The sequence below is a fragment of the Triturus cristatus genome, chromosome 2_1, assembly GCF_964204655.1.
Source record: "Triturus cristatus chromosome 2_1, aTriCri1.1, whole genome shotgun sequence".
NCBI classification, from domain to species: Eukaryota; Metazoa; Chordata; class Amphibia; order Caudata; family Salamandridae; genus Triturus; species Triturus cristatus.
The window spans coordinates 432,697,909-432,769,997 of record NC_140581.1 but is presented as its reverse complement, the minus strand read 5'-3'; positions in this window follow the sequence as shown (position 1 = coordinate 432,769,997).

Here is a 72,089-nt window from a genome sequence, read left to right as displayed (position 1 = left end):
AAGTTCTGTCAGGGCAGGTGCCCTGTTCTTTCCTCCTCCTGTCCGGCTGGCCTCTTTCTTCAGTTCCGCCATCTTCCTCTTTGTGATGATACGGATGTCGTACCATCGCTTCTTGAGGACATCAATGTCCCGGGGGGTCACTCCCATGGAATTCAACTGCGCCTGGATTCCCAGCCAGATCTTCCTTTTCTCTGATTCAGCCACTTGCAGTGACTGTTTTCCGAACAGCTTATGGTGCTGCTTTACCACCTCCTCCACAAGTACCTGCAGTTCCTTTTGGCTGAATTTAAGTTTTCTCTTCCTTTACCCTCCATCTCTCTCTGTGTCTTGGCTGGCCATTGTGTCAGTTTCTTGTGCTGAATCAGGCACTGGCTCTGTTCCTCTCCTCTGCACTCCCAGCCTCTCCAGAGTCTGCTGATTGTGTGCACCTGCCTGGGTGTGGCCACTTCCTGGTTGGGTGGGGTTGGGTTTGCACAGGATTGGCTGATTCCTCAAATGATGTGTATTTGAATTTCTGATTCGGAAAATACCGATTCGGTATTTACCGAATCGGTAAATACCAAATCGGTATTTACCGAATCGGTAAATACCTATTCGAAACTCCGGTCGGTATTGTGGATTCGGTATTCATTTACCGAATTTTACCGATTCGGTAATTTTTACCGAACTTTTTGGTACATAGCAAATACCGATTTCTAAATACCGATTCGGTAAAATTCGGTATTTAGGAATCGGTATTTCTGGCCTACCTACATATGGCCCTAGGTGTACTAATAAAAATATATTTGCGCACCCAAAATAACAAATTCATAATTGTTACATTTTACATATTTTGGGGACTATTCACAAAGGTAAAGGGGCATTGAAGTAAATCTGCATATGCAAATTTACTCTTACACTTTATAGTAAATTTGCTACTTTTTGACAATTCACAAATTTCAAGTTGAAATTTAATACAAAGGGTAGATGTATATGTCTCTACTCCCTCAAAACGGGGGTGGCATCAAATATATGAGTGTAAAGCTATAGGTCTACATGCATAGGGAAATGTTAATAGACTTTAAAAAGAAATAGTAAAGGAGAGGATGTGGCCTTGTGGTTAGAGCAGCCGACCTCAAAGCTTGGGAACCGAGTCCCGACAACAACGCTCAACATCCTGTGATTCTGGGCAAATCACTTAATATCCCTGTGCCGAACAAAAATGAATGTGTCCATCTGTAACAACACTGGTGCTCATGTAAAGCGCTCTGATACCCGACATCTTCGGGTCTAGTTCGCGCTATATAAAACTCTTTAAAAAAAAAAGTATTCTATGATAAATACTGGCTCATTACGATGTCGGGCGGAAAGCCTCCTCCCTACAATCAGAATCTTCCTGACCGAGTCAGAGCCCTTTCGACCGACTTGGTCGGTTTACATTTCGACCTACCAATGACGACGTTTGTGGTCTGAATGTGAACCGGCTGGTCATTCCGACTTGGATCTGACCGACTTGCTGAGTATACCTGTAAGTTGGAACCGCACCGTAACACCCTACGGATGGTGTTTCCGCTATCGGGATTACAATGTCGGTTTCCAACAGTCTTTCTGAGCCAGCCTTTCTGACACAGAAAGGCTGTTGGAAAGTGGCTTGGGGGGCCCCTGGCAGGGCCCCCTAACCCCTGTGGCCTTCAGTTGGTGGTCAAGGGAGTACCTAAGGCACCTCCCTGTAAACCCTGCACTATGTGGCAGGCACCATGGGGTGCCTGCAACAATGTGAAGGGTTTCACACAAACACTCCATTTCCCCATAGGAGCCTGTGTTATGGCCGGTTCTCAGGCGTAACACGAGCTCCCATTTGAAACAATGGAAATCCAACCAAAAAGTGTCTGGTCGCATTGTAATCCGGCGGTCGGAACCACAAGTTGGTCTGCCTCAAATCTGAGATGGTGTTGGGCGGAGGCTTTCCACTTGATAGTGTAATGAACCCCTAAATGTATATATATTTATTGTAATAGTAGAACAAAATAAATATAAAAGAACTATGAACTTCATTGTAAACTAAATACTTAAATAAATGTATTATATAAAATTAAATAGTTTAAAAAAATATTTATTTAAAATAAAGAACAGCATATTTGGCAAACTCTTAAGTTCTACAAGATGGTTATTAAGGTGAGTAGGTATGATAATCTATTCAGTATACAGTTTAGTTGATAGTCAAAGAATTTCTCTGATGCCTAGTGCTATGGGATTTAATTTTCATGTCACGGTGGAGGATCTAGCAACAGAGCGCGGACCAGCTTTTCAAGTGACAAATGAAGTATGGAGAAGGCCAATAAGGAGACGCATGAAATAACAACTGTTTTTACAAAATTAAACCAAAGGAGTCTGCTTTGTACTAGACTAGGGTGGAGGAACCAACTACTCTGTCACACCCTCCATGGCTAATTGGCTATTTTTGAAGATAGCAAAAGCTCTGTAATGTATGAGATGAGTATAAGAATGAACATCCCCAGCTGACTGTAGCAGTGTCCCATTTGAAATACTTTTTTTGTCCCTCGCGTTTTGGGTTGCAGTAGCTTTACCAAGAGAATAATACTGAGAGGCCGTCATTTAAATTAAGTCCATGGATGTCTGGTAAGTGCAAAGTGTTTCTACATACCTATATTAATGATGTTAATTGTTTGAAAACACTGTGTGCATGGCTTTCCAAAATATCCTAATCATTAGATTTGTGCATGTTGAGAATTGAATGCAATCATTTCCTTAACCTTCGCCATTATGATTACCATAGCTAAACACTAATGGCATTTAATGCAAATGGTTTATTTGTTCTTAGTTAGGACCTGTCTATCTTTGAAGTGCAGTGAGACTAATCCACAGAGATGAGTTTGCATGTGATGGTCTAGTCAAATGTACATCTACTCCTACACTTCAGTGTGTCTCTCTAGTTTTTCGCCACTCACAATTTCTGAGTGGAGATTTACACCTAGGCGTATACTTATGTGTTTCCACTCCCTCAAGTGAGGGTCTGGAGCTGCTCAAAACACATTGTATGACTGTACAATTACAGTAAGTCACTTTCTGACTGTTTGTAGAAATCTTCACAACTGGTGTGGAGATCTCCATACAGAAAATTATAGGGAAAATTATTGAAGTGTATTGTTTAAAAAAAAGTTAAATAAGTTATGTTAATAAAAAATATAAATGTAAATTAATTTATCATAACTAATATTAACCTGGAGTTAATAAAAAAAGTTATATTACCTGCTAAAATTGAATTTGTATTATTGTATACAATAATGTAATATATTAATTTAATTTACAAATGTAAACAATCATTTAATAATTAAATCACCAACCTCTCACCAAACAGTTTTGTTATTGAACTTGTAATAAATGTTGTTAAAAGTTATGTTATTAATCAATATTTATACTCTTTGTAACAAGATGAAACCTTTAGTTTAATTTTCTTTTTTTCTTTTTAAATTTAGTGAATTCATACAATTATTAATAAAATTAAACGAATCAAAAATGATGCTTAATATATATTTGCTTAATATACATTTGATATTTGATTTTTAATTATGTGTAGTTATAGTTAGAGTGCAGTCAATATAGGAATATCGATTGCTAATAAGTTTGACAGCATTTGATAGATATTCACAAAACTTTCCCAAAAAAGTTCAACCACAACAGCTGAAAGTTTCAAAGTGATCCATCAAGCAGAGGCCAAGAAAAAAGGGGTAGGGGGGCAAAATGAAATTTCCCCATGCATTTTCATTTGGGATTTCTGATCAGTGCTACAGCCCAAATGGCTGAACTGAATTATGCTAAATTTGACAGTAAGCTAAATCTGTACCCAGAAGGTGGGCTTTTCTGATTTGCTGTAAATCTATTCAGTAGTCTTTGAGAAATTAATGTTCAAAATATAGAGATATTTGGACTGTTGCTATGCTTGCCAAATTAAAGGAAACGAGTCAATCCTGATTGGCTGGTAGCAATCTGCACAATATGTTCTAGAAGCGATTTCAGGACTGAGGAACATGGTCCATGTGTCCTTAAAATGAATAAAAATATGTAAGGGGGCAGGGTGAGAACCTTGTGACCCCAAGGGCATGTGGTGGTGTTGATTGACTGGCCACAATATGGACAACATGTTGAGCAGCCATTACGGGAATCTGGCACATTGTCCCTTTTGAAATTCATTTCAGTGAATTATAGTTTTTGAGGGTCACAAAAAGGAGTAACAATGAAGTGTGATAACAAATTTTAATCACATTCAAAATCAATTGTTGGTGGTACAATACTCATTTTAGGAGTTGTGCTGTATTCTAATGTGATTTTACCCTGAGTAAAATGCCAATCCTCTGCTGGGATTTGATGAAATATTTTTGAGAGAAAACTGTTTCTCTCATGATATCCTCACAGAGCTTATGGAAGGTGCTATAGAATCTAAGATGAGAACATTAATTCCATAAATTCACACTATCTTCCACAGCCTTGTTAGACTAAAGTTTGTTTTGCTGAGTGAAACATGTACTTCCAACAGAAGCAGCAGCCTGTCAGTAGATTTCGTGTCAAGAACGAAGGCTAGCATTATGCATCAATCTTTTATTTGCTACTCCATTCAGTCATTTAAAGCAACTCAAAACCACACCCAAAATTTCAGAATTAGAACATGCCAGTATGTACAAACTCCAGGAAGGCAGCCATCTTCTTGCTGCTTTGTGTCAGTTAATTATCTAATTAACTTCTCTATGGATATTTATATTTTGGAGATATTTTGAATCTGACTAGGATTATTTGAATTTTTGGGTAGTTCTATTTATGCTTTGTTATAAATTTTAAGGTATAGTTGTGAATCTTATTTTCTGTTAGGGCTTTCATTCAGTCTGAACTAAAAAGAAAATTAATTCATGCTTTGATGATTTTATACAATGAGGCTCAGTTTTATCGTTAAGTTGTGCTCCCTTGAATGAACCGGACGCATCTTGCAACATCAGGCAGCTGTAGACCGCTCAGTTTTTTTCTCTGTGCACCTGCAGTGCAAGGCCGACAAGCAGGTCAGCTTCGAAGTGTAGGTCTGACACATCACATATTTGTTTTGGGAAAAATTGCCCTTTGTAAAGAAGTATTTTGAGGGGCTATTTTAAATGAGGGCAAATTGCTATTTTCTACTCCGGCTACTAATTACTCCAAAGGGGCAATTTAAAGAATAAGTGCCCATTCCCTTCTAGATTTTTAAAGTTTAAATTTTAGATTAATGTAAGATGATAAATGACAAATAAGGAGCTTCTGGGTTTCAGAAAAGAACCCAGGGATTGTGTTCTGAATAAGAAAAGGAAGGGTAAGGATTGTTTAGATGAAGATGTAGATGAGAAATGTAGGTCATTGCATGAGGGAGATAATATAGGAAAGAAGGTCATGAAAAAAAGTCAGTGAAAGGCTAATTGACAGAGTCAGTGATGAGGATTTTTCCTCCTTGGAGAAAGGTGGTCTAAGCACCATAGAGGCTGAGTGTGTCTCTCACAGCACACTGGAGGGTGCCCATCATGGCACAAAGAGATTCAGGTTAAACCTGATGATGAGGATGGCTTTATTCATGAAGAATCAAGTTTGGATGGATCTTGTTTGGACAAATTTGTCTTTGACGCTTATGAAAATATTAGTTAATTGGACAAAGTTGTGGCAGCCCTGAAGCCATCTTGATTAAGTTAAAGCTGTAAAACATAAAACACTTCCTTTAGAAATGAACAAAATGAGGGAGTTAGTTTTCTCATAGAAATTATGGCTAGTGCTGTCAAAAGCAAAACTAAGCCACATGTATTTTGACATATCTTCCTCATCCATTTCAGTAAAACATTCTGACATACAGACTGAAACATGAAATTTCAACACCAACAGCAGCCTGCTGGTTAACTCCCTGGTGATCAACTGTGCATTTACAACAGTGTTCGAAGGAGCTCCAGTGCTAACATTCTGAAACATGCCATACTTTAATGCCATTTTGCAGCAATAAACTAACCCTGGGCGTAGTGGGCATAGTGGGGTTACGTGGAACATCGCGTAGTGTGGCTAAATCTATGCACACTCGTGCGCTCCGCATAGCCCCACTACGCGCCGCCCGACTCCCACCCACCCTCATTTTAAAATAAGTGAAAGTATTTTAAAAGTAAGTAAAATGCCTTACCTGCGGTGCGGCGTCCCGGGGCTCCCTCTTCCTGATTGACGGCAACTTCTTCTCACAAATGTGCATGCGCGGATGCCCGAGCATGCGCATTTCTCGCGAGAAATGCGCATGCGCGGCCGTCCGTGCATGCGCATTTGTGAGAAGAAGTTGTCGTCAACCAGGAAGAGGGAGCCCCGGGACGCCGCACCCCAGGTAAGGCATTTGACTTACTTTTAAAATTCTTTAAATTATTTTAAAATGAGGGCGGGTAGGCGGCGGGTGGCGGGCAGCTCTGCTTCGCCGTGGCGTGTGCCTGCTACGTCTACTTCGTAAACCGCGAAGCAGGCAGCGCTACCTACACTCCGTGGGCGGAGCGGAGCACTACGCCCGGGCTTACAATAAACACTGTAAGACTGGAAGCTTTACCTTCTTTAAAAAAAAATTATTGTCAAAAAGAAAAGCATTCTGAAAAAATACAACTCCACAATAATACAATATACAATATAAGAAAAAAAAAATGTTAAAAAGAGAAAAAGAAGGTGGAGATTATACCGGGGTGGCAGCAAAGAAATAGAATATCAGTAGAATATAAATATACATGAAAATATGGATATACAAACAATCAAAAAATTATCTGAAAAACAAAGGATGCTAAAACAACGCAGATAAAAAACACATGCTAATTCCATCAGATAGTTGGCCTATGAGTCATCTAAGCAGCCCCATATAGATCCAAATTTTTGCAAAGCATGAATACCCCTTGCTTTAACTAAAGCCTTCTCTCTTTCACCGATTTCCGTAACAATTAACCACCATTCGGTCACAATGGGAGGTATAGGAGAGATCCAGGCTCTAGCGATCGCCAGCCGGGCAGCCACCAACATAATTGCAGTTATAGATCTATGCCGGCCACTATCCGCCTTGCAACCAAACATCTTTTCAGCAATCGTAAATGCATATTCAACCCCAAGTTGGAGTTTAATAACAAATAATATCTTCTCCCAAAAAAGACTTAAAGCGGGGCACGTAACAAACGTATCACTCAGGTCAGCTGCGTATAGACCGCACTTGGGGCAGTTACAATGCACCCCTCTGTAAACCCCTCCCTGTCTAACCCCACCTTGAGACTATCTAGCGATCCTCTCCGGGGTATGATAAAGTGCACAGATTGTCCAAAATTGTTGCAGATGTAGATTAACCGAATGTACAGAGCATGCTATAGTATCAAACGCAGTCTTCACCTCTCCTATAGTAATATCTATCCCTAAAGTCTCGCTCCATCTTGATGCTAATTTTGCACAACCGTCTAGTCAAACTGACAGAGCGATCGATACATCCTACTGATAGTGGCCTGCGAGGTTCTTAGCACACAAGCACTCCCACACCTCTGAGCCTGAAACACTCCGGATAGCTAAGTGTCTAACAAAATAATCCCTCACCTAGATATATTTAAAAAACATCCGCTGAGGAATATCGAGCATTAGCTGTAGGTTCTCCAATGATTTAAAGCCATTACAATCATAAAATTGTCCTAGATGATACACACCATTCTTTGTCCATTGCAGTCCCATAGGATCTTAAAATATTCCAGGCAGCATCGGGTTACCCCATAGAAGACGTTTATCATGTATAAGAGATAGAGAAGATATAGCTTTGATGCCCTGCCATATATAAGTACAGTCTCTAATGGTCTTCAACCATACACGTTTAAAGTATAAATCCATGCTGCTGGGGAGAAACCAGGCTGGCCATCATTGGAGCTAACCGGGTGGCCAGTATCTTAGCAAAGACCTTGGCATCTGCATTTATTAGAGAAATTGGGCACTAGGAAGCCCGTTCCTCAGGTAGTTTATCCTTTTTTTAAAAGAAAATTATGTTGGCCACATTCCATGAATTTCGAACTCGACCAGTTACCCACATTTGCACAATTACTTCTCTAAGCACAGGAGCCAGCAAACTTTTACAACTCTTATAAAACTCAGCCAGGATAGCATCTTCCCCAGCTGCCTTCTCCAGCGGGAGCCCCCCTATTGCTTTCATGATTTCCTGGACAGTGATTTCCTGCTCTAATAAGAGCGAGTCTTATTCCGGCAAAACCAGGAGGTAATTCCCTTCCAGATAACTCGCCCTTTAAAGCTTTAATCATCGTCTTAAGACGGTTGTCCATAAGCTGGTGGGCTAGTACCTTCCCGATACAATCGCCGTACTCATATTGTAGTGTCTTGTGCTTAGTGAACCTAGCCGCTACCTTCTCTTTTAAAGCCCTTTTATCGCTTACCTGTACTCCACTAGAGAGGCATACAAAGAGTCCTGGTCAACCGCTCCCTGTCGGATGGCCTCAGCATGCTGGAGATCGCTAGCTGTAAGTCTTTGATAGGCTTCGTTAGCTCGCTTCTCTCGTTCTCTATTTTGTTGCCAAACAAACTGCTGGGTAGCTCCCCGAATATATGCTTTCATAGCATCCCATACCACACAGGGAGAAGCGGACCCTCGATTGTCTTCCAAATGTTCTGATAGTTTTTTTAGAAATAAAAGCCAAATATTCCGAGTGCGCAACTAGATATCGTGGAAAAGAAAACGGGAAAACTGTTTTAGGCATAGGGTTGGCCAAGAAAGATTGTAGTATGGGATTATTGTTGGATGTAATCCGAGGACACACCTCCATATCTGAACCCAGCAAAATGCTATCTGAAATCCAAGCCATGTCGATCCTAGAGTATTGCCGATGCGGTATGGAGTAGTATGTGTAGCCAGGTATTGTTGGAAATAGAGCGCCGCACATCTTGTAGTAAATGCAATCGCCCTAATTCTAAAATAGAAGCAACTAGCGCCCCCTGCCATCCCACTAATTCCCAGCAAATATAATGAAATAAAGTCGGATCATCAACATTAGGACCATACAATACATAAAACACCTATTTCACACTATTAATCTTAATTTGAGCCAGGGCCCACCTCCCTCTTTGATCCGCTAATACCTTATGAACTTGACAAACCAGTGTTTTAGAAACTAAAATAGCAGTGCCCCTTATTGACACATTCTGTGAAGTGCATATTATACTCTATAAGCCCAGTTGGTTAAGAAGGCCGCAATCTTTATACGCTATATGAAAGAAGTACTATATGAGGTTTATATGCCCTAAACTCTTCCCGTACTAATTGTCTTTTAGAGCCACTATTTAATCCTGACACATTCCAAGACAAGCACCTAATCCTTGCCATACCCTTTAATGTAAACGTCATACCTCCAATCAGAAAAGTAAAAATCCCCCATTCCCCACATCCAAATCAAGAAACCATAGGCATTCTTTTTTACTTTTTCTTTTTTTTATAACCCCCACACCCTCAGGTACACCTGTCCCCAAACCCCACAAAAGCAACCCCGCTCAACCTCCCAGTTTCTTAAAGTAGGAATCACCTTCCCCCAAAAGCTGGCGCTGAATATGACAGCTAACATCTCATTGCACCAGGAAAGCAGCCCCGCCAACCCCCCGCAAACCACAAAAAAAGAGAAAAAAGAGAACCTGAACTAGTATATTGCCCAAGAGCAAGAGTGTAAACCTTCCTAGATCAGGAAAGAAGAAAAGGGAAGGGAGATGCAATGCAGAGCGATCACAAAGAGAAGGAGAAAAAAGGCATATTGGCATTTAATATCCTCATAGACCTCCCAAACCCTATCTCCAATCCATTATAACACAAATCTCTGCCCCCTTTATCTTTTTACAGAATACTAAACACGATCAGGTCTATCAGATCTATCAGTCCTACCAGATGTTCTTGCCATCTGCCACTTGCTCAAAGCTTGTTTAGCCTATATATCCATAAAAAGAAACTGTAACTGGCCATCTTGAATAACTTTCAGCCTAGCTGGTTCCTGCAAAGAAACCTGAGCCCCTTTGGCTTTAATCAGATCAATAAGTTGTCTCATTTTCCATCATTTCTCCATTGTAGTTCGGCTTAAATCAGATCTAAAGAAAACAGAAAAGGAATCAACAGCTACTGGGGAACTAGGCCGAGCCTTTAAAGATACTGCCTGCTTTAACAAGAAATTCCCCCAAAAAGTCAAAATAGGTTGGGGTTATCGGGAACTAGGTCTCTGCACAGTTAAGAGCAACCTATGTGTTCTCTGAACTTGGCAATCCCAATCTGACAGGTCCGGGAAGGCCTTTTGATGAAACTGAACTACATAGGTGCGAGGATCTGATTCCTCCTTGCCTTCCGGAACCCCAAATAATCTTAGATTATTCCGGCGGTTTTTCAAGTCTTCAATTTTAGCTTGGCAGGCCAAAAGCTGCACATCATGGGACTGCACTGTTTTAGCTGTAGTCGTAACAGTCTCTTCTGTCTCAGTGACCCTTATTCGTAGCTCGGCCATGTCACTTGTTATTCCAGCCACTGTGCCCGTCACCTCTTTCAATGATTGTTGAATACTAAGATAGTCAGCTCTGATCTGGGCATGATAGTCTTGTGCTTCCTGTCGTTGCTCTTGTAATGCCTGCAGTATTACAGCGAGTGACGGTTCCTTAGCAGTCCTGTCTGTAATATCCGCAGTATTTACCTTGGTCATATCCCCTAACTCCAGCGCCACTACCCCATCAGGGCAGGGCTTCATCTCTCGGCAGTTCTCGTTAGGACGATCCACATTGGTTGGATTCTCAAAGCAGGCATCTTGTCCTGTTAGATGTACCTCCTGATCCCTGGTATTTTCCATACCTTGCCCGTTTTTCGAGCCGGGGCCAGAGCCAAACAGGCGGGAGATCAATGACTTAACTCTCCTTTTGCTTAAACCCATTTTCGTAAAGGACTACTCTCCAAGCCAACTCTCCGGCGAACGCCCGAGCTAGTATGCCAACTCTCTCCTTGCAGATCTGTCCCCTTCATGCAAGGTTTGGCTACCTTAGGTTCATTTTAACTTTTTTTTATTTCCAAAGGAGGAGTTGGGAATATGTTGCAGCCCCCTCCTGTTCTTCCCAGTGATCGTAATATCAGGAATAATATCAGGCGAAATTGGGTTTCCTCTTTTTGGTTTAGCACCCTGATCCAGATACATAGGAGGAGTCCCTTGGTCCCCTACAAGGTTTTCCGATCTGTCACCATCCTTCTCAGGGCTAGATGTATTAGAATCCTGGGCAATACTAATCGAGCTCTCGCCATTGGCATCTGCCATTTTATCTCCCCTTGCAACCACATCAACGCATTACCTACAGAAGATTTTTTCAGTAAATAAAGAAAGGAGCTTGATAAGATGGCTGCCACCGAAACAAGTGCCTAAATATAGCCCAAATAACACCCAAGTTTCGCCCAAATATATCCCACTGAAAGTAACTTGTTCCATGAATAATCAAGTAATCAATTGGATAAATAAAACATAAAAATAGCAACTAGTTTAATAGCCTTTTTTTTACTATTTGGGAACTCAGAAAATGTGTCCTCATTATAGATTTTTAGAGCACTAACTAATTTCTATCAGAAAAAGATCCTTCCCATTTTGTTCATTTCTAAAGTAAAGGTTTTAGGCTTTACAGTTTTGATTCCCTCAAGATGACTTTAATTGTGCCACAATTATATACTAAATATAGAAATGTAGCATTCTAGTTGTTCATTAGACCACTGTGGGGAGGAACGGTCATAGACTCTGACACTTTAGGACAGTGAGGCAGCAGGGGCAGAGGCAACAAGTTGACCACACAAGCAGATGGGAGGGGCAGTGGCAAAACAACAGACCATGGAGGACAGTAGGAGGGGCAGCAAAACCATCCATGAAGGACAGATGAGAGAAACTGTAGCAACACAATGGATCGTGTCGACCCAGAGAGGGAGGAGCAGTGGCAGCATGGCGGACAATGGAGGGCAGTAGGAATAAGGTAGGGGCATGGCTTTGGAGGAAGTCCTGCTTGGATGGGAGAAGCACAAGGGCCAATGTATAGAGGGAGGGATTGGGCAAGGGCAAGCACATTGAGAACAAAGGACTTGGAGAAGGGTCAAGAGCAAAGGCAGCAAGATGACCTCAAACGGCAGGCCAGCAGGGTAGTATGCTGTCCACTGAGTGCTGTCCAGGTGGTGCAGGACCATGCAGATGGTGAATAAAGGGCAGGAAGATGTTGGGCAGGGGTGGTAATCTATCCCTGGCAATAAGACTGGCATGGGCAAGGTCAACACAATGGACCATGGAGGGCAGGTGGCAAGGATAAAGGCATGCACATGGAGCAGGGAGAGAAAGGAGGAGGGCAGCAACCTGACCACAGAGGACAGGCTAAAGGAATACAGATGGAAAACAGAGGGTACACAGATGGAGAACAGAGGGCAGTAAGTGGGGGACAAGAGCACACAGATGAAAAATGGCGCAATGAGTTGCTGACTGAATATGTTAAACAAAATCCTAATAATGCATTGAAAAAAACAAAAATTAAATAGACAGAGTAGCCACATATAGGAATATGAACTTCCCTAACATAAAAAAACTTTGGAAATTCATTGAAAAATGCCAAATGTTAGAGTGACGTAAGACTGAAGTATGCTAATAAGATATTACCGTACATTAAAACACGCACAGAAGTTTACTGAAAAAAAGGTTTAAAAAACAAAACTTTATAGTTAGGTGCTGAAAAAACTAACACTTAAAGACAAAAGAAATGCCGAAATTCACCAGTTATAGTTCAGTGAGCTAACTATAACTTGAACCCCTGCCATGCACTTTTTATGACCACACATACTAAATCGCCCGTGACATGTTAAATGACATGATTTATGGCATTACTGATGACATCTAATTGACATCATTGATGACATCATCCAGGCTACTGCTCCTTAAATTATCCTCTAAACTACTTGATCATTTGATAAAAGAAAGTAACTAGTAAAGGGCCCACAAAATATATATGCCATACATTGACTCTACCTACATGTGTGCATCTTATGAAATACAAACAATGTAGTCCTGAAGACAAGTCTGATTCAGTAGAGTAACATGTATATTGTGCACAGTTTAACTTCTTGCAAAAATTTAAGTGCAACAGTACTTTATTTGAACAAGGTTGAGACTGACTCCATCTAGTGTCGCCACCATGTAGTTTTAGTTGGGGCACACATTTTAAAAATGCTATAACATTTTGTACCGTTTGATGAGTCTTCATGAAACTTTCCAAAAAAAGTTCATCCATCTCAGCTCCTTTCTGAAAAGCTTCAGGGTGATTCTTTAAGTGGGGGCTGAGAAAAAATGGGGGGCCCTAATTGCAATTTCCCAATGCAGTGTCTAGAGGGAATTTTAAACAGTACTAGAGACAAAATGGCAACATTGAATTACATCAAAGTAGATTTCCTCTAGTTCAGGATAAATGAGGGTACAGTGGAGTTGGCAGGCACATTGTTGGCAGCCTGTAAATCCGTCTTGAGATGCTTTGTTAAAGGGTTTGTTTGAAGCAAAGAAGTCCAATTGCTGGTGCAGACAATGGCCTTGGAGGCCCAGATCCTTCCTCTGGAGCAGCAGGTACTGTGACAGCCCTCCACTGGGCTTGACCGTCCCACCCATCACACCTCACTAGAAGAAGCAAGACAATGTGAGAGAGCTTCCACACAGAGGGTGTACGAACATGGAGATAAGTTGAATAGACTTATTTTCTGGCTTGCCACCAGGGACAGGGGTTTAACACAGGCCCCCGCATCTCCCGCTGTGTGGGGGGCCCCAAAGCTCCGGGGGCCCCCTCAGCACTGCACTTCAGTCAGGGAGCTCCTAATAGAGTCCGGAGGGGGCCCCTTCATGTACCTTGCAGGGGGGCCCCCTCAATTATCGTTACGCCACTGACCAGGGAGGTTGTTTCCAGAGTTGTGTCCTCAATTAGGGATACTGAGGGTTGTTTGTGTGAGCAGGTCCTTGATGTCACACAGCTTTTTGTGGATTTCTATAGTTTGCTACATGTGAGTAGACCGCAACACCTCATGAAACTGTGCACCTGGTGTTGCAGGATATTCTGCGGCTCTCAATCCCCATGGCACTCTCTGAGCTGTGCCCGGGGATAACTCCCAGCCCTGATGGGTTACCAGCTGAATACTATCAAAGATTCCCCAGTCTTCTGCTTCCCCACCTGCTTGCAATGTACATTCCTCACTGGGTTGTACAAGGCTACAGATTGTGTTGATTCCTAAACTGGGCAACTGCTAGATAGATGTTCTTCCTATCAGCCTATTTCTCATATCAATGGGGAGGTGAAGGTGTTCACTCAGACTTTGGCCAACCAAGTGTGCCACAGTTTGCCCTATCTGTCCATTCGGACCAATGTGGTTTTATAAATGCCCATGGCACACAACATGGCATCCAAATGGTCCAGGTGGCCCTCGCCAGGCCCATCGCTTTCACTATCCTTCAGGTCTGCTTTTGGTAGATTTTGAAAAGGCCTTTGACACAGTGGACTGATCCTTCCTGAGCGCTGTGCTGAAGTGGGCTGGGCTGGGTCCCTATTTCTGTGCCTTTGTGGTTCTTTTATACATTTACCTTGCTGCTCGGGTGCAGGTCAGTGTTACCTTGTCTCCTTCCTTCCCTATTCTGAGGTACCTGGCAGGGCTGTCCTCTTTCCCCTCTTTTGCTCGCTTTGGCGATCGAGCCCCTAACTCGCCTCATTCGCTGTGATGCTTGTATTCAGGAGTGGTCTTGAGATGAGAGCCCTGAGGACCATATCACGCTGTATGTGGATGATATTTTGGTGTTCCTTTCAAACCCCCCGGCTTCAGGTCCAAGGTGCTAGGAGAATCTGTACTTGTATGGGGAGGCATCTGGATTCAGGGTCAACAAGTTTAAATCCATGTTGGTCACCATTGCTGGTATTGGGAGTACCTGCTCCTGGCAATCCACAATCCCTCTGCTTCTTTTGGCTTTAAAGTACTTAGGTGTGAATGTTTTGCACTTTCCAGACCTGGCCCGTAGCCTTAATTTTACCCTCCTAGTAACTAAAATGAAGCAAGGCTTGCAGAGATGGGGCTGTCTGTCTCTGCATTTTTTGGGAGAGTAGCTCTTCTCAAAATGATGGTGCTGCCCTGATTTTCGTTTTTTTTTTTTACTTTCCACCTCCAATCCCCTGGCAATGGCTCCAGACCCTTGCTTCAGTTATCTGTACCTTTCTCTGGGCCAGTGGCCTCCCTTATGGCCTTTCTGCATTACCAGCGGTCCCCTTTTGACAGAGGGATTCGCATGGCAAATCTTTACTGTTATTACTTGGCCTTGCAGCTGGTCGCGATGAACGACTGGTTTCTTGGGGAGGGTGTGGTGGTAAGACCAGACACACCTAGTGGAGCTGGCAACCTTCGGCTTAGAAAGGCTGCTGGGCCTATTTTGCTTGACCCAAGTCCCCGATCCGCCCTTAACTGTAATGAGTGACGCTGCTATGTTGGAGGGCTGCACTCCGTTTTTTGTGTTGGAACTGTCGACTTATTGCGCTGACCCCCTTGTGGCAAGGGATGTGACTACATCATACAGTATGTTTGGGGGCTTTGTTCAGTGGGGCAGGATTGGAATCACTCACCTTGGGAACGTTTAGGCGGGCACTCATATTCAGGTGTTTCAGAACTTACAAGAGTGCTATCAACTGTCTTCCAACCAATTTCATAAGTACCTGCAGCAGTGACATGACCTGTTGGCTAATGTTCGTCCTGTGATGGGGAAGTTGCAGACTGGGGCTCGTTCCTCGATTTATCGCTCTTTGATTGTCAATGCCCCAGACCAATTCTCCAGATTGCGACAAAAGTAGGAGGCCTTGGTGGGAGATCTCGAGGATGCAGACTGGCCTGAACCTAGGATGGCCCCTCAAGAGCTAGCGATATCCATACATCTTTGGCTGGGCCAACTTAATTTGCATGTGAGATACATGACCCCCCTGCAACTCCACTGATTGGCAGGGCTCCCCAAGCGAAGTGCGCCAGAAGCTGCTTGCCCGCTGTGGGCTTTTTCTATGTAGCCTGGTCCTGCCCGGGACTAGATCCCTTTTGAGCGGTGATTGGGAGGGGAATTTCTGCATTTCTGGTCTGCAGCCTCTTTCTTACTCCTAGAGTGGCATTGTTGGGGTTTCTAGAGCATGTGGGTTGACATAGGATGGAGCGTATTTTCATTGAGATGGTGACACTGGTGGTTAAGCCAGACATCGCTCATAAATGGAGGTATCCGACCCCTCCTGCGTTGGCAGAGTGGTAGAACGTGGTGGACTGGTGCGCTCAACAGGAGTGTCCCATCTATGAGGCTCAGAGCTGCACCCGGAAGCATGAGAAGCTCTGGGGCTCGTGATGGGTTTACCATGGACTGGATGATGGTACTGGCTGATTATTGACTTTTGACTGTGTTTTCTGCAATCCTTGCTGACTTACTGAACTGAAGTCTCTTTTGTATGTTTGTTATGTTGTGCATTTCAAAGAAAATTAATTGAATGTGGTTATCCAAAAAAATTATAGTTAACAGTTTCATTAATGTTGTTTGTGAACTATAACCTAAATATTTACAATTTTAATGGTTCCATATAATAATTATATCCTTACACCTATCAGATTACACAATCAATTGAGTGGGTTATCTCTGCTTTATTAAGGTTTGATGCATAATTAGATTCTGTATGAAAACAAAATACATCTTCAAAAAATGAGGTAGGTAAGAGAGGATTATTATACTGTATTGTAATTGCATTTATATAGCGCTTTTAACCCCTGATGAGGTGTCGAAGAGCTTTTTCGGCGAGTAGCACGCTACTCCGGAACCCATGAAGGATTAGTGTTGAATTGGTATAGTGAAATATGAAAATAATTTGCGTAGTGGATATTAGTCAGTTATTTGGATTGCGAAGGCTAGCGGAGGGATAGAAGAGGGAAAAAGGTTTGCATTTATATAGCTATTGTTACCCCTGATGAGGTGTTGAAGTGCTTTTTTCGGCGAGTAGCACGCTACCCTGGAACCCATAAAGGATTAGTGGTGAATAAGTATAGTGAAATATGAAAGTAATTTGAGTGGTGGCTATGCTAATCAGTTATTTGGATAGAGAAGGGTAGTGAAGGGATAGAAGAGGGAAACAAGGTTTGCATTTATAGAGTGCTTGCTACCCCTGATGATTTTTTGAAGTGCTTTTTTCGGCAAGTAGCTATCTACTCTGGAACGCATAAAGAATTAGTGGTGAATTAGTATAGTGAAATATGAAATTTGAGAAGTGGACATGTTCGTCTGTTATTTTGATTGAAAACAATAGTGGAGTATTAAATATCAGAGTCACAAAAACTCTTTATTAGAGAATTGTTTGATATGGATGAATAAGGATTTGAGAAAGAAAATAAACAATGAAGGAGAACAACCCTGAAGTTTATCTATCTGTAAATTAAAATATGGAGATGTAGGCCATTTATAGGAAGCACTACTTTATCGTTAGAATATACAATTGAAATCATATTCAAAACTTTTGAAATAAAACCATCTTATGTCTTTAAATTTTAAATATGAACTGCCAACCTAGTATGTCAAAGGCTTTTTTAGCATCTAGTGGGAAAGCAGTAAAGGGAGATTTAAAACTCAAAGCTTAGATAAGAGTATTCAGAAAAACATGTACACTGTTAGAAAATATTCTCCCTTTGCTAAACCCAGATTGCTCATCTGGAATTAAACTGCAGAATAACAGATTCCAAATATATCACAAGCACTTTATCTATATCAGTAGCGATATAGGTCTATAATTTTCGAATTGAGAACTGCCATGATCTGGTTTAGGAATAATACACATTTAGGCCTCTAAGAACGTACCCATGCTTTTATTTTGAAGGAGCAAATCATTGTAAAGTGATACAATAATGTTCTGACAATACTTGTGAGAACAATGAGTAACATTTTATGGGAACACCATCGGGACCTGGGGCTTTATCATGCTTTAAAGTTGAGATAGTTTTTATCACTTCATCTGAAGTAATATTCTCCTCTAAGGGACACAGGTCTACATTTTGGTAGCCACTTCCTTTTCTCTTCTTATGTCATAGAGTCAGAGTGATACAATCTTTAAAGTCAGAGTGATAATCTTTAAAGCCTGTGACCCAGAACTGTACCTTGAAATAAAAGAAAAGGAAATATAAATACACCAATATCATTTCTAATCATGTCTTTGGAGTAAAGATCATTTAAAGAGTTATGAAACACCTCTACAAAGCCATTTAATTTCACATCTGTAAACCTTATTCGAAACTCACTCTTTCCACTGTCCTTTAGTAAGGCCCATTTGTCATTGATTCGGTCAAGACATTTTCCATGAAGGGCTGCAAAACTCTAATTGCCCCCAATATAATGTCCATAGATGAACTAGCCTTTGTCTTAGTAGGAGAAGGAGGATCTTTTTTCACCCTTTTATCAGTGGAGATTGATGATAAATCTTTTTTTGGGAGCAGTCGTTGAGACTGTAGGCAACTGGGCAATGGAAGGTTTAGATAAGGCAGGGACCCGAACATCCTGTTAAAGATTTTTTGTCGAAAGTTAATCCAGAACTGTAAATTTACTCTTTGCAGTCACAATTGATTGAATATCAGAATATGATTATTTTTTTTTAAAGGAAAGTTTGTTATTTTTAATCTGCCCCATAAAGTATTACAGTACCTTGTTTAGATGAGGCTGACACTCAAGTAGGTGAACATTATAGATAATTTGAGTGGGATAAGAAAAGAGTCTGTGAGAGCAGCCAAAAGGTGAAGAAAATGCATGCATAGAGGCATAACTGATACTGCAACAAACAATTTTTTTTTTTTATTTTAGACAGCATCTGAAATCTGATATAGCTCGTGGCAGTCTCTGAAACAACATGACCACCCAATACAAATTATATGAATAAATGCTTCAAATGCAACTTACATATCATAACAAAAATTGGCAGTGTTTTGTGTTAGTGACAGCTGTATTCTCTCCTGAAATGAGAGAATGGACATTAAATCCATCCATATGAGAAGAGAATCGGAATTTGCCTAGTGATATGACGGTAAGTTCCAATTCTATTAAGGACACGGAGGCGAGGATTATGCTAACTCTCTTCGCTTTATTATTTATCCAAAGACAACAGCAGCCAGAGAGATTAGTGAATATCAAAGTAAAAAACCATACAAAAAACTACAACTCCCTACAACCAGGGAGATAACGTGGTAATTAGTCCATCAACTATCTCTGTGACACCATCTCAAAGTCCTCTGTCAGCTCTCTCTCCTCCTCTTTCTTCGCGCAAGTCACGCCACTTCCTCATTGGTCTTGTTTGGATCCATCATTTCCTGAAAGAAGCCAAACAGGGAGGTGAGAACTGAACGAACCATCCGGAGCGTAAGCAACGGTCACAGAACCAAAGAACAGTAAGAAAAGCAAGCATTTCTGTCAATAAACATCCAGGAAAAGACCTTACTTACCCCTATACGGGGGGGTTCGCACCAAGGGTGCCCCGGGCGGGATAATCCTCGCCTCCGTGTCCTTAATAGAATTGGAACTTACCGTCATATCACTAGGCAAATTCCGATTCTATGTCAGGACCGGAGGATTCGGATTATGCTAGTTCAAAGCTTACTTACCACTAACTGTGCCACGTTAAGAATTGGCTTAAAATAAAACCTCTTAAAGGTAGAGTCGGACGACCAGTCCGCTGCACGCATTAAATCCTCCAAACGCGCTCCAAGCGCGAAAGCCTTCGAGGCCATAGCGCCCCTGGCTGAATGGGCACCAAACTGTTTAGTATCAATGCCAGCCTCTTGCATAACCCAACGCACCCACCTAGCAATGGTGGGGGAAGAGACTGCTTTATGTGGCTTCTTGAGAGCTATCAAGAGTTGTCGTTCGCCTGGTGGGCGGAGTTCCTGCGTCAATTCCTCATAAGTCTTCAAACAGTCTACCACACAAAGTTTGGGAGAATCCCGGAAAGCCGGATACGTGATTGTTCGCGAGTTGGACTTGGTTCTGCGTCCAATCGTAAAAACTACCCCTTCCGGGGAAAAAACCCGCGCTGAGACATCAAGCGCGCGAACATCGGAAACTCTCCTGCAGGAGATCAAGCAGAGAAGCATAGCAAGCTTAGAAGATAACTCTTTCAGAGAAAGATACCGATTAGGTTGCCAGGAAAGAAACAGATTCAGTACCTTGTTAACGTCCCAAAGGACGGAGTAGCGAGGTTCCGGGGGTAGCGACAATCGCACGCCCCGCAGAAGTCTGCAAACCATTGGATGTTCACCGACAGGTGCTCCGTTTAGAGGCTCGTGACCGGCGGAAATCGCCGATCTGATAGCATTAATGGAGCGATAAGCCAAACCCTCCGACGCCAAATCGGCGAAAAAATTCAAGAGGGGAACGATTCCTGCGACCACGGGATCCAGACGTCGTCGAAGACACCAACGAACCCAACGTGACCACGAGGATCTATAACGCTTCGTGGTACTGTCCGCCCATGCCTTTGACAGGAGGGCCTCAGCCTGACCCGAAAGTCCCGGCAACGACCATCGTCGCCTGAAAGACGCCACGCCATGAGTCGTAGTGTCCCCTGTGTGATCAGGTGATGAAGATCCCCCTCCGGGTTCTGAAGAAGCTGAGGATACAGGGGGAGTAGGATTGGAGAATCCCAGGAAAGTTCCAGAAGAACTGGAAACCAGACTTGAGACCTCCAAAGGGGGGTTATCAGGACCACCTGCGCACATTGACGTCGGATCTGAGCCGTTGTCCTCATGATCATCGAGAACGGTGGAAACGCATATCCGTTCTCCTGACTCCAATCCTGGAGGAAGGCATCCGTGGCAAGAGCCAGTGGATCCGGTCTCCAACTGAAGAACCTGGGCACCTGATTGTCCAGACGGGAGGCAAAAAGATCCGCCGAGAACGGACCCCAGAGGTTGTGCAACCACTGGAAGATCGGAACATCCAGCTTCCAAAGGCTGGAGTCGTAGAGAGGACGTGAGTGTCAGTCCGCTACTTGATTGTGCTGGCCCGGGAGATATTCCGCCGTCACCGAAACATGATGTTCAAGGCAGTAGCTCCAAAAATCCTTTGCCAAATTGGCCAGCGCTCGAGAACGGGGACCCCCCAATCGATTGACATACTGGACCGCGGAGATGTTGTCCATCTTCAGGAGGACACAAGACTGCACTCTGTCCTTGGTCCAACAACGCACCGCGAAAGAGCCAGCGAGCAGTTCCAAGCAATTGATGTGAAAAACCCGCTCGTTTGCTGACCAAACACCTCCGGTGGAAAAATCTCCGCATCGAGCGCCCCACCCCAACTTGCTGGCGTCGGACTCGATGACCAAGTCTGGAACGGATCCGAAAATCGCCCGACCGTTCCATGCCTCCATATGATTGAGCCACCAGAGGAGCTCCTCTTTGGCTTCCGCCGACAGGGGCACCACGTAATCGTAAGAGTGACCCGTCGGAGGTGGTAGGCTTTTTGACGCTGAAGAGCGCGATAGTGCAAGGGGCCCGGAAAAATTGCTTGTATCGAGGACGACAGGAGGCCCACAACCCTGGCGAGCTGACGCAAGGAAATGGTGGGTTTGGACACCGTACGGCGTAGTTCGTGACGAATTTTCGCCATTTTGCGAGACGGAAGACTCAAAGTCGCTTGAACGGAGTCCACCACAAACCCCAGGAAGGTGACTGCCTGAGAGGGGTGAAGTAGTGATTTCTTCGTATTGATAACAAACCCCAGGCCCTGGAGCAGGGAAATGGTTTGTTGGAGTTGCACCACCAAGAGTTGGGGAGACTGAGCCATCAGAAGGATGTCGTCCAGATAGACGATCATGCGTATACCTCGCGCCCGGAGAAACTCTACCACGGGACGAAGCAGCTTGGTGAAACACCAAGGTGCCGAGGAAAGCCCGAATGGAAGGGCCGTGAATTCGTATACCGAGCCCCCCCAACGAAACTGAAGGAAACGTCGATGGGGCGGATGCACGGGCACCACAAGGTAAGCGTCTTTTAAATCCAGCCGCGCCATCCAATCGGAAGGGCGCAGGAGATCTCTCAAGAGGTGGATTCCCTCCATTTTGAAATGGCGGTACACCAACCACGCGTTGAACTCTTTGAGGTTGATTACCGGACGACGACCTCCGTCCGCTTTGTCCACAAGGAATATATTGCTGAGGAAACCGTGAGGATGCAAAGTTGTGCGACAAATCGCGCCTTTGCAAAGCAATTCGGCGACCTCCTCGTCGATCAACCGTGCATCCTGAAGGGTGAACTGCAAGGGACACGGTCGTGTGGCTTGATGAGGACTGCCCAGAAATTCCACATGAAAGCCACGAATTGTCTGCCGGATCCACGCATCGGACGTTTGTTCCTCCCAAGCCTGAGTAAAGCTTGCCAATCGCCCCCCTATCTTCAGCTGACAAGCGGGGAGGACACCTTACCGGTAGAAGCTCCGCCTCCAGAGTTGGACTTGTATCCTCCACGGCCCCTGAAACGCTGTCCTCGCGTTGGATAGAAATTGATATAGTTTGCAGTGGAGTTGTATTGACCACGGCCAGAGCCTTGTCCCTTTTGAGGATTTTGCTGGAATCCGCGGCCGGACGAGCGGCCCCTGCCTCGACCGGCCCCGCGGAAAACCTGCTGGGTGAACACCTTCTTAATACCCAACTGGGCCTTATCTAAGGAGGTAAATGTAGAGACAAACTTCCCCAGTTCCTTCACGAAAGGCTCTCCAAACAGGCCCCCTTGAGCAACTGCTCCTGCCTCTGAGGAAGCTAAATCCCCAAGTTTGGGGTCCAACTTAATCAACAAAGAGCGGCGACGCTCCGTTGAAAGAGCACAATTCGCATTGCTCAAAAAAATGATGGCCCGTTGGGCCCAATTCGACAAGACTTCCGGCGAAATAGTTGAGCCCGTTACTTTAGCCTCCTCCGCCATGTCCAAGATTTTTGCCAAAGGGCCGACGGCATCAAGGAGCTTATCTTGACAAGACCGCCAAGATCTGTCAATACCCTTACAGGGATCTTTTACAAATTTCGCCAGGAACGTAGCCATTTTGGAATCTAATTCCGGCGTAAGCGCGATTTTGTCTGGCAAGGAGGGACGCGGGCATTCCGCCCTCAAACAACTCCGCGCCTCTTTTTCCAGTGGCTTACGCAAACGGTTGGCAAGGAACCTAACAACTTTATCCCCTGGGACCCAAGCGGAAGATCGGGGATGCATTATCTCATCTGGGTTCAGCATATCTGCGTCCTCCTCGAGCGCCGCCGAAGTGGACGCCGAGGCCGGTCGCCAAGGACGGGAAGAACTTGCCTCATCGTCTGTATCCCCTTGAGTGTCATTATCTGTCGCCGGGGATGGGGGTTCAGGGATATCCTGAAGTTGGTCGGACGTTGGGAGAGGGGGAGCCACCGGGGCCGTCTTTGCTAGAAACGCCGTCTTAAGGCGCGCAAAAGCGTCCGCATCTACCCCATCAGGGCGTTGCTTCTTAGGGGGGGGAGGGGTGCCATCGGGAAACTGCCCAGGGGTCGGCGCTACACTACCACGCGCCAACGCTAATCTATTGCATTCTTGGATTATCCTGTCCGAGAGACGCTGCTCCATCGGACCCACTACTTCATTAACCACCCGGTAGATTGAATCATCAACCGCGTCAAAGAAATCGTCGCTAAAAGGTAAGTATTCCTGCACCTCCTCCTCATAGTATTCAGACTGAGTGGCCATGTTCAATTAGGTAAGTACGTAACCTTCACAAATTTAGCAGGCTAAAATTATTAAGCGCAGTCCAAAGGCTGCAAGATAGGGTAGCCCAGAGGGTTACAATAGGGCTGCACCAGACCCTCAACGCGGAAAAACCCTCAGGAAGGACCTGACCGGTTGGCGGCCTCCCTACCGCGTTGTAAATACCAATTTAAGACAAGAAAACTTGGAGAAAAATGCCCAGGATGTAAAATAACACCCTCCGCGAGATGCGTGGTGTTTGGCAAGGTGCTTACAGCGCTGGTATGGAAGCGCGTTCAACGCGGATAAATCCGCAATACAGACCCCCACCGGGGCGTAGTAATTGTTCACTGTGGGGAAAGCATACGATCCGCGATGCGGACGTCAAGGTGAGGCAGCAGGGGGTGGCTGTGACCGTTGGTCTCGCTTCGCGCTCCTCATCTGAGGAGACGCGACGCGAGAACGACAAGGCGGTCAAGCGCCCCTAGCGGCGCATAACAATGCCGCAACAGCAGGGGAGCCGGCCGCGTAAGGAGCGAGAACGCTCCCGCGGCCGGAGAGGGCTCTGAAATAAAACCTGACCAATGTGTTAGGAAAAATATCACGGAGAGCCCACAAATGTAACAAAACCAATGCGTAATTAACCCCACATATCCACAAATAAACTCGTGTAATACCAGAAAAATAAACAAGAGCACTTAACTGGCTGCGCAGCAGCGAAGAAAGAGGAGGAGAGAGAGCTGACAGAGGACTTTGAGATGGTGTCACAGAGATAGTTGATGGACTAATTACCACGTTATCTCCCTGGTTGTAGGGAGTTGTAGTTTTTTGTATGGTTTTTTACTTTGATATTCACTAATCTCTCTGGCTGCTGTTGTCTTTGGATAAATAATAAAGCGAAGAGAGTTAGCATAATCCGAAGCCTCCGGTCCTGACATAGAATCTGTTTACTTCTGCGTGGTGCAGTAGTCACACTAAAGCCGCTGTGACCAGAATCATCATCTGAAGAGATCTTCAATTTCCCTATTCCTGAATAAAAGTAAGTTTTATCTGGATAGGGTTTCATCCAACCTGCACAGATACCGAAACAAATTATTTTTCCCCCATCATTTTCCACCGAAAAGGCAATAACCGTCGGGCCTGCACCAGAGCTTGAGCGTCAGCCACCAATCTGCAACTTCCAACCCCTGAATCCAAATTTAAGAGCTGAACCAAACTATATCCTGCATTTGAAACAGCTGAAAACATAACTCTTCAAACTGGCTTCCAATTCAATACATACAGCTGAGGATGACGAGCAGAACATCAGAACATTCCTGCCGCACATACCTGGCCATAAAAACGCCATAAAGTCAACTCTGTGCTCTGAATCAAGGGAAAGGCGACATATAGCACTCTAAAAAACTTCCAACTAAATTAAAAAATAAACCATGTTGAAGCAGTGACATAAAGAAAGCTACGAGCATAAATACAATTAAGAGTAAAACAACCTGCAGTACGAAATGTAATCACTGTATGAAAAACCTGACTAGTTGTGGGAGGCTCTTAGCTCTAGAGAGTTCCTTTAAGTAAGCTAATGCTTCAATCTCAGTTTGTTTATGCAGCTAATGACAAGCGGTAAATGATTTCTATAGTCTGTTCCTTTTTGTTCTCCTGAGAACTGTCTTTGGTTGCCAAGCAACTGACTCCCAGGGTACCAAGCAATATTTCCATGCACTCCTCCATATAGTTGGTGCTACCGTTTCCCAAAAGCTCGTTTTCGTTCCCCTTAAATGCCCTCTAGTCACACAACGTTTACATTGAAGTCCTCTTTAGGGAACCCTGTCTGAGGTTGGTGTGTCAAAATAATTAAGGAAAATAAGGTACATAGGAAATGTGTGTTTGTGTAGTCATAGAAATTGGCAAATATGTTATAATGATCACAGGTATGAATTACATTTATTCAAATACATTGTACTCATTTGAAAGTGGTGTGCTACAGAATGCCTCGTTGCAGTGCCGACTGTGGGTGTGTTGTTATGGTTTTGGGAGCTTTTGCTCATTTTTACTTGCCTACAAAAGAACGATGGATTTAACCCAGATCTTTTGACTGGGGGAGAATGTTTGCATTGTCAGCATTCCGTCCATCATTTGTTTTCTGTAACACTTTTCGCCCTAAGTGGGATGGGTATACCCAGACCTGGGTCCCCTGCTCACTGTGCCACTGGATTCAAGCTAGCCTGGCTGAAGAAGGGTGACATACCCTGAAACCGGTCCCAGGATGCTTGTTTTCGGTCCAGGGAGAGCCTGGCCTGACAGTTCAGTCTGGACTGTTCCCATGGGGCACAGGGTGAAGACAGATTTGCATATGGCTGTGTCCAAACTGGGGTGGCGTAGTGGGCAAAAGAGCGAGGGATTTAACCCAGATCTTTTGACTGGAGGAGAATGTTTGCATTGTCAGCATTCCGTCCATCATTTGTTTGCTGTAATACAAAGGCATTTTGTGCATGTATGTACAGTGTTCTGCTGTTCATATATGTTCATACTGTATTACATATGTGTTCATATTGTATTGCATATGTCGGTCCATAGAAAATAAATGACAATATGAAGTTTGTGGTTGCAGTTGCCGCCCTAAGTGCAATTTGTATGCATAATTGTGTGTTCCGTGCTCACTATGCCACTAGATTCAAGCTATACCGGGCTGATGAGCCAAGAACAAGGGCAAAATCGGTCCTGAGTTTCATACTTTCTGGTTTAGGGGGAACTTGACTGGCAGTTTGGGCTGAACTGTTTCGAAAGGAGAGGGGTCAAGACTGATTTGCGTCTGGCTGGGTCCAAACTGAGGTGGCAATGTTTGTGACAAATTATGGATTGGGATGCAGCCTGAGTATTTGCCAGTAGCTGGGATAAATTCAAGCATTTCATCCATCACCTTGTTGTTGCTGCAGTTGCTGCTCTAAGTGCGATGGGTATGCCAAGATGTTGGTTCGGTGCTCACTGTGCCATTAGAATCAACCTATACCTGGCTGATGAGCCCATAATAAGGGCAAAACCAGACCTGGTTTTCTTGTTTTCTGGTTCATGGAGGACTTAGACCGGCAGTTTGTGCTGTACTGCTCCGATTTGAGCAAGGTCAAGGCTGATTTCTATATAAACTGAGGTGGCATGGTTGGCGTAAAATGGTGGATTGGGATGCAACACCAAGTGATTGCCAGTGGTTGAGAATAATTAAAGCATTCCATCTATGACCTTGTTGTTGTCCATTTTAAGACCAGCAAAAAATGCAATGTTGAATGAATGCAAAGGGTAAGTGGTAGAGAGTGCTTAAATTCTGCTTCCAATAAAAATGTATAAAGTCTCGAGGATGATTCTTTTGCCCTCTGGTAAATGGAGACAAGGGCTCAAATACTAAGAAAAATGATATGGAATAATTATCATAAACAATGCACAATCAATCAATCAATCAATCAATCAATCAATCAAGGCATTTATAGAGCTCGCTACTCACCCGTAAGGGTCTCCAGGCGCTGAGGGAAAGGGAGTAGCTGCTACTGCTCGAACAGCCAGGTCTTGAGTGGCCTCCTGAAGGTCAGGAGGTCTTCCTCTGCAGTAGGAGGATGGAGAGGCCGTTCCAGTACTTGGCGGCGAGGTAGGAGAACGATCTTCCGCCGGTGGTTGTTCTTCGGATACGGGGGACGGTGGCGAGGGCGAGGTCGGTGGAGCGGAGCTGGCGGTTCGGGGTGTAGAAGGTGAGTCGTTTGTTGAGGTATGTTGGTCCGGTGTTGTGGAGTGCCTTGTGTGCATGGGTGAGGAGTTTGAAGGTGATCCTCTTGTTGACGGGAAGCCAGTGCAGGTCTCTCATGTCACAATGACTTCATGTGGAGTATTGTAACTGGAAGTGATGTCACAAGAAGTGAGGTTACATTCCTATCATATCTCTCACTATAAATGGAATTAGTTATGTTTCCCTTCCTGCTCTTCCAGTTACCTACTGTGATAGTGACAAATGTAATCAAATTGAAGCCTGCTTGCAGCTTTAGCTGTGGCACTCAATAATTGGAAGTGGTGCAACACCAAATCTAAGATTTTACAAAGCATGCATATTCAAAACCTTTTTTATAAGAGGCTGGCAGGTATATACCCATCGTCAGTGTACTTGCTCAGGAAGTAGCTGGGCTGCATCAAATGAGATTAGCTGTTAAGTGGCTGGCTCCATATCATGTCTTACACCTTGATTCCACTGAAGCCACTGTTGTTTAGCCAGCTTCCCATTACATATTTGGATATGTGAGAACTTAATGAAATTGTTTATGATGCTCTTGTAGGTTGTTAGAAAAGATGGCAGAAGGGAACAATTGACCTTTTGTGATCAATGATACAGTAAATTATATTTGATTATACTAGAAACAATAAGGAATATTCTGACATCATGTTTCCCGAACCAATATTTAAAATCTACAATGACTAAACTCACAGAAACAGAAAGTTAATATGGGGAACCCATATAGATTGATTTGTTTTTACCGGTTTTAAATGTTAGAGAATTGGTAAAGACAGTGAATAATGTGGGTCCCTCGAGGGTATCTGAGTAGGTGAATAAAGGAAAGGAAAAGTTAAAGACATTCATGCATAATACAAAAGATCAAATAGTAGCAAAGTCGAGCATTATGGAAGGTCAAGCAAAATTAAAGAGGCACCCTTTAGATTAAAAAATAATTTTCAAAATAATGATGTAAAATGCATTGTCCAAAAGGAAAGAAGTGGACAACAAGAGAGATGGACCCTGTAAGAAGTCCTGAATTATTGACAAATCTTTCACCCAAGAAATGGCACACAGGGAGATAAAAACTTAAAAAGTTGATAAATTCAATATCATTCATTACTTAAACCAGTGTGAGACATTTGAGCCTCAGTGTGGTCTCATACATGATTGTTAATTTCAAATGAACTATTTGGCCTGAAAACTAGAATCATTAGGATCCAACCAAGGATTCGAGAAACCAGGGATACAAAGATCTATTGCAGGATTCAAGGATCCCAGGATTTGAGGATTTAATGCAGATTTCAGGATCCCACTGCCTACAAAACCCACACTCAAGGCGTGGCCCGTTGCTTATCTTCCGCCATTGTTTCCTCTAGGTTGATTAGAGAAAGCCTCTACTTGGCTTCTACCCTTTCCCTCTATTCCTGGTGCTCCAGCTAAAATGATCTTTAAACTAAAGGTCATGTTCATCTGCTGACTGTGGAGCACCTTGGAACTTCTATCACCGTGTCACTCCAATTATTTCCTGGCATCTTGGAACTTTTAAAAGAATTTTGCTGTATCGTTGGAGCTTTTTGGCCTCTTCTAGTGTCGTCTCCCTCAAATTAGCAATTTGCTAGGAAGAGTTAAATGTATCTGTTTTAATTATGAAACATCTAAGCTGTCTGTAGCAATCGTCTCTCGAACCCTGGTACAGTTATTTACAAATCCTGACTGAAACATTGTTAGTATTCATGTGAAATCCATTTAAAAATAAATGAAGGCATGCAATTAAAATTGATGCAAGAGCAGAAAGTAATAGTTTTCTTGTGTTCTGATTAGCATAAAAGAGCTGTCACTCTAGAGAGAATGCAGAATACCTGAGCATGGACGTCATATGGGAGTAGTCAGAGGTTGCAGCTCTGACCTCTAACTTGCTCCCTTCTTCTTTTGTTACTTCCACAAAGAAAGTACCAGGAGTAGCAGGGAGCTAGTTAAAGGTCGGAGCTGCGATCCTTGACTACTCCCAAATGACGTCCATGTACTTGAGGTACCCTCCATTGGATGGAGATGAGCTGTGTGAATACACATTGATGGCATCTCTTGTGTGCCTTCTTTCATATCCCTATTACACTATCCCCTTCTTCGCCATCAGTATCGAGCACAGTCTTGGATGTGTTCAGTACTGTTGACATTAAAGGAGACTGGTGTGTTCCACATTGTTCCTGCATCAACATTTGGATCTACAAGGTAGTGGTAACTTGACTCTGACAATTTCCAGGCAGCATTCAATAGAATGGACAGAGGGCTCTTGTGCATGAAGCTTGTCCAGTAGAATATTCCTTTCATATTGCTCACAGAAATCCGATCAATGCATAGGAGAAATGGAACAACTGGGCTCAAAAACAGCTCTTGATTATTTATTTATTTGAGAAGTTTTAAATAGCGCTGGCTAGACCCGAAGGCATCAGAAAGCTTTACATGAGGAACATTAAGTTACAAGTTACAAATTACATCTGTTACAAGAGCCTAGTAAAACACAGGCCAAAAAGTTTTAAAAAACAATGTTGGCTGCTGAGGGAAGGAAACATAACAGGGGGACGAGGAAAAGCAATGACCAATGTTGGGTAGGTGAAGGCCGAGGGGATGACCCAGAGCCAAACTCCTCTATAGCTGCCTAAACAGCTCCACCGGGCAAAAGCCATGTTGATCAGTCTCCACGGTAAGTATTGTCATAGATCGAGTGGCAGCATCCCTCCCGGTGTTGCTGGGAAGCGCCGTCCACTTCACTCTGCAGCTTGCCCTCACCTCATTTAGACCCTGTGCCGAGGCATCCACCTCTGTCTTCTCGATCATGACCTTTGTTTATGTGGGTAATTGCAGCAGGCAACTACTGATTGCGTGAAATAGGAATTAAATGAGGGAACTCAAACAGTCCGGCCCGCCCGGCAGCTGCACACCAGCACCGACCCAGCCAGGCTCAAAGTGGTAGTAGTAGATGTTAAAGATTCTGTTGGATACCTTATAGGTGGGATGGGGGCTGCGGCAGGAAATGGTCCAGTTAAGAGCACAATTGTCCTTTCGAACTCACAGGCCCTGTATGCCAGACTGAAAAAAACAGTCAAAGACTTGCTGTTGGGTTGCTCTGTACTCGGCAGTACAGCTTCCAGAGATTAGGTCAGGACAGCCATCTTAAGGTCAGGCAGACAGAATGTGTAGGCCCGGGGTTGTAGGACACTCCACTGTTGTCCCATGCGATTCTTTCGGAGTGGGTGAGGCTGTAGCTGGAGTAAGTGGGAAAACAGTCCCATTGCTAGACTTTTTTGCTGTAGAGACCTTGATATAAGCACCAAAACCATGCTCCGGGAGCCATTTTAGGGTCAGGCACAGCCCTTGCCGGGTCCGCCTTTAAGCAACTCAGCCCCATTTGCCTCCCAGGCCAAGACACCACTTGTGTGGAACCACAGGATCACCCCAGCTGGCCAGTATAGTGTGCCCTTGAGCTTGGCTCACCTCCCATTCGTGCCGACTGCGTCGGTGAGATTACATGCCCCGGCCTCAATCACCGCTCATCTTCATCCCATACATTATCGGTGCACTCATCCTGAGCGAGGGAGACAATTTCCGGCTCTCTGACAGCCGCTGTGGAGATAGGGGAAATGCCTCTTCTGTCGCTGCAATCAGTGCAGCCTTCACGGGTTAACGCCGCCATTGGAATCCCGCCAGACATACCGCTGCGGCGCCATCTTGTCCCCTCTGCAGTCCAGGCGGCAGATACCTCGGCGATGACTCGATCGGAGGAACGCGAACGGAGGAAAGCGAAATTGGTCCCAAGGTGAGCCGCTGGTCCTCCGGCTGCGGAATTCTGGCCAAGGGTGGGAAAACAATGCGGTGGAACGCCACAAAGGAGGCTGGAAAGAGGACAAGCAACAGAGCATGAGCTTCGCGCGGCCATGATGGAAGCTGGGAGGTTGATTAAAAAAATTCACGTGGGTTAAAGCAGTAGTGACTGTTGGCTCCCATCCAGTTTGAATTTTTTATTCCCAAATTCATGAGACTATTTGACGCTCAAATTCTTTTTCTCCACAACCTACTATGTGGCATGTTAGTTCTTTGGTTTTTGTGTATGATTTTGTGGTGCTTGACTAGACATCTATTCTTCTGCAGAGTAAGAAAGTACTTTTTCAGAAATATTATTGCCAACATAACATTTTATTTATTTTTAGGATGGTTTCTAGAGTGGACTGTTTTATGTAACATAATTTCAACTATACTCATTGGTTTCTACCATGGTGCCAATTCACACCATGCAAAGACGTGATGCTCTCCGGTTGTGAACCTATAAAAAGTGCTGTTTTTGAGATATGTGGCAGACGTTTCACAGATTTTTCACAGACTTCTATCTTGCACATCAGTATGATGGAGTGCTCTTTGACTTTGTAGTTAAAATATCTGTCAGACTTCACTGCTTTTTTACAGAAGCAGAATTCATGTCAGTTCTCTAATTGAGTCTAAATTTATAACTTTTATCTTGATATCTTATATTGATGTTGAATTGAATTGACTAACCATTTGTCCTTTTGTTTTCTGTATGATTTTGAATGAACCTTCGTGGTTTAGACTTTAAATCTTTTCTGTGTACATTTTCTTGTCTGAATTTTTCTAGTTCCCTTGACCTTTGGGCCTCACACATAACAGTCCATTCAACCAGCCCTTTATATGATAGAATGAGGCATCAGTATTTTCAGTATGTAACCATGGTTAAGGGCAATTTGAGTGCTAGTAATTCCAAAATAATTATATGGAACAAAATACTTATTGTCCATAAAATATGTAAGTATCTGTAAGTTTATGTCAAGGTTGATAAGCTCTGTTGAGCACCCTACTTGCTTGCATGAAGAAACAGTGATTCCTACCAGCAGTCATAGTACCATCATTTACAGAACAATAAGGCAGAAATGCAGAGAAAGTCAATTGGTGATTACACTTGTTCTACTATTCTGTGTTCCCCGATGTCTCCCAATAAAAATTGTATCTCACTTGTGTCGGTAGGCCTAGTGCCTGCGACAGGAAATGGCCCACAATGCCACATGAACACATCACATTTTTCCAGTAAAAACTGCCCCTTTTTTTTCAATGTGCCTAGCTGGAGATTTTGGTACTCTAACTCAGCCGCACCAAGGGAAACGTAGCAAACCTATATATTTTTTTTAAACCAGACACCAAGGGGAATGCAGGTTGGGGTGACTTGTGTGGCTCTCACCATGTTCTGGTACCCAGAATTCCTTGCAAACCTTACACCTGGAGAACAACAAGGACCGCAACACCACCGCCCTGCTGGACAACCTCGCCAACCTCGGACTCAAGCAACTGGTCAACACCCCCACCCACTACGCCGGTCACACGCTTGATCCCGTCTTCTCATCCAGCAAGCACATCACCTTCAACCACTCCACCGGACTCCACTGGAGCGACCACAGCTGCATCCACTTCAGCTTCAGAAAAAACACAACCTACCACCACCCGCAACAGGTTCCTCACAGAAGCTGGAGCAAGATCACCGCCGACCAGCTCACCACTTCCCTCAGCCAGAACCCACCTGCCAGCACAACGGACCCCAACGAAGCAGCCCGCAACTTCACGCAGTGGTTGACCGCCTGCGCCGACGACCTCGCACCGCTGAAGAACCCTCCCAACAGACCCAGAAGCAAGAAGGCCCCCTGGTTCACCGATGAACTCAAGGACTCCAAGAAGACCTGCCGCACCCTCGAGAAAGCCTGGCTCCTCGACCAGACCGCTGACAACATGACCGCCCTCAAACACGCCACCCGCAAGCACCACCAGCTCATCCGCACCACCAAGAAGAAATCACTGAAGGAACGACTGGACAACAATGCCCACGACAGCAAGGAACTCTTCAACATCATCAAGGAGTTCTCCAACCCCAGCACCGGCAACAACAACATCACTCCTTCACAGGATCTCTGCGACTCCCTCGCCTCGTACTTCCACCGCAAGATTGCCGACATCCACAACAGCTTCGGTGCCCCATCCACGCACCCAACCATCGAACCAACGCACCCTACCGCCACCCTCCGCACCTGGACCGCGGTAACCACCGAAGACACAGCCCGCACGATGAACACCATCCACTCCGGATCTCCAACCGACCCATGCCCCCACCACGTCTTCAACAAGGCCGACTCCACCATCGCCCCCCAACTCCGAGACATCATCAACACCTCCTTCAACACCGCCACCTTCCCGGAGAGCTGGAAGCATGCCGAGCTCAGCGCACTACTGAAGAAACCTACTGCGGACCCCACCGACCTCAAAAACTTCCGCCCCATCTCGCTCCTTCCTTTTCCTGCCATAGTCATCAAGAAGATCGTCAACAGACAGCTTGCCGCCTTCCTCGAGATGAACGGCTCCCTCGACCCCTCGCAGTCCGGTTTCAGAGCCAACCACAGCACTGAGACCGCCCTCATCGCAGCCACCGACGACATCCAAGCCCTGCTCGACAACGGAGAAACAGCGGCACTCCTCCTCCTGGACCTCTCTGCAGCATTCGACACTGTCTGCCACCACACCCTAATCCAACGCCTCAGCAACACCGGCATCCAAGAGAAGGCACTGGAGTGGATCATCTCGTTCCTCGCCGGAAGAACACAGAGAGTCCGCCTCCCCCCGTTTCGTTCCGAGGCCGCCGAAGTCATCTGCGGCGTCCCGCAAGGATCATCACTCAGCTCCACCCTCTTCAACGTCTACATGAGACCCCTTGCTGCCATCGCATGCCAACACAACCTCAACATCATCTCCTACGCCGACGACACCCAGCTGATCCTCTCCCTCACCAGAGACCCCAACACCGCCAGAACCAGCCTACACGAAGGGATGAAAGACGTCGCCGAATGGATGAAGAACAGCCGCCTGAAACTGAACTCAGACAAGACAGAAGTCCTCATCCTGGGACCATCGCCCTCCGCATGGGACGACTCCTGGTGGCCCCCAGCCCTGGGCACAGCTCCCAAGCCAACAGACCACGCACGCAACCTGGGCTTCATCATGGACTCCTCCCTCTCGATGACCAGACAAGTCAACGCCGTCTCCTCATCATGCTTTCACACCCTTCGCATGCTTCGCAAGATCTTCCGATGGATCCCGACCGAAACCAGGAAGACGGTCACCCAGGCCCTCGTCACCAGCCGTCTGGACTACGGAAACACCCTCTATGCCGGGACCACAGCCAAGCTACAGAAAAGACTCCAACGAATCCAGAACGCCTCCACCCGACTCATCCTGGACATCCCCCGACGCAGCCACATCTCCAGCCACCTGAGGGACCTGCACTGGCTCCCCGTCAACAAGAGGATCACGTTCAGGCTCCTCACCCACGCACACAAGTCTCTCCATGACCTGGGCCCCAAGTACCTCAACGACCGCCTGACCTTCTACACGCCCACCCGCCAGCTACGATCTACTAGCCATTATGGTAGAAATGTATCTACTATTCACTGTATTGGTACTAGCAATCTCTTTTGTATGCTTCTGTCTCTTGATTGTCACAGCACATATGTTCTACACAAGATTGTTACTGAACCAATAAATACTTATTGAAACGTCCTAATCGCCATCCTGTGTATTTTCTGAAAAAAAGCAAGCACGAGTGTCTGAGCGAAAAGTACTGTACTGTTTTCCACAGTCCCTGAGGAATCAGGGTTGTATTGTTCAGTGGTTGTCAGAGACTACATACACCTACACTGTAGAATAAAGGGGAGTGGTAGTGGCACTGTAGAGCTAGCTGGTCTTATGGCTGACATATCCTGTGGGGGTGTCCGGAAGCGGATTGGACACCAAGCCCTAAGTTTATGTCATCCAAAATGCGCAGGTCCTGGGGGATGCCTATGAACTACACGACATGGCGCAGCCAACGTTGGTTTGGTTTTTATATTAAGAGTGAAAATCTGAGTGCTTGAGTCGTGCATTCTCAGAAAAGCCTTATTAATACCTTTTCAGAGATGTCTGAAGTGGGAATGGGATCCGCCTTAGCTAAGTAGATATACTCTGTGTATTGGCTGAAGTTTTAGCAAGCTTGTAAGGATAAGAGGCTCCCTGTATTGTGGAAAAACTCTAACTGTTAACTTTCTCTTTCAAAAATGACGGAGCCCGTGAGTAGCTCCTAACATCACAGTGAATTGCAGATGCGTAACTATGAAAACATGATGTACCCTTAACAGGTGACTATGTTACCTTCATGATCAAGGCACACAAGGTGTTCAGTGTATAATATCCAAAAGGTGTTCAGATCAGAGGTATTCTGTTCTTGGGTTCAGTTCCCACCTGCAGATCTGGTGACTAAATTGTTCCACACTTACATTGTCGTTAAACCACCAGATGAATACATTCCATACCAAGACATTGAAGTCCCGTTAACTTACCAGCAGCATAACAACTGGTTTAAAGGCACCCTCCCAAACACAACATCTGTTGTGAGACTCGGTCCTCTCGGCATAGAAGGAGGGACCTGGCCAGTCTTAGCGACATACACGCCACATCCCGAGATAGATATACTACCAGTGGATGAGGTCTGTGCAATATACAAAGACACAGTCAGGCTATAGAGACACATTGTCCAGTTCGTCATGCAAACATTGTCAGTCAAACCTGCGAGACATGCTCAAGCCGGTCTCCATCACGCAATACCTACAATTAACCCACAGACACTGAAATCAGTGACAGGGACAATACCTTCCAAATGGAAGCAAATTCCGTTCTGGATAGTACAAAAAATTACCCAGCTGGAAGCAGTATTTCCCCAGACGGGTCAACACGAAAAACACAGAATGCTAACAATTTGCTTGCCAATGGGGATGGTTTCCTCGATTGGAGATAGTACCTCTTGGGGAGCAATATTTGTTGCCATTTATGTCAGAGTACACGGTACCCCTTCCTTAGCAGTTGTTCCTGATGTGTTGAAACAGATACAGAACAACTATGGGCAGGACCTGCCCTGGACCTGGGAATAAAGCTGATGTGTAATTTTGCCTAAGTCTCTGCAATCATGCTGAGCAACATAAAGGGGGAGGCAGCAGCAGTGGCCATAAGCAGGCACCTAAGGGAAACAGCTCCTATTAATAGGGACGGAGAATTACCAAAAATTATTGGAGAAAGCTATGCTGCATTAGGTAGAGATAATTTAGGAGCCAAAGCCGGGAAGCCACAAGTGGCGGGCATCCGCGGTCTGTAGTAGGAGTAACTGCAGGGCGGTGACGTGGGGAGGGGGAGGGGCAGGGTGGGGGGTAGTAAACTATGGATTACGGAGGTTTTCAGGTAAGTTAACATATAAATTAATAAAACGAATTTCGTTGCGTGCACTGCATCCCCAAATGTGATGCAGTGCACGCAACAAAATTTGTTTTATTAATTTATATGTTAACTTACCTGAAAACCTCCGTAATCCATAGTTTACTACCCCCCACCCTGCCCCTCCCCCTCCCCACGTCACCGCCCTACAGTTACTCCTACTACCGACCGCGGCTGGTGGCGGGTAGTCCTGACAATGACAACTCGAAGCTAGCACCCGCTTCCTCTACAAAGAAATGGGAAAACAAAAATTCTAAAAATAATAATTCAGAAAAGAATTCATGATCAAGGGGTGGGTCTCCCCAATGGGAGTCCTCTGAAAAGAGGTGCAACCTTAGGAATTGTGATAACATTAGGAAACCTGAAAGGTATCAGGACACTGACACACGTTCCTTTCATTCCTACCAAGGTTCATCAAAAAAACTCAGAGAGGGACGGGTAATCAGAACAAAAGACTGAAGATCGACGATAGCCAAAAAGGGAAACACATCGGACTTCAGATTATATTATCAAACAGGGAGAACAACTTAAAGTGAAAAATCAATTCAAAAAGAAGAAAGTAGCCGGCTTAAAGATTAGACATGCCCAGGTTACTGAGGACTCAGCTTCTGAATGGGGAATGGGCTCTGACGATGCTAGACAGCACGGCAGAAGTGACAATAGCTCGCCAGAACCTGAAGAATTTTCTGGTGACAGCAGTATTGAATTAAAACATCATGGTGGAAACATCTGATACAAGAGTTAGTGTCTCGCATAGACTGTATGAAATTACACTTCAAATAGAGGGGGACATGTCAAGAAAAATCAAAGGTCTCTTTTGAGAGAATTTGACATTTGGATATGACATCCGGTTAGCAGAAAGAGATTGGCTGCCTGAATTTGTGATGTAGTGCCTAAAAGGTAAAAGCGTCATTTTACCCGCTTTCTCCGACCTGGTTCCAGAATCTTTAAAACATTCATATGCACAGGAGTGGGCGCTAGCACAAGCTCTGTCATTATACCGCAACCATGTAGGGTGGGACGAGGAGGCTACCCACCACTAAATCCCATTAACATTTTCTCCAAATCAACAGAGACAGAACCCTATAAAAATGATGCAAAGAAACAAGTCAAAGAAATCTTAGATCAACTAGAATACCAGGGTGTAATTGAAACTTGTAACTCTCGGATGAATAATCCTTTGTTTACAGTAATGAAACCTGAAACTCATATCGTCTAGTTTTGGATTACCGACATTTGAACACATCCACGTGAACATTTGCAGTTCAAAATACATACAGCGCTGCATTAATGAATAACATTGTGAAGAAGAAATAGAAAACAACATTAGATATTAAATATTGTGAATTGATTCTTCTGCCAGAATACAGCTCCAGAAAGCAGAAATTTGACAGCATTTTCTGCGCTTGACACTCAGCAATTTTTTTGTTGATTGCCTCAAGGGTATAAGAATAGTCCAGGGCTATTCTCGGTAAGAGAATCAGAAATATTACAAACATGCAACAAGGACGCAGTGCCCTATGTAGATGACATCTATCTGACGGACGATTAATTACTTGAACTCTTGTGCAGGCTGAACAGCATAATTGTGCGATTCACCAATTTGGGCTACAAATTTAATTTCAAGAAATCTAAAATTGCCAATCTCAATGTCCTGTTTCTGGGATACGAGCTGTCAAGTGAAGGCAAGAGCCTGGCAGGCAACTTTTTAGAAAAGTACGCGCTGCTGCGGCCTCCAAAGAATCTAAAGGGTTTGCAATCCATTTTAGGATTTCTAAATTTTGGCAGAACATACATTCTAGATTACGCAGAAAAAGTAAAACCTTTCTACAACTTAATCAGACCTTATTTCACACCACATCAGTGGATGCAACAACACAGATACTCTCCAGGATGACATAATAGCATCTAAACATTTGCAAACACTGGTAAATAGCACTAATTTGGTGACCTGGGTCATCCCAGATTTATCAGGATATACCTACATCACTTTCAATGAAGGTGAGACAGTTCCAATTGCATAAAAATCACATTCATACACAAATGCTGAAATGCAAAACGCGATTTGCGGCCACAGAAAAAATATTGACCGCGTTACAGACTGCTGTTGTGAGAGAAAGAGCAGTAGCGCAGGGGAAACACATTGTCACCCTAGTTACAACTTTAGAAGCTGTTACCAAAGCAAGCATCCTCAATTTGAAAGCACTACATATGCAATGGATACAATAGGCTAAATCTCTCACTGTAACAAATGTAGATAACAGATACAATTCTACATTAAAAACACAAGCATTCCTGCAGTACAAACAAGAATAGCTTCTCCAAAATAAAATCTTGCCTCTAGAGAAATATGAATACATCATTTATACTGATGGATCTGCTTGGCCTGCCATAGTAGGTAAACAACAGTATAGAGCTGCATGCGCTATAGTGAAGGGTCGCATGCAGGATGGTAAATTCAATCCCAGCAATGCGACTACACAATCTCTAGGAGATTATACAGAGCAGTTGGCAGAGAAACACCTGATATTAGCACTACAGTATACGGATTGGGAATTCCCCACACTGATAGTGTGCCATTTGTTTTACTGTGTGCAGTTCTATAATGAATATCTTCATTACTGAGGCCAGAATGGGTTTAGAGACTCCAAGGGTAGCACAATTAAGCAAGAAATTGTCATGGGAACAAGTGGCAAAGCTGAAAGCATGCCTGTCACGGGCTCAAGTTATTCACGCCTTGAGTCACCAGTGTGTTGGCATACACGTTGAAGGGAATTTACTGGCTGATGAAGCCACCAAGGCGACAGTGCAAACTGCTGTAGTTGCTGCAATCACTTGTTCTAGCATGAGGATAGACGGAGACATACTGATAGCTGTCAACGCCTCAAAGAACAGGGCTTTCCAGTCAAATATTCCTATAACATGGATGCACAAAACACACCATATGCTCAAATTCCAGGAGTGGGAGATAAAGTTATACCAAATACTGATCGCAGATTAGGTATATTTCTAACTGCACACGAGGGTCTGGGCTCTGCACACGCTGGAGTCACTGCTACAGTTTTGTTACTGAAGTGGGGATTCTGGTGACCAAGTTTGTCCAAACAAAAAAAGGCTTATGTCTTAAAGTGCAACATCTGTCAGCAAATGAAAGGGTCCACCGTAGCACAGCCATCACAAACACCATTACTCATTTTAGACAGACCGCTCATATGTGTCTATTTGGATCACGGTGGCCCTTTAAAATCAGGCGGGGCTTACAAGTATATCTTGGTAGCAGTGGATAATTCTCTAGATTTCTATGGGTTTGGCCTCAGTGCTTGGCTGACGCTCGAACTGTTGTATAGGATTTGCAAGTCTTTATCAGGACATACGCAATTGGCACATTACATTTAAACCTGGGTGGTGAACTCCACCCTGTTTGCGGAATTTGCAGAGTTTTCTGCACTCCACGGAGCACGCAAAGTGCACAAAACTAGACTTCACGTAGTGCAGCAGAGTTTTTTCCCTGCTCACACTAGTGAACAGTAAGTTTGCGAGCTGACGCTTGGGTAGAATTTCTACCCGAGCAGCAGGAGGCCAGCGCGAATGGCAGTTCACACTGCACTCTACCACTTGTGGGACTCTGCTGAGTTTTTTGTCACTTCGCGGGGTTCCACATAGCAAAACTCTGCAAACTACACTCAGGCCTAGTTAAATTCCGACTGTGGCCCTGCGTTTAGCTCTCTGGTTAACAAGGAAGCCATGGAAAGTATGGACGTGGCCTTGCATACTCCTCCACATACCATCTCGGGGGAAATTCAGTGGTGGAGAAGAAAAAATGGGAGCTAAAGCAATCCTTAACTGCAAGGGTACTAGGTGCAGGTGGTAGTTGGGTCAATCACTTATATGGGGTCCAGAGGGCACTGAATAATATGGCAAGAAAATCCTTGGGAGAACGTACCCTTATGAGATCCTATTTGGGACAAAAATGTGGGTACCTGACCTCGATTTGGCCAGCACTGTGGTGGATGTAAAACCATTTGAATTGAATGATAGTTTGGCTGTTTTACAGGCACTCAATGAATTTGGGGCATTACAATGCAACGTCCAAGTAAAACGCACCACCACTAGGGAATTGAAACCAGTTCCAGCAAGACCTGTCTGGCTTCCGAAGGTTGGGGACCTGGTGAGAGAAAAGATAGTGGACAAGAAAGAGTTTGGGCCCTCCTGCAGAACACCTGTACCTGTCCTGGCAGTTCAAGGAACAAGAACAGTACTTCTTCCACCTCTTACCGGCTGAAAAGAAAAAATATTTGTCTCCATTGATCTGATCAAACCACACTATGTGGCTGATATTCAACAGCAGGTTGCGTGGAGTCCTGAGTGGCCGCAAATCTCCTCTCGCTACTATACAGGAGGTTTAGATGGAAAGACTAATAACGTTTCAAGACTTCTCTGTTTAAGATGCTGGAGTAGCCAATAACAGAGTACGAATTACACCTGTTGAAATTGAACAACATCCAAATTAAACTGAAAAGCGAATTGCAATTCAGCTCAACAATGAACTTTACATAAACATGCCTTCACAAGAAGCAACTGCCAGTTCTACAAACACTGCTGAGCTCCCAAAGATAGATCAAATTGCATCTGGCTACTTCATCAACTTTGATGACTTTTCTTCAGATCCAAGTGAACCTGAGCAAACACCACCCATCTCTAAAAATGAAGAACTTTGACAATTCTATCACTGGCTGAAAAAGACACACTTAGCATCCCCTTGGCTGCATCTTTGGTTTGCATTAGGGATCCTGTTCCTGTTAATTTGGATTGGTATAGTAACTGTCTTTTTCCTACTACTGAATGGACGTTACCTTCCACAATGCTCAGCAGTACAACCTGTGAATGTGATCTTGAAACTACATACGTCATCACACCGTGAACAGAGAGACTTGTCCCTAGTGAACATTTCAGCAATTCCAGTACTGGATGGTATAGTATGGGATAGAGTTTCATATGATGTATTTGGTCCTACTGAACATTTGAGAATTTCACACGTGTTCAAAATTTCAATGAATGACTACATTACCCCGAGTACACTCTCTGATGATTGGGACATTGAGACTGTAAATACTATGCTTTCAGATTTAGAACAATCTGTTGCATTTTCTTACAGGGAATTGTATGAAGATACACCTGACTACAATGGTATGTTTTGTTACCAGTATTATGGTCATCACTTTTTGCACAGAGCGGTGTTCCACGCACCATAAGCACTTCCCATCAATGAGACCATTGCCAGACACACCAAAAGGGAGTTCAGCCACATTCACACAGAAATGTGCATACTTTTCAGGGTTCAATACATCAGACCCAATATCTTACTACTATGAGGTTGGAACAGATGATAGCAACTGCAGAGGAAATGATGCTGACCAACATAAAGCTCATATATTCAGCAGCTTTCATCTCCCAACTGTCTATACAAGGTTTTGACTATTGGAGGGACATGATAGACCCAAAATCCATCTGGGGGATGAAAGATTTTCAGGTTCAGGGAACAGAGGCTTTATTTAGAGCTTGCCTCATACCACTACATATAATATTCCCGAAGAGAACAGTGCAACAAACTATCTGCTGCAGGTTTGCAAAAATGAAAGACCTGAAAACACTATGCATCCCCTCGCCCATACCTATTGAAGGTATATTGAATGACACTCTGATTAGTGAGGAGGCACTGGGTACAATGATATGGAATGGTACATACAATTCTTCATCTCCCAATTGGAAGGGATGGTTGGTTTGTCCTATTGACACAAATAGGTGTTAAGCGAGATTCAAGGGTAACACCAGAGGATTTAATATCCATAGGCTTGACCCACACTATGTACTCACAGAGGATCCAGGGGTAGTGACATCTTATAGTGCTGGGAAGTTGTGCCTCTAATAGCTACACACCTCAACACTACAACAGGCGAAACAACACTTGTCCCTTCTATCAGACAACATGGATCTTAGGGATTTCTTGTTAGGTCCCAAGAAACTGCGTAACAAATTCTTCTTGTATGCCATCTACAATGAACTGTGGAAAGTCTCCCAACAGAATGCTGCTGAGAGATTACGTGAAATTAATAGGATTGATCTCGAAAAGGCCCGGGCTGTGGTAGACAGTGGTGTAACCACACTTTCTTCACGTATTTATTTACTGGGTAACATTGTGTCCTCGGCAATTGACATAATGGAACAAGATTTGCCAATTCTACAACATGGTCAATCTCAATTGCACTCCGTTAGATTTTTAAGCTGGACTCTAATATCATTGCGTTCAGACCATGAGTCATGGAAATACATTAACAGCACAGGTTTCTTCTCAGTTTACAATCTGACCGACAGACAGTTGACTATGGGACGCAGAGATACAAATTACACCATGCTGCTCACTGAAAAATTAGAGGTTACCTTTCACAGTAGCTGAGTAACCGTCTACTGAATGGTTAATTCATAGCTATATCACACTGCCAATCTCAACATTTCAGTTCCAATACTGCCTTAGATACATCCAAGCAGGCAGGTATGAAGTGTTATGTGAAGGGTACATACAGGAAAGCTGGAAGTTACAGTATAGCTATAGGTGCAGGAATAAGGACACTGAAGTTTTCTTAAGTGGTAAAAACTGCGGGAAGGCTTTATGTGGGTCTTTAGTGTGCAAAGTAGTGTTGCTTCATGGACCGTGTAATTCATCAAAAGCAAACCTATCTTGCTACTCGAAAGGCTCCCCAGCTGCTGTGATTCATCCGGTTTTTTGATTGCCTTCGAATGGAAGTTATTTAGTGCTGAAAGATCAAGGCTGTTGTGGAATGGCTCCAGCCATCGCATATCTACTCACAGTAAACTTCAGGGTTGTTTGCTGTAAACAAGTATTGTTTCCCCCGGCTCTCACAGTTTGGAAGGCACCACTGTGTCCTTCATTGAATGTTTGCATTATAAGATTTGATTCACTGAGCAGACTGAAAGCCATGTTGGTTCAAGACAATGTGGCCTGAACTTCAGCCCGAGAGACTTTTGATCTGCAGGTTGCAAGGTCTTCAGCCGAGACACAGGCCCTGATCCGTACTAACTTTCCGATCCATTTAGGAGAAATGGTTAATCGTATCTTTAACATGTCTGATACAAGTGGGATTGTACACTTATTTAAACGACTTGGATCAGATCTCTTAACCACCTTTCAGACCCTCTTAGGAGTAACTCCAGGCTTCATACAATCCGTACTTGGAAGCATTTTTGGAGACTTCCTTTGGTCCTGCTTTCAGTAGCAGGCATCCTGATTTTAATACTCTTGCTTTGCAATGGACGTCGCAATCTCTCATGAAATGGAGAGAACACTGCTGGAACAACGTTGTTGTGAGCGCATGGTGTTCTATCTGACTACGCCTCAGCTTCGAGAGCTGAGTGAGCATTGGTTCCTGTCTTTTAGACCAGTCTGGCTAGACTGTGTCCTGCCTGTGTTCTGTTGCCTCTTCTGCGGATTCAGTTGCATGTTGGACCTGCGGCTGACACTTCCATCGGTTGCGCCACCGGACATAGATGCACTATTGGCGCCTTTTCAGGCACACGCATGCATTTGTCCCCAGTATATTCTCATGTTGATGATGGAATTTCTAGAGCCTCCAAGTGATGCTTCCGCTCCTGTTGGAAGGGATATCGGCTCTGCTCCAGAGGTTTAGGCATCGGTATCAGGCGTGCAGGCATCAAATTCTTCCCCTGTGGTTGCCGTGGGAACCAGAGATGAACATCTTTGCTCACTCAACATGATATTGGAAGTTCTTGAGGGGCTGCTATCTGCGGATACGATGTTCAATGATGTTGAGTCTTCAGCTCAGGATTCTTAAAACAATCTGGCATCTCCTGTGCTGGGAACCGCTTGGCAACTTTTTAAACATTTACTAAAATTGAAGGTCGAAAGTTCCTTTGTTTTATTTTTCTTCTTGCCTCTAACTGAGCTTCATGGCTTTCAGGGTGCTCAGGGCAATAATCAGAATATATACAAGTTTAGAGGACCTTTTAAACACTTATTTAGGGAAAAATGAGTTTTGTACAATGGGCATTTTTCAGGCTTTTAAAGTGCTTTTTAGTATGTTTTATTATAAATGATTTTATGCCTTTTTATAACGTTAGCTTAATCATTACCTAGCTGACCTTGTTGACCTATTGATGAGGAGTGGTTGTCATGTCTTTTCGGATAGTCTCATCGATGTATACCCCATTTTTGCATACATTGTCCCATCCACACGACAATAACGATTCTAAACCTTTTACCTAGTACCTTGCTCCTGTCTCCTCGGCACCAGGCTCTAAGTATTCTATCATAATCACTGCACGTGACGTACATAAACTTGTCCTCAGGCATGGTGGATTAATTCTGCATAAGGGTCACCACTTTTTTCATCCTTGGCCAACAGCTAGCTGTGCATGATCACACTTGTTTAGAAAAGCATTGGTGATTGTTTTCAAAAAATGTATGATTGTTTTCAAAACATCCATGGTTGTTTTAAAAACATATCGATTCTAGAAAAAACCCTGAGTGACCACTTTGGTATAAAAGACCCTCACCCCCTACAAATTAAAGGAACATTCCTTCCAAGCTGAGAGGGGGTCCTGCATGCCGAAACTCCGACAAACAGCTGTCTGATATCCTTTGGGGGTTATCATCCTCGACAGAGATGGGGTCCTTCATTTTAAACCATCAGGTGAGGGGGCTGGTTCTTTCCTGGGGGTTTCTTGGCTACAGATACACATAGAGATACGCACATACCCCTACACATCTAGTTTAGGCTAGGTACATTTTAGCAAAATTACTTAGGCTGCACATTTTAGGAATATGCAAGTGCTACTGTTTATATCTGACCTGTTTCCGGTCATCTTATTAGCACTATGGTAGAGATGTTCCAACTATTCACTATATTGGTACTAGCAATTTCTTTTGTATGCTTCTGTCTCCTGATTGTTTTAAACAAGGCTGTCGCTGGACCAATAAATACTTATTGAAACATCCTAATCGCCATCCTGTGTATTTTCTGAGAGAAAGCAAACATGAGTGTCTGAGCGAGAAGTACTGTACTGTTTTCCATGATCCCTGAGAAATCAGGGGCTTCATGTTCAGTGTTAGCCAGAGACTACCTACACCACTGTAGAATACAGGGGGTTAGTAGTAGCACTGTAGAGCTAGCTGGTCTAACGGCTGACATATTCTGTGGGAGTATCTGGAAGTGGTTGGGACACCAAGCCCTCAGTTTAGGTCATCCAAAATGTGCAGGTCCTGGGGGACTCCTAGAAACTACACAACAGTGCAAAAAAGATCTCTGCTCATGTATTGTGTGAAGATGGGGGTCACCCAAACCATGTGAGTAGACCAGTATGACAGCAAGGTTGGTTTATACACTACTCCTATTTTGAGCGTAAGGCCCAAAAATATCTTGTGTGCCTTAGAATGAAGCCCAAGAGTACCACCATGCTCTCACAGAAATTGTTCTGCACGTCAATTTGTTTGCTGCACAATTTAATCAAGTAGGTCAACATCCAAAAAGATATGGACGTAGTCAATTGATGAAAAATTTGCTGTATCGACTTTACGCCAGTGAAAGGCGGAATCTGGATCTGAACTATATTGGGAGGCTGCCAAAGCACTTCATCTGTGCTTGCCGCCTCAAGTGCCTGCTCTTCTAACCTTCTAATATTGTCCGGCTGCACAAATTATGCTTGTAAAGGGACAGCACAACTGTCATTGTCTCCTTCAGAATCGCTGGAAGATGAGTCGTCAGATGGAACTGTGCCAACTGACAAATCACTCCCAGATTCTGCTCCATTGTCCTCTCCCACAGATGCTGTCACAGTATCTGCTGTATCAGTCTCTGATCCTGCCTCAGAGCTGGACTCCAGAACCAGATTTAGGGCCTGGGCAGAATTCATCCAATGACACTCCATCATCTTCTAGTGCCTAAAATTCCTTCTAAAACACTATCCTAAGTAGAAGGCAGATAAGTTGCTGATTTGAAACCATAGGTGTGTGTGTGTGCATGAGTGATGTGTGCAACAGTTAATAATGATGAAGTCACCTTACATTGCCTATTCAAAATCAGAGGGCTCTCAAAATACACTAAAAAAGACCACAAAAGACACAGTATTACTTCACCTTGCCACATACCCATCATCACAGCCTTTAGCGCTGGTGGCACCCAGTGCGACAATCATTTTGGCGCTCGCCCCTACCATGAGCTCCATGAAACATCTGTTATTCAGCGCAAAGATGCCCAGGGGTGAATGTGCGCTTTACAAATACATGTTATGAGCTCCTTGGATTCCATCACTACCACCCAGGATATGTGCCCCTCATCTCCCTATAGCCCCTCTCTAACATATATATAATTTGTTTTAAAGCATTTGTAATGCCTGGCTTTGCTAATCCACTTAGCTATCCACATAAAATACAGATCTCTTCTATACAACAGGCCGTCTGCACAACTTTATGGTATCAAAACTGCCACTAAACAAAAGTCCGATCTCTAACTGCAACATAATCAAAAACATTATTTTGACATTTTTAGATTTTTATTGCTGTCTGAATGCTGTGTGCATGTATGTGTGTGGATGTATATATAAGAAACCTCCACTCCACTTCAGGAAAAGAGCACGCACACGAGGACCATTCAGGTAAAGGCTTCTTTATTGAATTAAGCCTGGTCCAATCCAGCACAGAGAGACAAGTTTCACCTGTCACAGCAGGCTTTCTTAATCTCTACTCTATATATATTTATATGCAAAAGAGAAGAAGAGAACTCTGAGTAGTTTTCAAGTTTAGCTGGAAAGCAGCTCCTCTATAGAGCTTCCTCAACTTCAGCGACACTCCAAATTTGCACACCTCAAATGTCTGTTTTTCTATCAAAGTCTTTGCGCATAGGATTAGCACAATGTAATCCACCTCGATATAGAAATGGACAAAGTCTATTACCATTTACAGATACACACATACATATATATCCTTTGATTCCGTCTCATCCACAACAATCCTCATAAGAACGGATATGGACCATGGTATTTGTGCCTTAATATTTATTCAGTGCACAGTCGCCATAACACGTTTCGGCTCGGGACGATCCTTGATCACAGGGCATGGGACCATCGTATCATTACAGATTTTAAAGTGACGAGTTCTCAGGTGGCGTACCACGTGTGGAACAAAGCAATGAGCATAAAAGACATTTGATTGTAAATCCAAATGGTTATTTCTGAATATTGCATGTTTGACATATGGGTTAAAATTAGGCTAAAATTCAGGCTAAATTCATTCATGGATAAATTATTCTAAAACATTTCAATTGATCAAAATTGTAACAGTCAAATACACTTTTTTAAATATATTGCTTTTAGCCATTTATATAAAACTTTATGAACATCTATTAACAATTTAGGCCCTTAGTGACCGAAGTTATCTTGTTGAGATGTTCTAGCCTATGTGCCTTTATTTACTAAATATTTGTAAATTGCAATTTTTGCATATGGCATATTGTAGTTTTCCTCCCCCCATTGTCAGTATTTCCATTGCAACGTCTTAGATGTAAATATTGTAGGCCAGTGCAAAAACACATATCGTAATTGCCATTTTTTGCTCGCTCGCTCGCGGCCCTTAACCTCAAGTTGGCAACCGCAAGCGAACAAAATTACATCCCGGCGAGACTTTTCCCTCGTTCGCGATCAGCAACATAAAGTTGCCAATCGGGAGCGTGGAAAATAAACCTCCCGGCAAGATTCTCAACGCGTGGAGGTCAGGTTTCTCATTGCGAGTGGTCGCGTATGCTTGCGACCGCTTGTGATGAGAAACTACCAGTCAGCATTGAGAAAGCTGCCCCTCGAGTAAAAATCTACTCGACCGGCAGAAAACGACCGCTTGCACTGTGCAAGATGCCGTTTGCAATGATTGCACAGTGTGGACAAGCATCCGGCACTGTGCAATCATTGCGAACAGAATTTCCCTACGCACTACGCAGTACGCGTAGCTCGTGTAGTGGGAAGTGCACTTTGCGTAGCGAACTACACCCAGGGTTAAAATATTGCCACACATAAAAAAGTGCAATAGTGCAAAGTGCAAAAGTGACTAAAGTGAATAAGTGCATGCTGCGTTTTTGCGACACCCTCGGTATTGATTCTTCTTGATTTTTTATAAATAAATCTGTTTTTGTAAATCTATTTTTTGTATTTTTATACATCTTTGTAAATGGTCGGACATATATGTTAATTTATTTGGCTTAGAGCCCCAATGCCCGATTTTAACTAATGATCTCATTTGAACTGTTCGAACAGTTCAATTTCACCCGCTATCGGCTCAATCTTGTATGAATACCTTTGTAAGGAATTCATGCGTTAATGGGCTGTTGTTAACTTAGATTTCCTTCATGAAAATACATGTATATGTCAGCATCTCCAATAAATAAATATCACACTCCGTATAAGTAAATATATAAAAATATAGAGATAAATATATAAAATATAAAATGTAAATAATTAAATAATTAAATATCAGATAAAGATTCAGATAAATGTTAATATTGATTAATATTAATTAAAACCTCCTTGCATCTTTGTACCTCAATTATCATAGGCATGTGTAAAGATCCTCCGATATGTTTAGACCCCCGGGATGTTTGGAAGCCATACCAATGATGTACCTGGTTTCTAGCTTTCTTAGTGTGGTTTCTCAATTACATAACATCAAGACTATTGGATTTATGTTTTTCTCTAAAATGACGTGCCACTGGGTACGTGTTATCCTGATTTGTTATAGCCCGCATGTGTTAGAGCACCCTTTTGTGTACTTGTAGCTTGGTGCTACCAATGTATTGTAAACCACATGGGCAGGATAACACATAGACTGCATACTTAGTCTTGCAGGTCAAAAGTTTCGTGCTTTCATGCTCCCTGGTACTAAATGGAGTTTGGTATGTTGTTTTATCGATGCCAAGCTGGCATGCTTTGCAAGACTTGCATTTGTAAAAAAACTATATATATATGTATATATATTACCTACTGACGGTCGCCAGCAAGTAGTTATAGTTAGGACCTCGTTTCTATTCAAAAAGTGTTTTTATGTTTGCAATATCTTTCGCGAATTTTTCAAAACTAATAGGGTGCTCTGGTCAACTCCTGTCAACTCCTGTCTTGAATGTTTCGGGTTGATCAGTCAAGCGGGGGCCGAGAAAAAAGGGGGGTCCCAAAACGCGTTTTCCCCATGTTCATTTCCATAGGAACTTTAGACAAAGCTACAGCCCGAACTGCTGAATGGACTTACACCAAATTTGGCAAAAAGGTAGGTCTTGGTTCAGAAAGCACCCTTCTTTTTAAATGGTGGAAATTCGTTCAGTAGTTCCTGAGAAATAAGAAAAAGAAAAATTTTGATATCTGAGCACTTTGGAGGAGTCGCTTCTCCTCCCGAGCACGAGTTGACTTCTTATTGGCTGCCAACACTCCAAACCAGGAAGTGTTGGCAGCCATGTTGTGACTCAGTAACCAAATCAAAAGGGCACAGTGAAAAAAACATTAAAAAACATGAAAAGGGGGCAGGGTAGAAACACCCTGACCCCCTAGGCCTGCTGAGGGGGTCCCTGCCCAAATGATGTATATTATGAAAAATGGCAGAATTCATGCTGGGTGCGTGAATCTTGCTGAGCAAAAAAAAAAAAAAATAGAAGCGCGGGCTCCCGTGCTTCGTTATTGTTAAGGTCCCAGGTGGGCCAGGTCCCAGGCGGCAATCCCAATTTATATAGTGGGTGCTTCCACAGCCTCGTGGACCGCCACCTCCCTGGGGCTTCAATGATGATTTGCGGGGGGCACGCCTGCCCCCTCTGCTCCAGGGACCACCACCTCCCTTGGGCTCGCTTGTGGGGGGGCTCGAGCCCGGGGACCACCACCCCCCTGGGGCTTTGCCAATTTAAACGTGGGGCACGTGGTCCCCTACAGCTCCGGAGACCACCATCTCCCCGGGGCTCTGTTTTAAAAAAAAAAGGATGTGTGTGGGGGTGCTCGAGCCCCCTCCACACGCACCAGGGACTGCCACCTCCCTGGGTCTCAGTTAAAAAAAAAAAGATGTGTGTGGGGGGGCTCAAGCCCCCCCACACACCCCGAGGACCACCATCTCCCCGGGGCACTAAATATTCTAATTCACCGGGGACCACCACCTCCCTGGGGCTTTAGAAATGAAGAGTGGGGGGACACGCGTCCCCCTCCTGGAGCCCTTGATGGCCCTGGGGACCGCCACCCACAGGGCCGTCTCCTGCAATGTCCTGGGGTGCCCACCCCAGGGACATTGTTGTTTGCTATGGCAGGGTGGGAGCCGTGGTGCTCCCGCCATGTCATAGCAAAATCTGCTGGATTGAAGCGAGAGCAGGTAAACCTGCTCTCGCTTCAATGAAGCAAAGCAGGATTGCTTTTGCACAAGGGGAGCTGCATGTCAGCAGCTCCCCTTGTGCAAAAGCAATGCCGACTCCTGCAGGAGGCTGGGAGCCGTCGGGAGCGTGGGGGCATTGGGGCTCCCCCCACGGTCCCCAACGGAGAGGCCAGGCCCCGGGGGATGGGGCCACACAGCCCCCCTTGTAATAAAAAGCCCCCTTTCTCCACCACTCTGCAAACGCACCCCCTGGTGCGTTGTTAGTTGGGGAATTAATTCCCCTTGAATACTGAGTGTCCCTGGGGGCCAACTAGCCCACCAGGTACCTCCAGTATACGCCACAGAGCTGTGTTGCAGAGAGGTGGTCTGAGGCCACGCCCCTATTTCACGCCTCTTGGCGCACTGCTGGTGGGGTGATGAGGTCCTCTTGTGTCCTGAGGACACAGGACACAAGTGGACTTCCTCCCCCGAGCAGTAGTGCACCAAAAGTGGTGTAAAAAGGGGGCGTGGCACTTACTGGAGGTACCTGGTGGGCTAGTTGCCCCCCAGGGACCCTCAGGAGGCAAGGGGACTTCATCCCCCAACTTAGAACGCGCCAAGGAGCGTGTTTGCAGAGTGGTGAAGAAAGGGGGCGTGGCCTTTGTCCACCTCTCAGCAATCCCACTGTGTGGGACTTACTGGAGGTAGTTGGCCCCTAAGAACCCCAGCAGTAAAGGGGACTTCAACTAACAGACCAACACCCAAGCACCATGGAGGCAGCTGGAGCAGGCGCAGAGGACGAGCGCAACCCCACAAGCACCTCGGACGACCAGCCCGGGACCTCGGGGACAGGGAAGGGCAAGGACAAGAAGAAGAGGAAGACGAAGTTCAGTCCGCAGGCGAACAGGATCATAGTCACGGAGGTAATGGAACACCATCAACAACTGTTCGTCACTTTCAACGTGTCATTGGGCACCAAAAATGGAATATGGCTGGACATCGTGGACAAGGTGAATGCCGTCGGAGAGTACAAGAGGACAATGGACGAGGTCAAGAGGTGATGGAATGACATCAAGCGAAAGACCAAGGAGAAACTTGCAGCTAACCAGAAGGCAGCAATGCAGACTGGAGGTGGGGGCCCAGTGCCACAGCGTGTGCTGGATGACATGGAGGAGCTGGTGTCGACAGTTAACTGTGTGGATAATGTGGCCGGAGTTGGGGGACCGGACACTGCTCGGTAGGACACAACACAACCGCAACAGGGTGAGTGACCACCTGGTACTGGGGGGATGGGTGGAGGTGGGCACGATGGCACGTCCATCAATTGTGTGTCTTTTTCTTTCTCGCCCTAAGTGCACCAGGTACGCCCAGACGTGCGTCCTGGGCTCACTGTGCCACTGGAATCAACCTATCCTGGCTGAAGAGGGGTGAAACTCCGAAACCGGTCCTAGGATGCTTGTTTCCGATCCAGGGAGGACCTGGCTTGGCAGTTCGGCCTGGACTGTTCCCATGAGGCACAGGGTCAAGACTGATTTGCATATGGACAGGTCTAAACTGGGGTGACATGGTGAGCAAAAGAGTGATGAATTTAACCCAGATCTTTTGACTGGGGTGAATGTTTTGATTTGTTCTGCATTCCGTCCATCAATTGTGTGTCTTTTGCTTTCATGATGGCACACATGCACAATCAAGCAGAGCACAGTGCACGCCCTCAATGACTCTGGGTCATCGTCCAGATCTATAGACTGTCACAATGTACAATGCCATGCTGTCTGAATGTCAACATGTACCATGCGGCTACATACATGTGGACACATACCAATACACCATCTCTCCTTCACATTGCAGGGCCACCATCAACACTCCCTGCAGAGCAGCCCCAGCCACTCTTCACTGATGACGAGGAGGACAACCCCAGCATCGACGCACAAGCCCTCCTAGACATCATTGACATCATCGGCGACTCACCTCCAGGATCAGCGCTGCCCAGCTGCATCGAGGAGACCCCACCCACCACCCAAACCACCCAGCAGGAGGCACCCACAGCCCCTGCAGTCTCCCAAGACCCCCAGGAACAATAGATGGCCTTCCAACGCCATGTGCTGGAGGGCCAGAGGGAGACAGCTGAGCAGGTGCAGGTGGGGTTCGACCTCATGGCTACCAAACTGGACGCCATCCATGGGTGTCTAGACCTGCTCCATGGTTTCCAAAGAGCCCTGACGGACATCACTGGCGTGGAGAGAAGAACACCTGTCCACTCAGGGGGGCCCCAGCAATATGAGTCGTGAGCTGGCACACATGCAGAGTCTCATGGAGGACATGGTGTGGATGGAGGCGGAAAAGATGGCAGCCACCACTCTTCTTCTCTCTCTCTCTCTCTCCCCCTCTCTTCTTCACTCTCTCTCCCCCTCTCTTCTCCTCTCTCTCTCCCCCTCTCTTCTTCTCTCTTTCTCTCTCTTTCCCCCTCTCTTCTTCTCTCTCTCTCTCCCCCTCTCTTCTTCTCTCTCTCTCTCTCTTCTCTCTCTCTTCTCTCTCCCCCTCTCTTCATCTCTCTCTCTCCTCCTCTCTTCTTCTCTCTCTCTCTCTCTCCCCCTCTCTTCCTCTCTCTCTCCTTCGCTCTCTCTCTGTCCTTTGATGTGCGCAGGACACACCTTCTCATCATGATTTGCAGGCTGTGACCTACGGATTGTCCCGAGGAGAGCCGCCACGAGTCTTCATTTCATTTCAGTGTTCATTTTTATAAAGTTTCATTTGTTGCTTCGAAAGTGAATGTGTGATGCTCATTTTTGTGACGACACATGCATGTCACCAGTTGTGATTGTGCAACATCAAGGTAATTATTTTGTACATGTTTAGGTGTAGCTGATGTGACATGTCTTTGGTCACTGGGGTGCCGGGGCGGGGGGGGTCCTGGGGGTGGTGGCGGCGGGTGTTGTTGCCCTTTCGGCTCTCTGGGCTGCATGTTCAGTTGCCTGGGTGTATCTGTTGCTCTTCAGGTGTGGCTCTGGGCTGTGCTCCCTTTTGTGGTGCAGGCTGTGGTCTGACTTTGCACCAGGTCAGAGCAGGTGTTATTTTCCTGCTGCTAATGCGCCTTATTGCCTGTTTTGTGTTGTTATCGCAGTTCTGGCTGGTCGTTGTGAATGTTGTGGAGTGGTGTTGTCATGGCTTTTGGCACGGGAATGCCTACTCTGCATCTCATAAGCGATAGTTGCTGGGGTCATCTGTGGCGATGTTTTTTGCGGCTGCTGTCGCGGGTAAACTGGTGCTGTGGGATGTTAACACCAGCTTGTTATTGGGGCGATAATTTTATCGCAACTTTGGCTGTGATTAAGTGCCGTTAACTCGGCGATAGATCCTTGTGAATATTCCCCTAAGAGTGTTAGCGGAAACTTTTGAATTTAGAGTTAACATTGACACATATGTAAGGGATCAATTTGTGTTTAATTGTCACTCAAAGAAGATATGGGAAAGGTTACTCAGTTTTAGAAATCCCTCTATAATTGAGACTTTTGACCTGGCTAAGCAAATCGAAAAATACATGATTCTTCAAAAGCGATTCATGAAGAACACTCCGTGAATTCCTTGTCCATGACAGATGAGGATACTGGAAATGAGTCTCTAAATGTAATTGCACGTAGTAAAATTGGGAAACAACCAATTAGAATTTCCAATTTCATGTGTTTTTGATGTGGCTTAAAAACTCATAATGGGAACAATTTTAATTATCCTGTTATAGGAAGGCATTGTTTAATGTGCGAAAAACTGATCACTTTCGGGTTGTTTGTAAGACTAGCAAGAACCATGTGAAAATGATTAGTGGAGAAGTTTCTGAAAATGTAGATGAGTGCACAGAGAAACTCAGCTGTCTCATTTTAACTGTTGAATGCAATGTTATCTCCCACTCTAACAGTTAAAAAGTCAGCTATGTGATGCCGCGATTGAAGATGTGAAACTCCAAGTTATGGTGGGCTCACATTCTCCAATCGCAATTTTATCTGACGCATTATTTTGTGAAAATTGGGAAGGAAAGGTTAAGCTCACAGAGACAAGTGTTAACCCTGAGCCTTTTGGTGAAAAGGATATATAAATGCTTAGGTATTTCATGTCCAGATTGATATGTTTGAGGAGACTCACTTTAACCAAAATACAAGAAGCTTTTAAGGGGAGGAAGATAACAGGGTGGTGGGATTTAGTCAAAATAGATCTGTGCCTCTAGCCGGAAACTAGAAATCCAGTAGTTGTAGGGAAAAAGCCCATTGCACATAGAAGAAAATTCACACATTACAGAAATTTAAAGGATTTTAGGTCGGTTCAATTAAGTATTTTGAGAACATGTGGGTACAGTCAAGGTTTTGAGCACCACATTCATCTTAAATCTGATGCTCCACCTGTGGTTCATAGGGTTCGTCCGATACCACTAAGTTGTACAGATGAGCTCAAGCTCATCCATGTAGGCGCTTTGTGCTTTTTGGTGCTATTTTCACTCAAACGTATTAACTTGCATATTTCCAGTACTACTGATTAGATTTTTGCCTTTTTGGTTTTGATTTATTTATTAAAATGTACTCTATTTTTCTAATTTAATGTGGTGTCTTGTGTTTTCACGTTATTGCTGTTTGAAGTGCTGCATAGATACTTTACATATTGCCTCTACGTTATTCCTGACTAATCTGTGCCAAGCTACCAGTGGGATGAGCACAGGTTAATTTTGGGTTTGCTTGTGACTTCACCCTAACATGGATTATGCTTGCTGTTTAAGTAGGGTTTCACCGTCCTCAACCGGTGACCCAATTTCTTTCACAATTTAACTTTTCTTGACTAAAATAGTAGCTTTATTTACTTTTCTTGGGTGGGATTATTAACAGGCAGAAGAGGCAGACAGCTCGTCTACAACTTTTAAAACAATCGAGTAATTACTGCAGTCTAAAAGACCTTGACTAAGAGTAGAAATAAAAACTAGTAATTATGAGCAATAATGAAACTACGAGGTAAAAATATGTTTGTAAACAAGGCCCGTTGATTGACAGACACACATTTTCACCCACAATATGCAGCAGAAGAACAAGACTGAGTCTCAAAAAGAAAATTAATTAATAATAACAGCTCTCTCTGCGAGGCACAATGTCTTTGCTAGGTTGCAAGAAGTTTTAAGTAGTATATTAAATCATTGCGCTGTGTAGACATTTTATACATTTCACAAAAAGCCCCAGCCCAAGTATTTGGTTATTAATAATTTTCAAACAAGTATCAAAATGAAGCAGTAAAACAAACATATATCTTAGATATGACATTACATATTTCACTGATACCATGAGCTGGATAGACAATGCTGATGCAAATTGAGCGAAAACTTGATTTACATATTGGTTTGCAAACTGATTTACATATTGGCATGCTGCCAGAGTGAGGGGAAAAATGTGTGTGTGTGCGTGTGCGTTTGTGTGTGTGCACGCGCCCCACTCTGGCTCTATGCTAACTACATTGGATACCTATGCCAGCAAGAATTACCTTTAAATGATGTTGCCTTGTGTACAAAGTCTTACATTTGTATGGTTCCATATATAAAGCCAAGCTCCACACCATTTTGAAGGGTCTTAAAAAACTCAGAAGCCCAAACTCCCAACAATCTGAAGTAACGCTCTTCAAAAGCTCACATGCCAGAAACTCTCCGGTAGTGCTGTGCCCTCTGCTTGCAACACTGTGCCTCTTCATATGAAAACTGAATCCTTCTTGCTCAGGTTTGGAAGACATCTCAAAACCAATCTCTTCTACCACTAACTCTGGTCTCTCCTCTCTCAATAAATGAACAATGTTGTCTTCCTTTATGCTGTAAGAAATCCACTAATTTCTGTTAATTCAACCTATGTGCCCAACTGCACCCTGTATGTATATAGGTATGTGATATTTTACAGCGAAATGTAAAGTCTGAGAGCAACTAAGGCTTCATTTCTTTGATATCATGGGGAAGTGTAGCCAGAAACATTGCCACTCTTCTTCCTCTCCTCCACTTGAGAGGAAGAAAATACAGAATTAAAGAAGTGCTCAAAAAGAAGGGTTAAGGCAGACAGTGTCAGGCGAGCAGTTACAGTTGATGGTCAAATCAGTTTCTGAATACACACTCAGGTAGTTTTACACGTGCGAAAAGGTTTATGAATTAGCAGATGGGCAAAATCTAGGGGGCATATTATCAAGAAACAGAGTTAAAATTCTCGCCGCCCATGTTCTGGTGACAATATGGGCTTCTATGGGAATTCTCAAGGGCATATTATCAAGCCCATTATCGCCGCTTTAGCGGCAGTTTTCTGCCGCTAAAGCGGCGATAATTTTAACTTCATTCTTGATAATGTGCCCCTAGGTTTGTTTAACCTTCGCTAGTGCAGATATGCAAGAAGCACTTGTAAATCTGACTTATGCCACCTGAAGACTGTGACAAAATATTTCATGTGAAGTACACAATAAAGTAGAAAAATACAAGGAAGTGTGGTGGGGAAAATACAGAAGACAAAAAGCATGGTCCTATAAAAAACAGATTCAAACAAACATTGGAAAACTGCCTCAACAGAATTGGGAAAAAAAGGGGGGGAGGGTGTACAGTGTAAGCCAAATCTATTTAAGGTTTGAGAACGGATTTCTCTTTTTCTCTAAGACGAGTCACAGAACCCTAACTTGAAAAATCTAGAGATTGTTTGCCTATCTAGCACCAATTTAATCATGTAACTACATTTAAACACAGCGTGGTCCTTTTAAATAATAGAATTCATCTCCATCAATAGATCATCTTTTTATGGTAAGGGATCTATGGGGCATATCAGCAACAACCGGCGATAATTATCGCTAAGCGCACTTAGTGCTAAGATAATTATCGCCGGCTAGCGTGGATTTTTATCGCTGAGATAGCGTGCTATTAGCAACGCTTATCTCAAAAGCGGTAAAAATCCTAGCGCTAACTGCCAAATGTGAGATTATCGCTGGAAACCCAGCGATAATCCCACGAAGTTTGGCGATAGCTTGCAGATAGGGCCTCACATACTTAGCCATGATATCCACCTTCCATAGGATATCATGGCTAAGTCAGTTTCAAAGCAGGCGTAAGGAAAGTAGCGATAACAGAGGTTATCGCTACTTTTCTTGTCGCTATGCTGCTTTGCGTGAGTCATGATAATAGGTGAAATGTCGCTTAGCAACATTTCTCCCATTATCCTGGGGAGGAGCGCTCACCTTTGCATCTCATTAGAGATGCAAAGATGGGCGTTAGGAATTCAGGCGCTAAGGCAAGGTTTCACGCGATAGCGTGACCTTGCTGATATAGCAATAAAATGATTGCCGCTTTTCAGCCAAAAACGGCCGCAAAAGCGGTGATAATTTTATATCGCCGCCTTGTAGATATGCCCCTATATAACTTTAGCAAAGCCTTCCTTGGGTTTCTATAAGGCGCCCCCAGAGGATCTGACTAGGTGTAAATCTGATAGAGAAGGGGGTTGTGGTTGGCAGTTTGAGATTTTCCTGAGGCACATCTCATAATACTAAGCCATTGATAGTGTAGACCTATGGGAATATATATAATACACTTCCTTAGTATCAATTGTTTACAACAGCAAAGCAAGCATCCTTATTGAATTGCTACATTTTAGCCCTACACGTTGCAACAGAATAAAACCCATCACGATTCAACTCATTGCAATGTTTATGATATTTTTTAAGTGAGAAGGTGATACTGTATTGGTGATCATTGATACCTTTACCTTTAGTAAATGATCAGACCTGGGATTCATATGCACCTGTGAAAGACTATTTTATTTACTGACCGATGAGTACAGGCATAACCGACAATTGCAAAATGTAATTTACAATCAGTGCAAATGTTTTTTGGCATCGACTAGTCGGTGAAAATATAGTATAGCATGAGTTACGAAGTGCACATTACTTGGTCGCCATTACAATATTGTTTAGTTACCAATGCAATTTGTGTATCTTTCTTGTAGAGGCTTTATATGTGTAACTGAGGCCCAGCCAATCAAAGCTTTCCACAATTACCAAAGGAGTTTTATGTGAAACAAAATAGAAGAGAAGCAGAGCCTGTTGCTGTGCAAGATGGTCGCTTCACTTTGAGCTCTGTGCTGCCTGCCGGGGTCAGAGCCCATGTTTGTCGCTATTTTCTACCAACTGCTTTTTCCCTGCAGTGCTTTGTTGGTGGAACCATTGGGAACATACTGGCCTAATTTGGATATATATGTGCTAATTTCTGACTGCAGACCAGTTGACCGGAGGACAAGCCTACCCCACCTTTGTGGGGCTCAGACTGAAAGGCACATGGCTGCTGCTAGCCTCTACTTCCACCGAGGATGGCTGGCCACTGGGCTGTTGTGACTGCAGTGCTGCACACTTTGATTCTGCGGATGTGCACTCCACTCACAATTCTGGAGCAGATCCTGATAGGAGGAATGTGCTGATCTGACTATTCCACCCTACCACAATATTCTCCAAGAACGAGATATCACCTCCTACCAGTGACTGCGATTGCTTCATCTGACGGCATCTGTCTGACATCCAGAATGTTTTAAGTAGCCTGAGCCCTCCTGCAAGGAGCAAAGGCCGCTGCTGCTTTCCATCCACAATGGGCATCTCAGAGTCTGCCACACACTGGGGAGGATCATAAGTGACCTTGGAATAGCTTCCTGCCTTTCGAGGATCTGTTCAGGTCTTCCCAATTTACTGTGACAGTCTTCATGGTAGTTGATTACTTGGTGAGATCTGTACTTTCCTGGGCCTTGCTTTGTGTGTTGCCCCACTTTATGCTGGAATAATATTAATGTTCATGAACCCTTTGTCCTACTCACTGCAAGGCTGACAATTTTTGGAGCTGAGCACTCAGGCCCATTGGCGCTAGTAATATCTGAAGACATGCCTATGTCTTTACTGCTGTAGACCCCACTTTACTTCCTGTGATAGACTTCTTTTTTATCAATTCCCCGTACTATCAAAGTAGTTGAACTGAGCATTTCACTTACACGAGTCTCTTGCAAATGTAGTTATCTGGGCTATCTTCACTTTTCCCTCATGGGTGATGTGGAAGTATATAGACGCCGGCATGATGCTAATGCACCTTCTCTGAGGTTCAGACTTCCATGAGACCTGACATGACTTTACTTTCTCTGAAATGCAAAAAGAACAATTGATGGACAGAATGAAGAACAATGTCAAACATTCACCCCAGTACAGAGATCTGGGCCTAAATCCATCGTTTTTTGCTCCCCATGCCAATCCAGTTTGAACCTAGCCATATGCAATTCAGTCATGAGCCTGCTCCCAATGGGAACAGTTTAGCCCGAACTGCCAGGCCAGGTCCTCCCTGGACTGGAAACAAGCATCCTAGGAACGGTTTTGGGGTTTCACCCCTCATCAGCCAGGATAGCTTGACTCCAGTGGCATGGAGAGCACTGGACCCACATCTGGGCATACCCGTCCCACTCAGGGTGAGAAATGCAAAAAGAACAATTGCTAGACAGAATGCAGAACAATGTCATACATTCACCCGAGTACAGAGTTCTGGGCCTAAATCCATTGTCTGTTTGCTCCCCATGCCATTCCAGTTTGAACCTAGCCATATGCAAATCAGTCTTGACCCTGCGCCCAATGGGAACAGTCCAGCCCGAACTGCCAGGCCAGGTCCTCCCTGGACTGGAAACAACCATCCTAGATCTGGTTTCGGGGTTTCACCCCTCATCAGCCAGTTCATTACCCTATATGTTTCTGCCATTTTATCATTTTACTCGAACGGTTTCTGGAATCTATTAATTTGTCGAATGGGCACATTCAAAACCCCGAACAGCCACAGAAGGAGAGCCTATCGAAATGCAACTGATAAACATAGTGAATTCTTCCCCACCACTTTCCTGAAGACAAATATACTGATCATTGGCCCTATAAGAGGAGGGGGTGTGGGGTTGCTGAAGTTGAATCATAAGAATCACACATTAGCTCCGGAATAAATTCTGTTCCCCATTGCAGGAAAAACATGATCCACCACCCGATACAGCTCAGATGTCACACTATGAAACTACCCAATAACAGAAAATATTTCTCCACAAGGACTTGCTTAGTCTAAGTTCAATCAGACTACATCCAAGTCAACCCAAGTCAATTTCAACAAGCTTTCTAAACATGCAAGGGGTTTGTTTGTGACTCTTTTATGGTGTCAGAGCAATGAACAACCTGCTTTTGGAAGCTAGCCTCAGGCCAGAAACTACAATAGTGGCTGATGAAAGAAGCCATCTTTTTCGGAGGATTCTATGCTGATTGCAAAACCTGGAGGCTTATTTTGAAAAGCATTTGTGGCCCATTGCTTGAATCTTTGCAAACCTTTGCTTGAGGCGATGACTAGGTAAAAGAATGCCATGGTCCCCTCTAGCTCGATTTACCGCCCATGTTCGACTTTGACTGTGGCAAACATGCCATTTTTGCTGCCAATTTTTGAAATTTATTATGGCTTTTGAATGACTCAAATGTCTCAATACCTCAGGCAATACATAAGGAATTGATTTTATGTTACTCTCCTCCAGAAAGAAACTCCATACTCTTTTACATCTTCTTCTACAGGTGAGTGATGACCCAGGGGTGGTGATGGCACTCTTGCTTGATGCTTGATTGCATAGCGTGGCACTAGATCTTCATAACTCTTGAGAGTGCTGGCCTGGTTTAACAGCTCTCTAAAACCCAACCAAATGCGCAGATCAACTCTGGGTGCTTCTTTCTGACATATTCAATCTTAAAAGGAGCTTCAGGGAGACCCACTGACATCTGATGAGATAAAAGAGATGACTACCTCTACTGGGGAGCAGAAAGTAACTCGGTAGGTGGGTGGGTGTGGATCCTCAATATAGAATACACACTAATATCAGGAAAAAAAATATCCAGGGCCAAAATATGAAAAGTGACTTTGAATAGATTTTCTATACCTACTCAACATATATGTACCTTGACGATAAATAAATTCCCAAGGTACATAGTTGTGGAGTTAAGAATAGTAAAACTATACTTCTTTATATGCACTTACCTTTTTTGATTTCAATAACTTTTATTGGTTTTTCCAAACACAAAACAAATAAAAGGACACAGAGCAAAGAAATAAAAATACAACAATTCATCAAATGACACATTGGATAAAGGCAGTAGGTGAGATCGTTTTACAAGTGATACAGTGACGATGAATGAGGTGGCCAACCGGACTGGAGAGAATATATATGTATAGTTGATTAACTAACTAAAATACAAATATCTCACAAGAGCTAGCAAATATAGAATACAGAGACAATTCTGAGAACTCATGTTGGTTGAACAGTTGCAGACTAGTGTACATTAGGTCAGTTGAAGGGGTCTAAGTAGTGATTGTTCAAAAGTATCCATTGCATCATTAATAAGAGCATGTATCATAGTATTAACAATCCTGGTGGATATCCTTTATCCTCATTTGAGCGTGAGGAGAATCAAGAGAGAAAACGATGAAAGTAATTAAATAAATACTAAATACTAAATAATGAAATAAAGTAAAGGAAAGGAAAAGAATAAGCTTGGGGTCAAGGGGCATACCTATAAACTAGTGTTGGATGGTTCATTGATCTAATCTTATTCTGATAGGTTAACCATTGCTCTGTCCCAGTTGGGGTGCTTATATTTGGTGGAGGGGTCTGCGATTTAGTACGGTAGTAATCACGTTTGGGACGTATACTTCAAGGGGGTTTAAAAACCATAGAGGCAGAATCAAGCGATTTCCATATTTTCCTGTGTTTAAGTTTCCAAGGGGAGCTATTAAAGGCAATATTGTCCGCTCCTCTTAAGAAGGTTAGCCATTCTTGCCATTTTTTTAATGACATGTTCTCAAAACTTTTCCAGTTACAAAGGACTATTTTACACGCCAAAGTTAGTATTAAGTCAAGCAGAAAGCGGTCATCCTCTCTCGTTAGGTCCGGATCCAGGAAGCCTGCTAAAATATATGACTTTAACTGGTGAGATGTTGAATGTCTAGGTGATATATTTGAAGATTTTATTTAAAATGTTTTGTAGCATTGGACACAATATGAGCATGTGTGAGAAGTCACCTCTTTGAGAGTTGCAGTTCCAGCATTGTGGGGACTGAACTAATTTAAGCTTATATAATCTGGTAGGAGACCAGTAGTTCCTATTTATGATCATGAATTTTGTTTATGAGAGAGTAGGGGAGATTTTGAGTTTGAAAGGCATCATATGTATTTGTGTCCAATCTAGTGTAATTACTTTGCTGTTCAGTTCTGTCTCCCACTTTGCTACGTTTCTCAAATGATGCTTATTCGGAACAGGGAGTAATAACTTATAGTTCCTTGAGACCGTGTGACCAGCGTTGAGCAATTGCGATAGCTTGGAAGGGAGCGAGGGGGTGAGTGAATTAAAGTTTAGTTTGGAGATCTGTACTTTAAGTTTCAGGAAGTCGTAAAGAATTAAACCTTTATCATTTTTAAGGGCAGAAAAGGGGATGGGTGAGTTATTATTATAAAGGTCCTTGATAAATTTAATTTCTTTACGGACCACTCTCTCCAGAATATTGTTTACCTATTTATTGTTATCAAAGGATTGTGCTAGATCGCCAGTGTATTTGAAGCACCCATTTTTATTTTGGACAATGCGTCCAGCCATGCCAAAGCTTTCTAATTGCTGGAAGGGGGATCTCCTTGATGAGATTTAGCTCTATGTCTAGCCATTGGGGTCTGTGAGGAAGTTTGTCCATAAACAAAGCTGCCCCTTGTTTTCATAAGTATGCTATTTGGTAGTTCCTGAAGTTTGGTGTGCCAACCCCTCCATTGTTTTTGGCGAGCCTAAGCTTACTTAAGGAAATCCTCACTTTTTCCCCTTGCCATAAAAATGTACTGATAACTATATCTATCTTCTTTAAGAGGTTTTCTGAGAGCATCATAGGGAGCATACCAACAAGATAATTTATGAGAGGCGATATCATCATCTTGACCATATCTATTCTCCCCCACCAGGATAGGAATTTGGGTGACAATCCCTCTAAGACAGAGGACCTCAATCTGTGGGGCGCGACCCCCAGGGGGGCCGTGGAGTCCTGGGAAGGGGGTCACACATTCCCCAGCCTCACTTGTCCCTGCAATCCAAAACGTTTGCTTTCCTTTTGGAAAAAAACAGCGACCCTGGGAGGGCTAATTTAGATCCTTATCAGCTGCTTGCCTGAATGAAATACAAATCACTCCAAGCATTGTGATGGCAAAGATTTGGTATTTTGTGTGGAAGTGCAAAGAGTTAACAACTGGGCTGGGAAGTGCTTGATTTTAATTTTAACTGCATTTACCCAGCCCTTAGCACCCCTAAAGAGGTGTTGATGGGACAGTTATGTGAAAAACTAATTCTATTACACACGCTCTGGTATTACGAAAATCTACATTTAGGAGGCACCATTTTCTTGTAAAACTATTTGAAGGTGTTGCAGCATTCTATCTTACACTGTGTGTAATGCAAACATAAAATAATGACTTACATATTCACAGTGCTTTCTGTCACAGGCTGTGACCTGGTAGCACTAAACACACATCACTATCCTCCACGGCACCAATCAAGATTTAATTCTGTGGCTCTCTGGTTACACACAGAACTCTGTAGTGTATTAACTAATAGAGGTTTCATAATGTACTACAGTGCATTTCCCACTGAGTAACAAGTTTTTAAATTAATTTTTCATTTACGCTGCCCATTATTTTATATGTAGATACCTGATGACGAAAGACCTAAAAAACATATAGAATATTTTGGGGCTTATTTATGAGAGGCTTGCATCGCCAGAGCATCACTTTTTTGATGCTCCAGTGGCGCAAGCGTCTCAACCATACCTATGAGGTGGTGCAAAGTCACCCTGCATGGCTTTGCATGGCCTCACAGATATGGAGTAAGACATAGCAGTGGAGGTCAATGCGTTGCCTCACTCTGCATCAAGGAGGTGTTCAATGGGCTTTGCGCGGGGTTCCCATGCAATACCCATGGGTTTTGCTGCTACTCCACATTTACAAGATCACGTAAACCTGGGGCAGCTCCAAAAACGGACGCCTCCCCAGTGGAGGCTTAACGAGGAGAAATGTTTTCATTTCTTCTTGTTTTTCCTCTTTCCATGTGTGCTGCATTCTGCAGCTCACATTGAAAGAGGAAAACGCCTTTCGGGATTGCTTTTGTGAATGAAGGTGCCCCTTTCTGTACAAAAACAATCCTGCGTATGTTGGTGCTAGGTAGTAATTGGTGCGCCAACGCAAGGGAAAAGGTCAGGAATTTCACAAATACGGTGCATTCCTGCCCTTTCACATTGGCATAGACGAGCACAGCAAGAAGACTTGCGGTGCTGCCCTACGCCAAATCCTCATAAATGGGGCCCTTTGTTTTTAGCCACACCTTTGACTACACCCCCACGCTCGCTAACCTTTGGTTTGCTAAACACTGTTTAATTTTATTTCCTCACCGTAAAAATTATTTGCTGTGGGAATTGGGGGCATTTATGGTTGTCGATGATGAGGAGTACCAGGTTCTAGAACTTTTTGTCAGAAGGGGGTCTTTACGCCTACAAAAGTTTGACAAGGGGGTCTCGGCATCAACAAGTTTGAAGACCTCTGCTCTAAGAGGTCCGAGAATTTTTTATGGATTATAGTTTCATTTTCCCCAAGTGGGGAGATAAGATCGGTCGAGAATTCTATGCCTAGATATTTAATTGTACCTGGCTGCCATGTCACCCCTGAATCTCCCAGGATCTCCCTGGATCAGCATAAATTAAGTAATTTAACCTCTGTCTTATCCTTATTGAGGGTGTTGCCCGATACTTCTGCATAGTCATGAATTGATTTGATTTCATAAGGATAGCTAGGGCCGCTTCTTTGGATACCACCAATATATAATCTGCATAGGCCTCGACCTTGAATGAGTTTTTGCTAAAGTCTATCCCATGAATATTTTGATTCGCCCATAGATGTTGGAGGAAGGGTTCAATAGCCAACAGGTAGAGAGATGGGGACAAAGGGCTACCTTGTCTGGTATCTTGTTTTAACGGGAAGTAAGCAGAGAGTGCTCCCCATCCTCACTCTAGCCCTCGGACTATGGTATAGTGCCATGATCAGTGTCGCGTTTAGGAATGACCAATAAACTTTATCAAACTATTTTTCTAAGTCAAGCTTTATGGCAACAGTAGGGGGGTTAAGTAATTTAGCTTTTTTGATTGCATGGCAAACAAATCTGGTGTTGTCTCTGGACAACCTATGCTTTAGGAATCCTATTTGTGACATATGATATGTATAAGGTTAGCAATGTGTTTTTGTATTTGATCGGATAAAATCATGACATATATTTTACAGTCAAGATTTATGAATGATTTTGGTCTGTAATTCTTCGTCAGTAAGACGTCTTTGCCGTCTTTTGGGATAATGGTAATTATTGCTTCCACTGGGGTAACCGGTTATTTGTCCAAAGAGGCGAATTGGTGATAGAGGAGTAGTAGCGGATCACATAAGTGCTCTTCAAATGTTTTATAAAAGGATGCATTATACCTGTCAGGGACCGGTGCTTTAATTGTTTTAAGATTCCTAATGGCTGCCTTAAGTTCTTCCATCGTAATCGTAATCACTTAGAGGGTTAATTGAAGCCTCCTCAATATATTTCTATATCTAGTGAATTTTCACTTCGGGGTTGGGACTATATAGCTTTTGGTAAAATTCTTTAAATGTGTCTGCAATTGTGTTTGGGTTTGTATGGACAGTTCCTTTCTCATCCTTTTTTTCTGCATATTTACATAGCGCGAACTCGACCCGAAGGTATTGGAGCGCTTTACATAGCACTGTATTTACATTACACATTCAGGCACGGGCAGATTAAGTGATTTGCCCAGAATCACAGTATGTGGACGCGACCTCGAGGCTCGAACCCTGGTTTTCTGCACCAGAGGCGGCAGCGCAGCCGACGGACCACATCCTCTCCCCAATCCTTGTTAGCATTGATCACTTATCTCTGGCATTTGAACTTTAAGGAAGAGGCCAGTGACTTGCCGGCTTTATTTGCCTCACAAAGACAAAGTCTTTTTTGTTTATTTATCCAGATACCCACTCTCATGCTAATTATCTTATTGTATTCATATTTTTAATTTAGGATCTCCGTCAGAGTTCCTGGATCATTATTGTAGCCATGCGTTTTTTCCAGTCTTGAGATATCCTTCTCTAATTTCAGTAATTGTGAGTTCACCTCTTTATTCATGTTGGCCTTGATTTTTATAATTACTCCTCTAACAGTAGATTTTAATGCTTCCCATCTTGTGAGGTGAGAGGTGTCATTCTCTTTGTTTTCAATTAGGTAGTTTTTGATTGTGTCTTCAATTACTTTTTTGTTTTCAGGAATGGCTAATACCTCATCATTGACTCTCCAAAGACGTTCCTTGTTCTGTGTGGTTGGGTCTGTGAGAGTTAGTGTGATACAGGAGTGATTGGATACCACTCTTGGTTCTATGCTTGATTGGTTGACACTACTTATGTTGTTAACTGAAATTAAAAAGTAATCTACACCTGAGTATGAGTTGTAGGGAAAAGAGTAAAATGTGTAGTCCCTTTCAGTCGGGTTCTGTAACCTCCAAGCATCTAGTATATTGAATCTATTATTATTATTATTATTATTATTAGTGTTAGTATTTTTACTATTATTTTTTTATATCACTATTATTATCATTATTATTATTATTATTATTATTATTATTATTATTATTATTATTATTATTATTATGATTATTGTTATTATTATTACTATTATTATTGTTGTTATTATTATTAACATTGAATCTATTTGATATGTTGTCCCTCAATGTTTTGGCTATGAAATTAGTGTGCCGTGATATTCTTGCACTCAATATTCCAGAATACAATCATATGGGTAACATTTTACTCAGCATCACAGATTGTTAACCTTCAAAAACCTTATGGACGACTATAATCTAAAACTGATCAGTATTTTCATGAATCTAAAGTGAAATTGCGTAAAACTGTGGTCCAATTAATGCCCAACCGCAGGGCCAATTCTGCTATTGGTCACTAAGGATTTGAATAGATGTCCTGCAACTTCAGATACCTACGCTTTATCTTCAGCAAGGACCTGGATTACATGTTACACCTGATGATCTAAATTTATAATAAAAAAAAGACAGCATACTTTAAGAAATAAACTCAGCTATACCTGTCTTTATTGGGAAAGAGTTTACGTACCTAAGATGGGGGGCAACTTGTTACAACCATGTTTATGACATGCTGCCTCTGACAATACCCAGAAACCTGCTCCATGATATTGAAAAACTCATGCAAACGAGAGAATGTCCCCTTTGGATTGCTTGATCGAAACAGGTGGACGATATGGCGTAATATACAGAGCTGCCGACTTTGGATCTGGGGAACCGGGTGCTAGTCTTGGCGCCAACTTAACATCCTGTGATTCTGGGCAAATCAATTAATCTCCCTATGCCTACCTAAAATGAATGTGTCCTTGTGTGATGTAACTGGTGCTAATGTAAAGCGCTCCAATATCTTCGGGTCGAGCATTCCACATTACAGAATGGGCTGCACAAGTGTCTGCAGATTCTTGTGTGATACCAAATGTCCAGGCGCCACCAAAAATATGTACAAACGTCTGTTATACTGTTTAACCTTGTGTAATAGGTCCTGATGCACAACACGCATAGCTCCCCTAATGCAACACACCCAGTGCTTAACGGAAGCAAATCATTCAGAGCTCCACTGAGTCACTTTATCCAGTGCTACGTCATCTGGTTCCAGGCTAATAACCGAGTGGTCATCTGAGTGCATCATTTTGTGATTCACCATAAAAAACAACCTGGATATGTCCCTCGCTGTATGGCAAACTGTTTTTACTTACTACACATCACCCTGTGCCATTTGTTTCATAGGGTTGTGCATGACTGATAATCTGTGTGCATGTGCGACTGCATGTATGGTGGCTTAGATACACGTGTAACGCTGGTCTGTCTGCACATATGCCTATACATTTCTCATTTATATTCTTGTGTACCTTTATGCCAATTTGAATTTGTGCTTGTGTGCCTGTATATTTGCTGGCCTGTCTACATGCATGTCTGTACATATGTTAGTTTGAGTGAACAGCTGTCTGCAAGTGTTTTGGTCGGTTTGCATGTAGGCATGCCTTGGGTGCGTCCTTACATTATGCAACTCTCTGAGCATGAACTATACAACATTCAAACCTATTGACTTTGTCAATACTTATCTATCTATCGCATCTTTAGATTACTTCATGTAAAGTAGGCCCACAAGATGACCCTTTGATTTTTTTCATGCGCTCACGTTTACCTTTAACGTGCCTGACTCACTGTCTAAGAGAAATCTTTTACCATGTCTGTCTTATCTCACAGCGACGGAATGACGTCAGCCCTTTGTGCTATTTTACAAAGAACATGTTTTATCACCTACCATACTGATTACTGTGTGTAGACGGAAAACATTCTATAAAAACATTTAATGGTTATTGGCAACAGCGTGTTTTCCAAGAAATTATCAATTTTTCCAAACAGAGCGTGCATAATTATTTGAAAGTCAACATTTAGCTAGCACCTGTTTGCTTCTACTGTTTTGGAAAGACTGCAGCAGATGGCTGCTCTTAGCAAACTATATTTTTATGAACTTTTCTCGTTCTGCCGGTTGCTCTTCATGCAAACTTAACAGCCTTGTTGGTATCGTATCCTGGCACGCTAAGTGGCTTAAATGAAGCTCGTAATTGTATCATAGGTAATCACAGTACTTTTTAAAGTCATAGTGGGCAATTCACAAAGGCACTGATGAGTACTTAAAGTTGTATCACACAAAAGGTGATGGGTGGAATGCTTGCAATTTGGCTAACCACTGGCAATCGCTCAGGGTAGGATCCCAACCCATCGTTCTTTTGTTCACTATCAGGTACATGCATCAACCATTGTTGCGAGCGCAAACGGTGCGATTCTCAAAAATAGTCCGCTTGCGCCCGCAAAAAGGGCTTCAGCTATGCATCAACCTGTTAGCCTCTCGCAATTTAAGAAATTGCAAATCATTGAGATTTCTTAAATTGCAATTGCATTTAAGGAATTGCAAATTGCGATTCCTTAAATGCAATGCATAATGGAATCGCAAATTGCTATTTTGCTAATAGGGGGCGCAAATTACCATCAATTTGTACTTGATGGTAATTTGCAAAAACTTTGAAAAATGCACTAAAGTGCATTTTTCAAAGTTGTAGGTTAAACACACACATGCCCTACGGGCATGTGTGTGCCCAACATGTGTGCACAGATCAATTTCAAGGGTGCAACAGGGTGCTCTTTTGACACCCTTGAAATTGCATGCGCAATTTGCGAGTACCTATTGGTACTCGCAAATTGCGCATGCAATCTCCCATTCATTCCTATGGGAAGGCATTCCTTAATTGCGACTCGCAATTTGTGAGTCGTAATTAAGGAATGTTTGGGAATCGCTAATTTTATAGCAATTCTTACATGCATAGGCTTTTGCAATTCCTTAATTGCGATTCCTTAATCATCGCATTTAAGAAATCGCAAAAGCCTACATTGATGCATGTACCTGTATGCCTCCTCAGTTTGGACCCAGTCATATGCAAATCATTCTTGACCCAACTCCTCATGGGAACAGTCCAGCCCAAACTGACAGGCAAGGTCCGCCCTGCACCACTTTTGGCACTGGGTTCCCCATCTCCAAGGGCACTGCAACTAATTTCAGAGGGAGGCGGGCACGTGGCCTTCATCCACAGGCCGATTTTGGCCCCGGGGACCCCATCTCCGGTGGCTTTGCAGAAATTTAATGCGGCTCCTCTCCCCAGGCTGATTTGGGCCCAAGGACCCCAAAACCCGGAGACCGGCACATTTGTTTGCGGGAGGGGGCACGTGGCCCCCCAATGGGGTGATTTTGGCCCCGGACCCCATCTTCTGGGGGGCGCCAGTATATTTACGGGATAGGGAGGGCACACAGACCCCTATCTTGGCCGATTTTGGCCTTGTTGACCCCATTGCCCAATGCACGGCTGTACTGCAAAAAGGGGGAGGGTCGCATGCAGCCCCTATCCCGGGCCGATTTCGGCCGTGGGGAATCCCCACCCCCAGGGCCGAGCTGTATTGCAATAGGGGGAGGAGGGCACCTAGTCCCCCTCGCCAAGCTGATTTCGTCCCCAGGGAACCCATTCCCTGGGATCCGGCCAACAAAGGGTGGGTGTACTGGTCTCCACCCAGGGCACCCACTACACTATGGTTAGGGACCCCAGCCAGCTCCCTGCCTCCAGCGGAAGCCGGCATTGCTTCTGCCCACTGTGAGCAGCTAAAACTGCTGCTCCCTGCTTGTGGGAGCAATTGTTTGATCTGTTTCCCTGCCCGCTTCAGTGTGGACAGGGAAAGAGATGAAAAGTCCTCTCCAAGCGGGCAGAAATATGCTTCATGCTCCCGCCCACTAGGAGCAGACGTGTTTGCTCTCACTTGGCAGGAGCTTTGAAAATGCTTTCACCAGTGAAGAGCAAACACAGGTTTCCCTGTCCATGCCAGAAGAGATCCCTGGAGTAGAAATCTGCCCTGGAGAGGGGGAGCCTGTGCCCCCCTCCCTGTTTATGATTATGGCCAAGCCCTGGGGATGGGGTCCCTGGGGCCTACATTGACCCTGGAGGAGGAGACCGTGTGCTCTCCTTCCACTTTTTTTTAAAAGGCCGGGGCCCTTGGAACTCAGTTCAGTCTGAGTTCCAAGATGGCTCCTACCACTTCC